The sequence below is a fragment of the Oryx dammah genome, unplaced genomic scaffold (genome assembly GCF_014754425.2).
Source record: "Oryx dammah isolate SB20612 unplaced genomic scaffold, SCBI_Odam_1.1 HiC_scaffold_18, whole genome shotgun sequence".
Classification (NCBI taxonomy): Eukaryota; Metazoa; Chordata; class Mammalia; order Artiodactyla; family Bovidae; genus Oryx; species Oryx dammah.
In genome coordinates, this window is record NW_024070202.1 from 11,872,039 (window position 1) to 11,944,127 (window position 72,089).

Genomic DNA, 72,089 nt, shown 5'->3' on the forward strand with positions numbered 1-72,089 from the left:
TTTCTCACCAACTGTTTCAACAGAACATGCCAGGGTCATTTGGTGAAATAAGTATTTCACCAATATTTCCTTACAAATATATTCTACTGGCCATGTTACTAAAAAGTTGTTGGCCCCTAGTTCATGTGTAAATGATTCTCTTGTATTTTGCCTATATTTCAAGATGCCTAAGAATACACAGAAGAACTGTACAAAAAGGATCTTCATGACCCGGATAATCACGATGGTGTGATCACTCACCAGAACCAGACATCTTGGAATGTGAAGTCAAGTGGGCCTTAGAAAGCATCACTATGAACAAAGCTAGTGGAGGTAATAGAATTCCAGTAGAGCTATTTCAAATCCTGAAAGATGATCTTGTGAAAGTGCTGCACTCAATATGCCAGCAAATTTGGAAAACTCAGCAGTGGCCACAGGACTGGAAAAGGTCCGTTTTCATTCCAATCCCAAAGAAAGGCAATGCCAAAGAATGCTCAAACTACCACACAGTTGCACTCATCTCACATGCTAGTAATGTTCAAAATTCTCCAAGCTAGGCTTCAGCAATATGTGAACCGTGAACTTCCTGATGTTCAAGCTGGTTTTAGAAAAGGCAGAGGAACCAGAGATCAAATTGCCAACATCTGCTGGATCATGGAAAAACAAGAGACTTCCAGAAAAACATCTATTTCTGCTTTATTGACTATGCCAAAGCCTTTGACGGTGTGGATCACAATAAACTGGAAAATTCTGAAAGAGATGGGAATACCAGACTACCTAACTTGCCTCTTGAGAAATCTGTATGCAGGCCAGGAAGCAACAGTTAGAACTGGACATGGAACAACAGACTGGTTCCACATAGGAAAAGGAGTATGTCAAGGCTGTATCTTGTCACCCTGCTTATTTAACTTATATGCAGAGTACATCATGAGAAACGCTGGACTGGAAGAAACACAAGCTGGAATCAAGATTGCCAGGAACCTCAGCTATGCAGATGACACCACCCTTACGGCAGAAAGTGAACAGGAACTAAAAAGCCTCTTGATAAAAGTAAAAGAGGAGAGTGAAAAAGCTGGCTTAAAGCTCAACATTCAGAAAACGAAGATCATGACATCTGGTCCCATCACTTCATGGGAAATAGATGGGGAAACAGTGGAAACAGTGTCAGACTTTATTTTGGGGGGCTCCAAAATCACTGCAGATGGTGGTTGCAGCCATGAAATTAAAAGACGCTTACTCCTTGGAAGAAAAGTTATGACCAACCTAGATAGCATATTCAAAAGCAGAGACATTACTTTGCTGACTAAGGTCCATCTAGTCAAGGCTATGGTTTTTCCAGTGGTCATGTATGGATGTGAGAATTGGACTGTGAAGAAGGTTGAGCACCGAAGAATTGATGCTTTTGAACTGTGGTGTTGGAGAAGACTCTTGAGAGTCCCTTGGACTGCAAGGAGATCCAACCAGTCCATTCTGAAGGAGATCAACCCTGGGATTTCTTTGGAAGAAATGATGCTAAAGCTGAAACTCCAGTACTTTGGCCACCTCATGAGAAGAGTTGACTCATTGGAAAAGATGCTGGGAGGGACTGGGGGAAGGAGGAGAAGGGGACGACAGAGGATGAGATGGCTGGATGGCATCACTGACTTGATGGAGGTGAGTTCAAGTGAACTCCGGGAGCTGGTGATGGACAGGGAGGCCTGGCGTGCTGCGATTCATGGGGTCGCAAAGAGTCGGACACGACTGAGCGACTGAACTGAACTGAAGATTGTTTTGGGACATAAGCAAGATATTGGGGCTTCCTTGGTGGCTCAGATGGTAAAGAATCTGCTGCAACGTGGGAGACCTGGGTTTGATCCCTGGGCTTGGAAGATCCACTGGAGAAGGCAATGGCTACCCACTCCAGTATTCTTGCCTGGAGAATTCCATGAGCAGAGAACCCTGGTGGGCTACAGTCCATGGGATTGCAAACAGTTAGACATGGCAGAGTGACTAACACATGAACGCGCGTGCGTGTGCATGCGCACGCGCACACACACACACACATACACACACATACAGGATTGATTCCTCTGTACATGGCCAAGGTGAAGGGGCTAATTCCTCTGTTTATGGGTGGAGATGAAGGCATATGAATTGGGCAGTAGACTTCTCTTCCAGAAATTTAATCTTATTGGAGGGTGCATGCTAAGTCACTTTAGTTGTGTCTGACTCTTTGCGACCCTATGGACTGTAGCCCACCAGGCTTCTCTGTCCATGGGATTCTCCAGGCAAAAATACTGGAGTGGGTTGCCATGTCCTTTTCCAGGGAAACATCCTAACCCAGGGATTGAATGGGAGTCTCTAAGTCTCCTCTCTTGACAGGTGAGTTCTTTACCACTAGAGCCACCTGAGAAGCCCTAATTGGGGTGGGGGGTAGTGATCAGAAATGTTTTATGGAACTTCTTAACTGCCAGTTGGCACATGGGACATTACTGACTCAAAGAAATTATATGTCCTAAAATTGGTCTATTAAATCTAAGTTAATTTTTGGTAAAGTAACTGCTAAGGTCAACATTTTTTATATAGGACAATGACTCTGAATTTTTAAGAACTCAATTAGATGGAAGCTTATGAGAATAATGATCACCTAGGCTTGTTTTGGTCTGTTAGTCTTTATTTTATAATTATTCACTGTGATGACTGAAGTCAGTTGACTGTTCTCAAATAAGATTTTAATTAAGTTGATAAATCCTTAGGAAAAGAAAATATCTTTGAAATGCTTATAGTTACCCCTGAGGTTTCCCTCTATCAAAAGTCTAGCAATAAATGTTTTAAAATAGCTCAGTTTTTGTGTGTGTGTTGCTCTAAGACCATCCAAGCAAATTTATGATCTCAACCATCATAAGTAATTGGTATCTGACTTTTGCTCCCATTCTATAAAACTACAAAACTTGTAGAAATTGTAAAATCACTGTTTGCAGTGATAGGAAAGAAGCCAAAGCAGAGCCCCAATCCTTGGTTCACCTCACCAGGTAAGTCCCACATACATAAAGACTCTTCCCCTAGAGACAATTTCTAGGCTGTGGTATAGGGAAATGGAGCCCAAACAGTGAGTATTAGATGAAAGGTCAAGTACATTAAAAGCATATTCTGTAAAAATACATGCCCTTCAACTCATATAATTCAATACCAAAACCCAAAACAATCTCATTAAAAGTGAGCAGAGGATTTGAATATTTTGTTTCAGAGAAGATACACATATGGCCAACAGGTACATGAAAAGGTTCTCAACTTCACTAATTTTTTCTTTTTTTTAAATTTATTTTAATTGGAGACTAATTACTTTACAATATTGTGGTGGTTTTTGCCATATATTCACATGAATCAGCCATGAGTGTACATGTGTTCCCCATCCTGAACCCCCCTCCCGCCTCCCTCCCCATCCCATCCCTCAGGGTCATCCCAGTGCACCAGCTCTGAGCACACTGTCTCATGTATCGAACCTGGACTGGTGATCTATTTCACATATGATAATATACATGTTTCAGTGCTATTCTCTCAAATCATCCCACCCTCTCCTTCTCCCACAGAGTCCAAAAATCCGTTCTTTACATCCGTGTATCTTTTGCTGTCTCGCATTTAGGGTCATTGTTACCATCTTTCTAAATTCCATTTATATGTGTTATTATACTGTATTGGTGTTTTTCTTTCTGGCTTACTCTGTGTAATAGGCTCCAGTTTCATCCACCTCATTAGAACTGATTAAAATGGATTCTTTTTAATAGCTGAGTAATATTCCATTGTGTATATGTACCACAGCTTTCTTATCCATTTGTCTGCCGATGGACATCTAGTCAACCTCACTAATTATCAGGAAAATGCAAATCAAAACTTCAGGGAGATATCTCCTCATACCTGTTAGAATGACCACCATGAAAAAACACAAGAAATAACAAGTGCTGGTAAGAATATACAGAAAAAAGAACCCTATCATACTGTTGGTAGGAATGTAAATTGATAAAGCCACTATGGAAAGCAATGTGGAATTTCCCCAGAAAACTAAAAATAGAACTAGTATATGATCCTGAAATTCCTCTTTGGGGTATTGATCCAAAGGAAATGAAAACACTGATTAAAAAAAAGTCTACATCCCTATGTTCGCTGCTGAAAAACAGTACTCTCCTATCAATCAGGTTTGGATTCAAACTCACCTCAGCTTCTCATTGATGGTGTCATTTGGGGACAGTTGTTTAAAGGCTCTGAGATGTAATTTACTCATATTTTAAGATACACTATTATTTGCCTCCAGGGTTGCCACAGATTAGAGAGGGATAGGGAAAACCATTGGCTTCCCCTATAGCTCAGTGGGGAATCCACCTGCCAATGTAGGAAATGCGAGTTCAATCCCTGGGTCAGGAAGATCCCTGGAGAAGGACTACTCACGGTATTCTTGCCTGGAGAACCCCATGGACAGAGGAGCCTGGTGGTCTACAGTCCAAGGTGTCACAAAGAGTTGGACATGCTGAGTGACTAAATAACCACAAAGGGAAAACTGTGCCTACCTAGAAGTTTTCTTTCCTCTCTCTGTTCTTACCCCTAAATTATGTGAAGTCTTTTAGGCATAAGTTGAGAGGAGGAAGAATAGGAGACCAGAGTGTTTCATCACAGACTTGGACTCAGATTTGCTTCTCAGGAGTCTGTTCCTCCACGATGCTTCTTTCCTCATGATGTCATCATGAAGGCTGGGAAGAGGCTGACCCTAAGAACAAGACATGTTGTCCTGCATATGTCTCCTGCCTAGGGAACCAGGCACGGAGAGTCTTCAAAGCCCCTGTCCTCTCAATTCACTGAAGCTAAGAGCAATGTTTGGAGAAGGCAATGGCACCCCACTCCAGTACTCTTGCCTGAAAAACCCCGTGGACGGAGGAGCCTGGGAGGCTGCAGTCCACGGGGTTGCGAAGAGTCAGACACGACTGAGCGACTTCACTTTCACTTTTCACTTTCATGCATTGGAGAAGGAAATGGCAACCCACTCCAGTGTTCTTGCCTGGAGAATCCCAGGGACAGAGTGGCCTGTTGGGCTACCATCTATGGGGCTGCACAGAGTCGGACACGACTGAAGCGACTTAGCAGCAGCAGCGGCAGCAGCAAGAGTGATGTTAAATAGGAAGGTTATCCTGAAGTGGGGTTCGCTTCACTGAACCTGAATAGTACTGACTGGGAAGCCATTTCTAAGCCGTGGAAATGGACCATCTTCCTCCCCGGTGGTTCATATGGAAATATGTCCGCAAGCTGGGAGTTTGTAGTTCGGGGGCTATTTAAGAGTAACTTATTTAATGATACCTTTGTTTTATACCATTTTTGCAAATATGGAATCTCTATTAAGGATTATTCACTGAATGCAAAGCAAAACCAAGGATACCAAAATGAGACAAAACCCTCAGATTACTGTCTATTTATTCTTCCTTCATTTAGCAATACCTAACACTCACCTCATATCAGGCACTGGGAATATCAAGTGAAAAGATCAGTGCTTGCCCCTAGGAATATACATTCTACCTAAGATTGTATATATCAAGTCATTCACTTTAAAAAGTCATGTGGAATTCATATTCTCTGTATTCTTTTTTTATTAATGAATTTACTCAGCTGGTAAAGAATCCACCTGCAATGTGAAAGACCTGGATTCAATCCCTGAGTTGGGAAGATCCTCTGGAGAAGGGAACAGCTACCCACTCCAGTATTCTGGCCTGGAGAATTCCATGGACTCTATAGTCCATGGGGTCACAAACAGCCGGACATGACTGTGCAACTTGCACTTCACTTTTATTAATGTTTTATTAAAAACACTGTCAACCTTTTTTTTTTTTTTTTCATATCCGACAGTGTCAAAAGCCCAGGGACACTTCTGGCATGGTTTTTAAAAAATAAAATGTATTTTAAATTTTTATATATACATATACATGGGGCTTCCCAGATGGCGCTAGTGGCAAAGAACCTGCCTACCAATGCAGGAGGCATAAGAGACTTGGGTATGATCCCTGGGTTGGGAAGATACCCCGGAGGAGGGCATGACAACCCACTGCCTGGAGAATCCCATGGACAGAGGAGCCCAGTGGGTTCTCTGGGTCGCAAGGTCCACAGGGTCGCAAAGAGCTGGACACGACTGAAGCGACTCAGCTCATATATAATCTTTGACTTGATTCTAAACTTACTGAATCAGAATGTCTGCTCCTACGGCCCCAGAAGCTGTTATTTAACAGATTCTCAGTGTGATCTTATGTAATTAAAAATTGAGAAGTATAGTGAACTCTCTTTCTGAACATCCTCCTTTGTCATAAGATAGATGACACTGAGGACTTTCAAAGCAAAACGCAGGAAATATCACATCTGGCAGAAAATTTCCAAACACAGTCTTTCTAAGCATGTGTTGGTGCAGAAACAGATTTGTTTTGACTGATTTTATCAATGAGGGCAATCCATGCAACAGATGTGTCAATCAAAAAGTCATCTCCTTTTGTTGTGTTTGAACATTCACCAGCCCGGGGCTTGTCACAGACAAAGGTTACCTGATTACATTACTGTCGCAGGCAGTTGGGTGGCCTCTGCGGGAGCCATAGTGGAGAGACATCCATCAAAGGGCTTTTCAGTGGTTAGGTCAGTGCTTAATGAAAGCGTCGATAGTTTTCACTGAAAGTTTATCTTGATTCCTGTTAACACTCTTGATAATAAACTTCACGTATTCTCTCTCTCTCAGTAAATGGTCTTTCTATATTTTGGAGCCTGGCAGGCTACAGTCCATGGGCTTGCAAGAGTCAGACGCGACTTAGCCACAAACCATCACCACCACCACCACCACCATATTTTGGAGTAGGCAGAAGTAATCAAGTCTAGGAGGACCAAGTGCACATTTTTAGGGGTGAGGTCGGAAGGATCTAGAAGGCTTGTTTCCTGACATTTGAAAGGTGCACAGGAAATCACAGGGACACTGGAGTCTGGGGGAATTTACAGCATGGCTCTCCAAACAGAGGGGTTCAAACCCACTCTCACACTTAACAAGGCTATTTTGGGCAACTTTGTTCAGCATGGCTAAGCCATAGTTTTCTCATATGTAAAAGGGAGAAAATAATCACTAACACTTACTGACTGTCTATTATGTACTGGGTCCATTCCTGAGCATTTGACATGTATTCATTAATTTATTCTTCACAATGATGCTGTAATGGAGATGCTCATATAATCTTATTTTACAGATGATGTATCTGGGGAACAGAAAACAACTTCATGGAGTTTTTGAGATACTATTTGGAATACTTAGCATAGAGCTTGATACTTGTAAATGCCAAGTAAAGATTATTATTAATGTGAATTTATTAGCTTAGCCTTGCTTTTCCTTTTTAAGCCCTCTCCAACAGTTATTCCAAAATTCACAGCCTCTTTGGTCTGGACCCTTGCACCAGCCAGTGAGTTAGGATGTATTGATCCAATGCAAAATACATTGAGCTTCTAGCATTTGTTCCAAGAGAGAATTCTCTTATTTCTCCATATGTGATTCTGATTCACGATACTGGGCAGGACCACCAAGGAGAGCCTTAATCCAATGTATTACTAATCAGTCATTTTGATGACTTCCAAGGGGTATCTGCTGTATCATTGAAAAAGCAAGAGAGTTCCAGAAAAACACTTTGTGCTTTACTGACTATGCCAAAGACTTTGACTGTGTGGATCACAATAAACTGTGGAAAAATCTGAAAGAGATGAGAATACAAGACCACCTGACCTGCCTCTTGAGAAACCTGTATGCAGGTCAGGAAGCAACAGTTAGAACTGGACATGGAACAGCAGACTGGTTCCAAATAGGAAAAGGAGTACGTCAAAGCTATATATTGTCACCCTGCTTATTTAACTTATATGCAGAGTATATCATGAGAAACGCTGGGCTGGAGGAAGCACAAACTGGAATCAAGATTGCCAGGAGAAATATCAATAACCTCAGATATGCAGATGACACCACCCTTATGGCAGAAAGTGAAGAGGAACTCAAAAGCCTCTTGATGAAAGTGAAAGAGGAAAGTGAAAAAGTTGGCTTAAAGCTCAACATTCAGAAAACAAAGATCATGGCATCTGGTCCCATCACTTCATGGCAAATAGATGGGGAAACAGGGGAAACAGTGGTTGACTTTATTTGGGGGGGAGGGGCTCCAAAATCACTGCAGATGGTGACTGCAGCCATAAAATTAAAAGACGCTTGCTCCTTGGAAGAAAAACTATGACCAACCTAGACAGCTTATTAAAAAGCAGAGACATTACTTTGCTGACAAAGCAAAGGTTTTTCCAGTTAAAGCTATGGTTTTTCCAGTAATTATGTATCGATGTGAGAGCTAGACTATAAGAAAGAAAGCTGAGCACCAAAGAATTGATGCCTTTGAACTGTGGTGTTGGAGAAGACTCTTGAGAGTCCCTTGGACTGCAAGGAGATTCAACCAGTCAATCGTAAAGGAGATCAATCCTGAATATTCATAGGGCTTTCCTGATCGCTCAGATGGTAAAGCATCTGCCTGCAACACAGGAGACCTGGGGAAAGGAAAAGGCAACCCATGCCTGAAAAATCCCATGGACAAAGGAGCCTGGTAGTCTACAATCCATGGGGTCACTAAGAGTTGGACATGACTGAGCGGCTTCACTTCTCACTTTCTTTCTTTCATTCATTGGAAGGACTGATGCTGAAACTGACACTCCAATACTTTGGCCACCTGATGTGAAGAACTGACTCCTTGGAAAAGACCCTGATGCTGCGGCAGATTGAAGGCAGGAGGAGAAGGGGATGACAGAGGATGAGATGGTGGGATGGCAGCACCATCTCAATGGACATGAGTTTGAGTGAGCTCCGGGAGTTGGTGATGGACTGGGAGGCCTGGCATGCTGTTGCCATTTCCTTCTCCAGGGGATCTTCCCAACCCAGGACTGAACCCAGGTCTCCCGCACTGCAGGCAGGCGCTTTACTGTCTGAGCCCCCAGGGAAGCCCTGCTGCACTCCATGGGGTCGCAAAGACTCAGACACGACTGAGTGACTGAACTGAACTGAAGGGGCACCTAGCAGGTGCTTTGGCCACATTGATGCACTTTTGGACATTTGATCCAAATGTGAGTTCCTTGTTTGGTTGTCCTCAGAAGGGCAGAGCAGGAGGCAGTGTGGTGCAGAAAAAGAGCTAAGTCTCTGTCAGGTACTGGGGAGACAACTGGATCTGAATCCTGATCCCTTTTGCTCACCCTAGAGTTCTGTGATCTGGGACAAGCTGGTTCAAGTACTTCATCCAGAAATGCCTCATAGGGCTATTTGGTGGCACTAGGTGTTCTTTGGAGGGACTGATGCTAAAGCTGAAACTCCAGTACTTTGGCCACCTCATGCAAAGAGTTGACTCATTGGAAAAGATTCTGATGCTGGGAGGGATTGGGGGCAGGAGGAGAAGGGGACGACAGAGGATGAGATGGCTGGATGGCATCACTGACTCAATGGACATGAGTCTGAGTGCAGTCCGAGAGTTGGTGATGGACAGGGAGGCCTGGCGTGCTGCGATTCATGGGGTTGCAAAGAGTCGGACACGATGAGCGACTTCACTTTCACTTTTCACTTTCATGCATTGGAGAAGGAAATGGCAACCCACTCCAGTGTTCTTGCCTGGAGAATCCCAGGGACGGGGGAGCCTGGTGGGCTGCCATCTATGGGGTCGCACAGAGTTGGACACAACTGAAGTGACGCAGCAGCAGCAGCAGCAGCAGCAGCAGCAGGGGTACTGTCAAGACCTCCAACATTGTGTCTGCGTGATATTCCTAGAGGAGCTAAACCCTTGAACAAAGGTTCCCAGTGATGGTCTGCCACAAAATAGCAGAACAGCCAGAACTAAATGGGCCTTCTGGCTTCTACAGTGGATTTCTCAGTGATAACCAGTGTGGACTGAAAACCTAAGATGCCTTCCTGATATTTCCAAGTTTTCTACAATTAACACCCATGATTCAATCAAAGATGTTCCTAAAACCATGGGGAAAGGAGGTCCTAAGATTGCCTCTGGTTGGATTCTCTGCCAACTTGGTGAGATGTGGGATGAACAGAAAATATATAAAGTTTCTTACATGCCCAATTATCGTGTAAGATTAATATTTGCTATATATGTCAGACAGACAGTTTTTGAGATCCCTTGATGACATCATGGGGAGATTAAACAAAGTAAATGCTGCACTATTTAGAGTTCCTTCTCCCTTCACAGAAAGCTCCACTGAGTCTCATCTGACAGTAAGGACCTACGCGCTTCTTCTTGAAATCCAGGATGTAGGGCAGGTTTGTATCAATACCTGGAGCTCAGTGGTTTACAAACTTGAGCACGCATCAGAATCACCTGGAGAGCTTATTATAATGAAGGTTGCTTGGCTTCTCTCCTAGAGTTTCTAATCCAGTAAAGTCTAATGCTGCCAGAGAATTTTCATTTCTAACAAGTTCCCAGGTGACACTGAGTTCACTCTGAAAATCACACCTGTAGAAGGCAACCCAACAGATGCTGGGTTTGGATTTTCTTTCAACCTAATTTTAAGAGGAAATGCCTTTCTTATGTAGCGTGAATTTATATTCTTGCTTTAGAACACTGTCCTCTATCTCCACTGTCCGTATGCTCCACCAAGTCCAATTGTACAAGTTGATTTCTGGAAATTTCTATTTTTAATGCCCATTTTTCACATCAGGGTTTGTGAGAGCACTGGATAAAATCATGGCACTATTCTCACACATTTGAATGCTTCAAGTTTTTTTTGTTTTTCCTTGTAAATTTTACTGTTAAAGGGAGTTCTGAACTTGTCTCTTTAGTAACCATAAGTATTATGCATTGAACTTATGATTTCTAGGGTTCTGATCAGGGTGAGAAAGCAGAGATTGAAATTTGTGAGACATATATATATATCTCTCCCACCATTTTCAACTACAACCTACCCAAGTCTCTTATCTGAGTTGGTTTTAAAAAGCCATTTTGTGTGACAAATTGTATCCAATTTTTTCTTGCACCCTGTAGATATTTTTTCATGGACTGATGAACAGAGTATAGAATCTGTTATAGAAATTAAATAGTGTAGTGGGTCAAAGCTTGGGCTTTGCTGACAGATATTCCTTGGTTCAGATTTCAGCTCTGTTCCCTCATAAATAAGGGGTGACCTGGGGCAAGTCAATTTTTCCTCTTTGAGCCTCAGTTTTTTCACCAGGTAACAGAGATCATGCCTGCACTTTGGGTTGCTGTGAGGGCTGATTAGATGATGTTAATAATAAGCATTCTAAATAGAATCTATGATTATTTCTTAGAGATGATCCTTTTTCCAAACCTTTTAGCCCCCTCTACAACTCAACTTTATAAGTTATAAAGACAAATTTCAGTGGAAAATTAGGGAAAAAATTTTTATTTGCCTATACTGGATATTACAAGAAGGTGCTATTAACAAGCTCATGATAAAGTAGATGTGTTTGCTTAGTGTTTACTCTTGTTTCACTGTTTACCTGAATCAATATTATCTAACAGAATTGACATGGTTCAAATAAATATCGGAGGACTCAAAAGCACTTTTCCCAACCACATAGATCATACTGGGTTAACATCAATACACTGGGTTAACATTAATACACATGAAACCATTTGGATAACATTTCTTGTTGCAAACACTATTCGTGGTACACAAGCATTTGCAGCTTAGATTAAACAAACTTGACAAATATATATAAATATATATATATCAAAATGCAGTGAAATAGTTTGTGCTGAGATTTAGCAGCTTTTATCTTCTAAATGCAGTTCATAACTTTATACTTCTCAGGCTTTAGTTCTGTGTCACATGAACCTAAGTGAAGGTATTCTGATGGGGCATAGCAAACAAAAGAAAGACCCTGGTTCACTTGAGACAAAACCAGATGTGTGTGCTGGGAGGGGCAAAAAATGAAATTGATTGGCAAGGTGTGGGATGCTGAATTAAAGTGAATGAAACAGGCGAAGAGGGAACAAGAAACAGAAGAGCTCACACATCCTGTTCAGCAGACTGACTCTCTCCTGGGTGCCAACTGCTTCTCCATCTGTGAGCCATTCTTCTCAAGAGATAAGGGTCCCTCCCCCTAGTCTGGCTCAGGTCAGGAACTTATCTGTTGTCAGGAGAGATCAGGGAACTTTGATTGACAGTTCCACCTGTGCTGCATACAATTTGTGGTGGTCGGGGACAACCTCCCTCCACCCCGACTGAAACAGCCTGCTTGGTCTTACACATGTAAGAGGAATGGATGCAAAAAAATGTAACTTACCTACTACAAAAAAAACCACATAAATATATTTGTTTACATTTGTGCATTTAACTTGAAAGAAAAAAATGCCATAGGCTTAGAATAACAGCTAAAAGCATCTTAAAAATATAGCTCTACCCCCTCTCAGCTTACCCAAATTCTTAAGTTAGCATGCTATGTTCACTGAATTATCTAAAAGTTAATATTTGATGTAAATATCCAAGACGGCAAGATAAAACTCATTAAAAGGAATAATGTTTGCTTGAAAGATTCATTTATTTGCATCCAATGCAGTGGCTATTTTGGTGTTCACTTTTAATAGCAGCAGTAATAAAAACTTTGGCAATCCTGAAAGGGATGGGAATACCAGACCACCGGACCTGCCTCTTGAGAAACCTATATGCAGGTCAGGAAGCAACAGTTAGAACTGGACATGGAACAGCAGACTGGTTCCAAATAGGAAAAGGAGTACGTCAAGGCTGTATATTGTCACCCTGATTATTTAACTTCTATGCAGAGTATATCATGAGAAACACTGGGCTGGAAGAGGCACAAGCTGGAATCAAGATTGCCAGGAGAAATATCAATAACCTCAGATATGCAGATGACACCACCCTTATGGCAGAAAGTGAAGAGGAACTAAAAAGCCTCTTGATGCAAGTGAAAGAGGAGAGTGAAAAAGTTGGCTTAAAGCTCAACATTCAGAAAACAAAGATCATGACATCTGGTCCTATCACTTCATGAGAAATAGAGGGGCAAACAGTGGAAACAGTGTCAGACTTTATTTTGGGGGGCTCCAAAATCACTGCAGATGGTGATTGCAGCCATGAAATTAAAAGACGCTTACTCCTTGGAAGAAAAGTTATGACCAACCTAGATAGCATATTCAAAACAGAGACATTACTTTGCCGACTAAGGTTCATCTAGTCAAGGCTATGGTTTTTCCAGTGGTCATGTATGGATGTGAGAGTTGGACTGTGAAGAAAGCTGAGTGCCAAAGAATTGATGCTTTTGACTGTGGTGTTGGAGAAGACTCTTGAGAGTCCCTTGGACTGCAAGGAGATCCAACCAGTCCATTCTGAAGGAGATCAGCCCTGGGATTTCTTTGGAGGGAATGATGCTGAAGCTGAAACTCCAGTACTTTGGCCACCTCATGCAAAGAGTTGACTCATTGGAAAAGACTCTGATGCTGGGAGGGATTGGGGGCAGGAGAAGAAGGGGACGACAGAGGATGAGATGGCTGGATGGCATCAGAGACTCAATCACCGTGAGTCTGAGTGAACTCTGGGTGTTGGTGATGGGCAGGGAGGCCTGGCGATTCATGGGGTCACAAAGAATTGGACACGACTGAGCGACTGAAATGAACTGAACTGATAGCTAGTAAATATTCAATACAAACTCAAACATTTTAATCCAGTTTCCATAAGTACTTTATCTAACAATTTTTCTCTCGTGTAATCAATTTAATATTTTTAATGCTTAATATTTTAATTAGTCATCAATTTGGAGAGATGGAATAGGAATTTCAGCTTAAGATACGAAATTTTATCTACAAGCTGAACAAAAACTAAAAAATCTGTAAACCCCTTAAGAAATGGAAAATTATTCTAAAATGTATGCCATACATTTTATATTAAATGAACACTGAATCATAAATGTTTCTTCTTTCAAATCTTTAATATTCAGCAACTAGTCCCTCCTTAATATCCTTTGGCATTAAATTTAATTGACCTTGGTTGTGTCAATTAGAAGCACTTGTATTATTTATGGGTTTTTTTATGAATTGCCTTTATCAGGTCTGTAGAACTTCAGGCCACTTGCTTATTCATCACCTTCTTCATCAAATCCTCACCTTAAAATATGGGGATTTTTGAAAGTTTCTAATACAATAAAACAACTACCAATCTCTGTAATTTCATGAAAGCAGCAAACATGTTCTGTAAAGAACCAGATAGTAAATACTTTAGGCTTTGTAGGCTACATGCTATCTCTGTCACCTCTTCTTTTTTAATAACCTTTTAAAATGTAAAAACTCTTCTGGGCTGAAAGGCTGTACAAAAGCGGGCTGCAGATTACATTTGGTGCATAGCCTTAGTTTTCCAACTTCTGTAACACAGCTTTTCATTTTATGAAACATTATACATACAAAAGGCTATAAGACATGTTTGTAAACTTAAATAATAATTTCATAAACTAATATTTGCACTTAATTCAAGAAGTAGAATGTCATAACCAAGGCCTCAAAAACTCCTTATTTGCCACTTGTAGAATTAATAGTATCTTTGGGACTTCATTCATTTTTTATCTTCTCAGGAAATTTTTTAGCTAAATTCCTTTTCTAATTTAGCCAGCTCGTCAAACAGTATTTATTAAGGATATTTTGTGTTCCAAGCATTCTTCTGGACTCCCAAGGAACTTATATTGTAGTGATGAAGATAAATATTGCATACATAAAGAAATAACACAAATTTAAATACTATCTGAGGGTAGAGAATGGTGGTGGCTTAAAGATGACATGATGAGTGTTAGGACATGTTTTTAAATTGGTGCCATGAGACTTACTGATGGGTTAAACATGAAATCTCTATGAGAGAGAAATCTCAAGGATGATGAAAATTTTCCTGACAAGTTGAGTAGGTAGTGATGCCATTTCATATAATGAGGAAGACTTTAAGAGGGGTAGATTTTATAGCAAGACTCAGGAGTTATATTTGGCCATGTGAAGTTTCATACTTCTTAAGATAGTCCAATGGAAATTTCAGTAGACATTTGGATATTCAAGGTTTGGAGCCACAGAGCTGGATACAGTCACCAATAGAAATAGTTGATAATAAAAGTAGGAAAGGAGAAAATGAGGATACAGGAGCAAGCACTGGAGGACTGAAACAACTAGAAGCTTGCTGGAAGAGGAGGAGCAAAAAGGAGATGGTAAGACACACCAAGGCTTGTCAGGTGAAACTCTTAAAGCATGTGAGGGGATCCTGGAAACTTAGAGAAGAAAGGAAAGGGTGGTCAACCAAGATTAAAAAAACACAAACAAGAACAGAAACAAAACCTCTTGAGAGGCTGAGAAAACTGAACGCCTTGATTTTGGTAAGATGTTTTTTATGATCTTGATAATAGCACTCTGGAAGAGTGATAAGGGTAAAAGCCAACGACCTGGTTGGAATGAACTGAGCAGAAAGGCAGATGCACCCTTCAGAGGAGTTTGCAGGAAAGGGAGCCAAGAAATTAGCTACTAGCTGAAGGGAACTTTTTTTTTTTCCAAAATCAGTGATATGAAATGAGTTTATACACAATTTAAAACCAAAATAGTCCAAGAAATGTCTTAGTGATATCACCCTAACTCTGTGCCAGTTATCTGAAACTGCATGATAAAGTATTCCAAATCTTACTGGTATACAACAAGCATTTATTATGCTCATAGATGTTGTGGGTTGGAAGTTTGGATACACCACAGTCAGGTAAGTTTGTCTATACTCCACAACAGGGATTGGCAAGTGTTTTCTGTAAAAGGCCAAATATTAACAGTAAATATTCTGGACTTTGCAAATCCAATAGTCACTGTCACAACTCACCTCAGCCATTAGAGCACTGAAACAGCCACAGATAATACATAAAAGAAAGAGGATGGCTGCATTCCTATAAAACTTTACTTAAAAAAAATTAGGTGTGGGCTGGACTTAGCCTGCGGCCCTAGGTTGCAGACAGCTGGCCTGGTATATGTGAGGCCTCCTCTGGAAGAAAGGACTTGGGGCTGGAGGTGGAGACTTGCCAGCTGGGACAGGAACACTGCAGCTCCTCCAGAATTTCTTTCCATTTCAGGAGTCTTTCCACAGAATCTCTGAAAAAATGGCACCTTCAGGTTAGTGACACTCTTAAAATGGCAGCTCAGGGCTTGAAAGTGAGCATCCCAGGGGAAAAAACTGGAGTATTTGACAAAACATGGTCCACTGGAGAAAGGAACTGCAAACCACTTCAGTATTCTTGCCTTGAGAATGCCATGAACAACATGAAAAGGCAAAAGGATATGACACTGAAAGACGCCCAGGTCGGTAGGTGCCCAATATGCTACTGGAGATCAGTGGAGAAGTAACTCCAGAAAGAGTGAAGAGACGGGGCCAAAACAAAACACCACCCAGTTGTGGATGCGACTGGTGATGGAAGCAAGGTCCGATGCTGTAAAGAGCAATATTGCATAGGAACCTGGAATCTTAGGTCCATGAATCAAGGCAAATTGGAAGTGGTCAAACAGGAGATGGCGAGAGTGAACGTCGATATTCTAGGAATCAGCGAACTAAAATGGAATGGGTGAATTTAACTCAGATGACCATTATTATCTACTGTGGGCAAGAATCCCTTAGAAGAAATGGAATAGCCATCACAGTCAACAAGAGTCCAAAATGCAGTACTTGGATGCAGTTTCAAAAATGACAGAATGATCTCTGTTCATTTCCAATGCAAACCATTCAATATCATGATAATCCAAGTCTATGTTGAACAGTTCTATGAAGACCTACAAGACCTTCTAGATCTAGCATCCATAAAAGATGTCCTTTTCATTATAGGGGACTGGAATGCAAAAGCAGGAAGTCAGGAAACACCTGGAGTAACAGGCAAATTTGGCCTTGGAATACGGAATGAAGCAGGGCAAAGGCTAACAGAGTTTTGCCAAGAGAATGCACTGGTCATAGTAAGCACCCTCTCCCAACAACACAAGAGAAGACTCTACACATGAACATTACAGATGGTCAATACTGAAATCAGATTGATTATATTCTTTGCAGCCAAAGATGGAGAAACTCTATACAGTCAGCAAAAACAAGAACGGGAGCTGACTGTGGTTCAGATAATGAACTCTTTACTGCCAAATTCAAATGTAAATTGAAGAAAATAGGGAAACCCATTAAGCCATATAGATATGATCTAAATCAAATCCCTTATGATTTTACAGTGGAAGTGACAAATAGATTCAAGGGATTAGATCTGATAGAGTGCCTGAAGAAATATGGATGGAGGTTTGTGACATTATACAAGAGGCAGTGATCAAGACCATCCCCCAACAAAAGAAATGCAAAAAGGCAAAATGGTTGTCTGAGGAGGCCTTACAAATAGCTGAGAAAAGGAAAGATATATCCATTTGAATGCAGAGTTCCAAAGAATAGCATTTGACCTCTGCATTTGAATGCAGAGTTCCTAAGGGAGAGAGAAGAAAGCATTCTTCAGTGATCAATGCGAAGAAATAGAGGAAAATATTAGACTGGGAAAGACAAGAGATTTTTTCAAGAAAAGTAGAGATAACCAAGGGAATATTTTATGCAAAGATGGGCACTATAAAGGACAGAAATGGTATGGACCTAACAGAAGCAGAAGATATTAAGAAGAGGTGGTAAGAATGCACAGAAGAACTATACAAAAAAGACCTTCCTGACCCAGATAACTACGATGGTGTGATCACTCACCTAGAGCCAGACATCCTGGAAGGTGAAGTCAAGTGGGCCTTAGGAAGCATCACTATGAACAAAACTAATAGAGGTGATGGCATTCCAGTTGAGCTATTTCAAATCCTGAAAGATGATGCTGTGAAAGTGCTGCACTCAATATGCCAGCAAATCTGGAAAACTCAGCAGTGGCCACAGGACTGGAAAAGGTCGGTTTTCATTCCAATCCCAAAGAAAGACAATGCCAAAAAATGTTCAAACTACCACACAATTGCACCCATCTCACACACTAGCAAATTAATGCTCAAAATTCTCCAAGCTAGGCTTCAACAGTACATGAACCATGAATTTCCAGATATTCAAGCTGCTTTTAGAAAAGGCAGAAAACCAGAGATCAAATTGCCAAAATCTGCTGGATCATCGAAAAAGCAAGAGAGTTATAGAAAAACATCTATTTCTGTTTTATTGACTATGCCAAAGCCTTTAACTGTGAATCACAACAAAGTGTACAAAATTCTGAAAGAGATGGGAATACCAGACCACCTGACCTGCCTCCGGTGAAATCTGTATCCAGATCAAGAAGCAACAGTTAAATTGGACATGGAATAACAAACTGGTTCCAAATTGGGAAAGGAGTATGTCAAGGCTGTATATTGTCACCCTGCTTATTTAACTTATATGCGGAGTACATCACAAGAAATGCTGGACTGGATAAAACACAGGCTGGAATCAAGACTGCTTGGAGAAATATCAATAACCTCAGATATGCAGAGGATACCACTCTTATGGCAGAAAGCAAAGAACTAAAGAGCCTCTTGATGAAAGTGAAAGAGGAGAGTGAAAAAGTTGGCTTAAAACTCAACATTCAGAAAACTAAGATCATGGCATTGGGTCCCATCACTGCAGGGCAAATAGAGGGGGAAACAATGGAAACAGTGAGAGACTTTATTTGGGGGGGGGGGGCTCCAAACTCACTGCAGATGGTGACTGCTGCCATGAAATTAAAAGACGCTTGCTCCTTGGAAGAAAAGCTTGACCAACCTAGACAGCATATTAAAACATAGAGACACTACTTTGCCAACAAAGGTCTGTCTAGTCAAGGCTATGGTTTTTCCACTGGTCATGTATGGATGTGAGAGTTGGACTGTGAAGAAGGCTGAGCACCGAAGAATTGATGCTTTTGAACTGTGGTGTTGGAGAAGACTCTTGAGAGTCCCTTGGACTGCAAGGAGATCCAACCAGTCCATCCTAAAGGAGATCAGTCCCGGGTATTCACTGGAAGGACTGATGCTGAAGCTCAAACTCCAATACTTTGGCCACCTGATGCGAAGAACTCACTCATTTGAAAAGATCCTAATGCTGGGAAAGATTGAAGGTGGGAGGAGAAGGGGATGACAGAGGATAAGATGGTTGGATGGCATCAATCACTCAATGGACATGAGTTTGAGGAAGCTCTGGGAGTTAGTAATGGACAGGAAAGCCCGGTGTGCTTTGGTCCATGGGGTTGCAAAGAGTCAGACACGACTGAGTGACTGAACTGAACACAGATTTTTCCTACCTAATCTTGGAAGTCATGGAAAGTCACTTCTGCTGTATTTCATTTGTTTTGATGTAGTCACAAAGCTCCCCCAAAGTTCAAGGAGAGAGAAAAGAAGGAACGTTTGAAGGGAGGAACTTTGAAATTTATGGACATGTTTAAAACCACCGTACTTTCTAAGAAATAACCTAAAGGTCAAGAGACTTTTTTTTTTTCCAGAAGGAAATTTTGAAATTTCATAATGACTTGGATATCTCCAAAATTTTTGTTTAAAATAGAGAATTGCAGTCATACTGTCATTTTGTAATTTTCTTTAGAATTGTACTGAAAATAAAAAGGCTCCTTCAACTATGACGTGTTTAACTACATTCAGACTATTTGTTTTACTGAAAAGAAGAAACACATTATTGACCTCTTTATCATTTGACTGTGTAGATTTAACATCTGTTGATATTTTGTGTTTTTGGTTTGTCCACTGAGCATAAAAATGGGTATCTGACTCTTAGAAATGTAGACAGTATGGTATTGGCACAAAGACAGACATATAGATCAATGGAACAAAATAGAAAGCCCAGAGATAAATCCACATACATATGGACACCTTATCTTTGACAAAGGAGGCAAGAATATACAATGAAGTAAAGACAATCTCTTTAACAAGTGGTGCTGGGAAAACTGGTCAACCACTTGTAAAAGAATGAAACTAGATCACTTTCTAACACCGCACACAAAGATAAACTCAAAATGGATTAAAGATCTAAATGTAAGACCAGAAACTATAAAACTCTTAGAGGAGAACATAGGCAAAACACTCTCCAACATAAACCACAGCAGGATCCTCTATGATCCACCTCCCAGAATTCTGGAAATAAAAGCAAAAATAAACAAATGGGATCTAATTAAAATTAAAAGCTTCTGCACAACAAAGGAAAACATAAGCAAAGTGAAAAGACAGCCTTCCGAATGGGAGAAAATAATAGCAAATGAAGCAACTGACAAACAACTAATCTCAAAAATATACAAGCAACTCCTGCAGCTCAATTCCAGAAAAATAAACGACCCAATCAAAAAATGGGCCAAAGAACTAAATAGACATTTCTCCAAAGAAGACATACGGATGGCCAACAAACACATGAAAAGATGCTCAACATCACTCATTATTAGAGAAATGCAAATCAAAACCACAATGAGGTACCACTTCACACCAGTCAGAATGTCTGCGATCCAAAAATCTGCAAGCAATAAATGCTGGAGAGGATGTGGAGAGAAGGGAACCCTCCTACACTGTTGGTGGGAATGCAAACTAGTACAGCCACTATGGAGAACAGTGTGGAGATTCCTTAAAAAATTGCAAATAGAAATGCCTTATGACCCAGCAATCCCACTGTTGGGCATACACACAGAGGAAACCAGAATTGAAAGAGACACATGTACCCCAATGTTCATTGCAGCACTGTTTATAATAGCCAGGACATGGAAACAACCTAGATGTCCATCAGTAGATGAATGGATAAGAAAGCTGTGGTACATATACACAATGGAGTATTACTCAGCCATTAAAGGGAATACATTTGGGTCAGTTCTGATGAGATGGATGGGGCTGGAGCCGGTTATGCAGAGTGAAGTGAGCCAGGGAGAGAGACACCAATGCAGTATACTAACACATATATATGGAATTTGGGAAGATGGCGATGATGACCCTGTATGCGGGACAGCAGAAAAGACACAGATGTGTATAGCGGACTTTTGGATTCAGAGGGAGAGGGAGAGGATGTGATGATTTGGGAGAATGGCATTGAAACATGTATAATATCATGTAAGGGTCGAAGTGCCAGTCTATGTCTGATGCAGGATATGACACGCTTGGGGCTGACGCGCGGGGATGACCCAGAGAGATGTTGTGGGGAGGGGGGTGCGAGGGGGGCTCATGTTTGGGAACGCATGTACACCTGTGGTGGATTCATGTCAATCTATGCCAAAACCAATACAGAATTGTAAAGTAAAAATTAAAAATAAATAAATAAATTAAAAAAAAAGAAATGTAATAAAGTTTATTTGGACATCTATAGTAGGATAAGGAAATGGCAACCCACTCCAGTGTTCTTGCCTGGAGAATCTCAGGGATGGGGGAGCCTGGTGGGCTGCCGTCTATGGGGTCTCACAGAGTTGGACACGACTGAAGCAACTTAGCAGCAGCAGCAGCATAGCAGGCTGAATAATGGCCCCAAAGATATCTGGAACCTGGGAGTGATAACTTCATACACCAGAGGAACTTTGCAAATTGATTAAGGATCTTGAGATGGAGAAGTTATCCTGAATTATCCAGAGGGGCCTTAAGCATAATATAAGTGTCCTTAAATAAGGGAGGCAGAGGGAGATTTGACCAGAAGAGAAAGTGAGAAGATGTGATGAGAGGTTGTTTTAAGTCACCAATAGGAAACGAATGAATCCTCTTATATAGTTCTTGGGACATTTGATTGGCACAGTTGTTTGTGCATGACATAAATTGAGATGACTTGGTTTTCTGTAGTTCTGTGAGGGTTAACATGAAACTGTAGCTGGAGTGTTCACGGTGGTTGCTAAAGAGATGTAAGTTAAATAAGATACATGTTAATTAAACGATTAGAAAGTAGAGGACCACAAATATGGGGTGAAACCACAAGGTGGAACTGATAAAAAACCTCATGAAGGAAAGATCACAATGAAGCAGGGCTGAAGTTGAAAAGTTCCAAGGAAGACTGAAGGTGGTATCTCAGTATCTAGTGCTGGCAGGACAAAGCCTTCCCCCAAGACTTGAGTCAAGCCCCCATTGTGGAGTGAAAGGATAAGGAGTGGCATTTATTCATTCAGCCCTGAGACCCACCATGTCTCAAGCATGTGCTGTTCCTACAGACACATAGGGATTAGTAAACTGTCTCCAGGCCCTAGTGCTCAGACTGAGGCAGGGTTGGTCCCAACAAGAATGCACAGAGGCCTTCCTCCTCCTGCATCAGTTCAGTTTAGTTCAATCGCTCAGTCGTATCCCACTCTTTGCGACCACATGAATCACAGCACGCCAGGCCTCTCTGTCCATCACCAACTCCCAGAGTTCACTCAGACTCATGTCCATCGAGTCAGTGATGCCATCCAGCCATCTCATCCTCTGTCGTCCCCTTCTCCTCCTGCCCCCAATCCCTCCCAGCATCAGAGTCTTTTCCAATGAGTCAACTCTTCGCATGAGGTGGCCAAAGTACTGGAGCTTCAGCTTTAGCATCATTCCTTCCAAAGAAATCCCAGGGCTGATCTCCTTCAGAATGGACTGGTTGGATCTCCTTGCAGTCCAAGGGACTCTCAAGAGTCTTCTCCAACACTACAGTTCAAAAGCGTCAATTCTTCGGTGCTCAGCCTTCTTCACAGTCCAACTCTCACATTCATACATGACCACTGGAAAAACCATAGCCTTGATTAGACGGACCTTTGTTGGCAAAATACTGTCTCTGCATAGCCTCACTAATTAAAAATATTTTCAGTTCCTTTTAAAATAGGAATCTGTTAAATGCCAGACTTCTAAGTTTAATGCTTTGAAAATATTTTTACATGTGGCTAATAAAAAGCTGATGATCCAAGGGGAAAGCATTCAGGTTCATAATGTTTAGGCGCCTTACTGCCTGTTTACATCATGTCTGTTCCAGCCATTCCCTTTAGAAGCTTTCCAGAGCTGAAGGCTCATGGATTCTGGTGCAGGAACCTGGGTTTAAATCCTAGTTTTTCCACTAATTAGATTTGTGACTTTGGACGGAAGTCATATACCCTCTGTGTGGCTCCACTCCCTCATTTGCAAAATATTAATAGAAAAAATAATTGTATCTATCTCACAAGTTCTCATAAGAACTGAAAGGTTGATCATTGTAAAGCGCTCACAGTATCAGCACACACTAAGCGCTATATGTTTGTTGAGTTAAAAGTATTAAAAACTTTAAGACCCCAGAGTTTCTAAGAAAGCACATTCATACTCTGTAAATTGCTTAAATTTTCAGAGGATGTTTTCCTTCTTGTTATTTTCCATGCTCACTTTCCAAAAGTCCTCATGACAAATTTCCACTTACCATTTAACAAATGCAAATAGAGCTCCGTCTGTGACAGCCAAGTGAACCCATATGTTTCATGAGTGTCAGTAATGGGGACAGTAAAGGTTTCACAGCCTATAAGGGAGAAGAAACCTCATGAATGAAATCGGAAATGAGGTATTCCTTCTCTCACTTCTCAGTCATTTCAAACTCTTTCAGGCTCAAATAAGTGCTGGCGGATGTGAATCACTGCACTGCCTCAGGGTGGAGAGGTGACATACTTAACTGGCTCTGCCAGTTGGACCAAACTGCATTCAAATCCTGACCCTATCCTTACCCAACAAGCAAGTTCAGTCAATTTTCTTAATTTAAAATGAAAAATGTGGCCACTTTGGCTGAATCAAAACAGACATCTCTATGTGCCCCAGTCATTTAGCAAATCATACCAGTCCTTGGCTAGACAAATCCTACTTGTCCATAGTAAGACTGTTTGCAGGGTGGTGTTCAGAAGTTGGAACACCTAGGGATCCAGTAGGCATATTTGCATTTGTCAGTGAGGAAAGGAAAACAATGCTACCTCCAGCCTATCTTTCTGCCTTTACTTTTGTTTAGCCTTTTAGAAATTGAAAGCATCCAGGCATTTCCTCTGGCAAATCTGGCAAATACTAAGAGAAAGGGGGGGCTTCCCAGATGATTGAAGTGGTAAAGAATATGCCTGCCAGTGGGGGAGACCTGCATCCCTAGGTCTGGAAGATCCCCCAGAAGAGGAAATGGCAACCCCCTCCAGTATTCTTGCCTGGAGAATCCTATGGGCAGAGGAGCCTGGCAGGCTACAGTCCATGGAGTCAGATACAACTGAGTGACTCAACAACAACAAAGAAAAAGGACATAAATAGTTTTCTTTTGAAAGAGAAATTCTTTTTCATTATTGGAATATAGTTGATATACAATATTGTGTTAGTTTCGGGTATACTCTCATAATTTGATGTCTGCATATATTATGGTGTGACTACCACAGTGAGTCTCATAAACATCTGTCCCAGTCATCATCAACATATCTACAAACAGTAAATGCTGGAGAGGGTATGGAGAAGAGGAAACCCTCTTACAGTGTTGGTGGGTATGTAAATTGATAAGCCACTATGGAGAACAGTGTGGAGATTCCTTAAAAAAAAAAACTAAAAACTACTATATGACCCAGCAATCCCCTTCCTGGGCATATATCTGGAGAAAACCATAATTTCAAAAGATACATGCACCCTAATGTTCATTGCAGCACTCTTTACAATAGCCAGAACATGGAAGCAACCTAAATGTCCATCATTTAGGATAAAGAAGATGTGGTGCCTATATACATTGGAATATTACTGAGCCAACAAAAGGAACACAACTGTGCCATTTGCAGAGATGTGGACAGATCCAGAGACTGTCATAAGAGTGATGTAAATCAGAAAAAGAGAATATCATATAATAACATAAATACTTTTTAATCCCTCCAGTGAAAGTGGCTGTGTAACACACAAAAGAATGGTGGCTAGTCAGACAGCACTTTCCAGGTTCAAGGTCCAAGGCACCCATCTCAGATTTAATTCCCTGCAGCTCCCACAATTGACCCCAACGGAGGAGCTGACTGCAAACAACTAAAACCATAGCCTTCCTCTTCATTTCCTGTGTGACCTCCCCACTCCTTCCAAAAATAATCCCACAGCCACATCAGCTAGTCTCAGGGTCCTGGCTTTATTTCACCTCCAAGGAAAGTTATGCCTGAAGAACTTTTAATTTGTTTTTTAATTTTGCTTTCTTCTTAAATGAGACAGCCTTCTAGAAAGATTTTCAGGTATCAGGTCAGCTATCTAAACACTCTGCGACTTTACCCTAGATATAAAGGAACAGGGAAGAGGACTGAATTAGGATGATTTTGCTGTGGTACATCTCATTTTTAAAAAAATTTTGTCAATATGATTAGTGTTATGAGCTGTATGTCCTACACAAATCAGTGTAGGACATGCATTATTATCCATGTTTTACAGATGAGAAAACAGAGGAAAGACACAGAGAGGTGAAATGATTTGCCTGTGGTCACAAAGCTTGTGTAGCCAACCCAGAAGAACCTAGGACTGTGACTGCACGCCCCAAGCTGGCTTTCTTTGCCAAACACCCTTGTTGGTAATCAAAGTAATCAAAATCTATTTGGAGGCAAGTGGTTACAACAAAATAAATTCTTGTTCCTTTGAGTGACTTTTTTTAAAAAATAAATTTATTTATTTTAATTGGAGGTTAATTACTTTACAATATTGTATTGGTTTTGCCATACATCAACATGTATCCGCCACAGGTATACACGTGTTCCCCATCCTGAATCCCTCTCCCTTCTCCCTCCCCATACCATCCCTCTGGGTCATCCCAGTGCACCAGCCCCAAGCATCCAGTATCATGCATTGAACCTGGGCTGGCGACTCGTTTTATATATGATATTATACATGTTTCAATGCCATTCTCCCAAATCATCCCACCCTCTCCTTCTCCCACAGAGTCCAAAAGTCTGTTCTACACATCTGTGTCTCTTTTGCTGTCTCGCATACAGGGTTATCATTACCATCTTTCTAAATTCCATATATATGCATTAGTATACCGTATTGGTGTTTTTCTTTCTGGCTTGCTTCACTCTATATAATTGGCTCCAGTTTCATCCACCTCATTAGAACTGATTCAAATGTATTCTTTTTAATGGCTGAGTAATACTCCATTGTGTATATGTACCACTGCTTTCTTATCCATTCATCTGCTGAGTGACTTTTTAAAAAAGATAATTGTATTTCACTCATTTATTTTCGGCTGTGCTGGGTCTTCACTGCCGCATGGGCTTCTCTCTAGCTGTGGCCAACGGGCTCTGCTCTCTGGTGTGCTGTTTGGGCTTCTCATCGTGGTGCCTTCTCTTGTTGCAGAGCACAGGCTGCGGTAGTTTCAGCCTGCAGGCTCAGTAGTTGCTGTTCCAGGGACTCTAGAGCAGAGGCTCAGTGGTTGTGGCCCATGGCCTTACTTGCTCCTCAGCATGTGGGATCCTTCCGGACCAGGGATCTGACAGGTGGATTCACGGAGCCACCAGGGAAGCCGTGTTGTGTGACTTTGATTTGACCTAGATATTGCATTTTCTTTATAAAGTCTCTCACTGTATTATTTAGTTATGTCTATCCTGATTTATTCTGAAAATGCTTATGGCTTTTAGTCTGTCGATTTGCATTAAGGGAGATAACTTTGGTAGCAATCAAAGAGGAAGTCACCCAGGTGAATCTAGGAATTCAGAAGCAAGATCAGATAAGCACTTTAAGTATGCAGAGAATGAAGGGAGCTGAAGGGAGACCAAGTGATTTATTTACTCTTGGTTTTCCCTAGAGGAAGAGCAATCTGTTCCATTTAAGACCCAAGATGGATCTTAGCCATCAAGATCCGAGGTCCATCTACCTGCTTCTTTCCAAGAGCATCCTGTCTCCACCATAATTTACTTTCTTCTTTATTCCACTTTGTCTTGTTCTATTGAATAAGTGGCATTTCCTCTGTTTTTTTTTTTGGTTTTTTTTTTTTTTTTTTAATATGCCAGGACCAACTCACAGTGATATAAACTGGTGAGTGACCCTGGGCCCAGAGGTCTGGTGGCTCATGCCCTGTAACTTAAATCAGGGGATAACATCAATGTGGCCATTAATCTCCTCTACTCTTCAAGAAGCTAATCCCCAGGGTAGTAGGTAGGTAGGAAAGCAAATGAAAAATCTTGGAAGATTCTGACTTCCCAAAGCCACACCACTCTGTTCTTCCCTTACTTGCTTCCTTGGGTCTGCCCCAAGAGAAGTGTGCCCTTGGTAGCATTACAACACTTTCCATTGCATGAAAGTAAGACTTGGGAAACAGAACGTGGCTATACCATTTGGGGAAATTTTGGCTAGTAGTTGGTTGGCTTTTGTTTTGAAGTCTGGAGTGGCTGATGAGGGGGTGAATGAATAAATGTTAACATCATAAATTATCCTGCAATTTTTAACTAATTATGATAAGTTTCTCATGGGGTCTGAATTCCCCAGGAAACTCTGGCTGGGATTTCTCAACTCTTTTGAGACACCATCCAAAATAGTGCCCTGGGTAAGAGAAGTCAAGAGCTACATGCAATTCTGCATGTTCTTCTACATGCAGCTTTATTCATATTCTGCTAAAGCTGGTGAATATTTTAAAAATCCCAGCCCCATGATAAGAGTTTTGGAATTTTTTTTCACTATTCCTCTCTCATGATATGGTATAGAAATTGGGGAATAATCATTTAATAATAAGCTGTGAGCTAACAGAAATATACTCTATAGCCTAGTTAGCGGAACCAGAGAAAGATGGCATTTAGAACAAACAGACATTAAGAGATCTTTAAAAAGCAATTGCAGAGTGAAGAGCAGAGAAGTGATGAAGATGGTTTAGCAAGAGGGGTGTTGCGACCAGAGCACAGAGAAAGCAGTCTAATAACAACAAAAAAGAGGGTCCGGTGCTGAGAAGGAATAGTTTAGAATTGATTTGTTTGCACCCACAGACCAGTTAGTAAGGACACAACTTCCTTACTAAGTACGTAAGTAACTGTTACTTACTTATTTACAGGGACCAAATTTAACAGAACTATAAAAACTGATTTGGAAGGAAAGAAATCTGACACATTAGTTAAAGTATATCTAGCTAAGTGAAATCAGTCCTGAATATTCATTGGAAGGACTTATGCTGAACCTGAAGCTCCAATACTTTGGCCACCTCATGAAAAGAACTGACTCACTGGAAAAGATCCTGATGGGAAAGATTGAAGGCAGGAGGAGAAGGGGCCGACAGAGGATGAGATGGGTGGATGGCATCTCTGACTCGACGGGCATGAGTTTGAGCAAGCTCTGGGAGTTGATGATGGACAGGGAAGCCTGGCGTGCTGCAGACTATGGGGTCACAAAGAATTGGACACAACTGAGCGACTGAACTGAACTATAACTCATTTGGGTATATGGTTTATAGATGATGTGTCAAGAGTGTAATGAAAAAGATCCTATACTGCAAACTATAGTTGTCCTTTGAATGACTTGCCTGAGGATGTGGAAAGGATGCCATGACCCCAGCAGCACCCAGGTCAGCCTCAAAAGAAATAAAACATCTGACATCTTGGTTCACAGTGGCAGAGGAAGTTCAGAGTAAATACAAGGTCTCCTGTCTGAGTGGAGTGCTGCAGTCCGTGGGGTCGCAAAGAATCGGACACAATTGAGTGAACAGCAAAAAAATCTGAGTGGAATATTGTTAATTTATTGTTAGTTTGGTATCAGTGCTTTCTCCTAAAGATGCTATAAATTAAGGACCTTCTACTGGATTGTTTTTTTAAACCAGGAATGTTAAAGAGTATCCTTGTACAAATCAAACTTAATCCAGGGCTTGAGAGCATTGTGTCTGCAGGCTAATTTTCTCCGGTAGAGTGGAGTTTATATAACGCAGCACATTTTCTTCCTCACAAGTTGGATTAATTCTTTTAAAAAAAATAGCGAGAAAAATCATGAAATGAATGTAACCCAACCAAATACTCATTTTTTTTTTTTTATTTTTATCACTCAGTTTGATTCTTTGTGACCCCATGGACAGTCAAATACTCATTTCTTTACCTACTGTCACCTTGCTTGGCAATTTTCTTCGCTGCCATTTTTCAGTGGAAAAATACCTGAAGTTCATCTGCCAAACAGTGTAATTTAAAAAGAATCGATAGGCAAGCTAATAATAAGGAAAAGCATTCCATCGCAATAGAGCACTTGTTTCTAATTACCACTTCTTCAAGTCCCCGTTACAAATTGTCTCTTTTATTTCAATTAACAATTTAATGGTGCCTTAGAGAGATAAATAATGTTCTAAAAAGGCAAACCTCTGATAAAGCACATAAAGTTTTCTCCCCAAAGAAAATATGATAAAGTCTTCAAGGTATGAAAAAGAGCCTGGGTAAGATGCTTTATGGTGGGGAAGGAAATGGCTACCCACTCCAGTATTCTTACCTGGAGAGTCTTATGGACAGAGGAGCCTGGCGGGCTACAGTCCATGGAGTCGCAAAGAGTTGGACACGACTGAACAGACCTAGCAGCAGCAGATGCTTTATGGATGGTACTGTCCACTATGGATAGGAGATGCAAGTTATGTTTTTTGTTTGTTTGTTTTAATGCTACAACCTTATTGGGACCTTCCATCTGACTGCATATGAGCATTTTGATATCCTGTCATGGAGGCAAGACCAGCTAGTCAGTCATGTCTAGCCAACAAATATTTATTGACATTTAAATGCTGGATCCTGGGGATTCGGTAATGAATAAGATTCAGTTCCTTCTCTCAGGAAGATTAGTGTTTAGAGCTAGAGACAGACGTATGTTTTCAAATTGTGGTGCTGGAGAAGACTCTTGAGGGTCCTTTGGACTGCAAGGAGATCCAACCAGTCAATCCTAAAGGAAATTAACCATGAATATTCATTGGAAGGACTGATGCTGAAGCTCCAATACTTGAGCCACCTGATGGAAAGAGTCACTCATTGGAAAAGACTGTGATGCTGAGAAAGACTGAAGGCAAAAAGAGAAGGGAGCGACAGAGGATGAGATGGTTAGACAGCATCACTGACTCAATGGACATGAATTTGAGCAAACTCTGGGAGATGGTGAAGGATAGGGGAGCCTGGCATGCTGCAATCCATGGGGTCATAAAGAGTCGGACACTACTTAGAGCCTGAACAAGAGATGGATGTGTAAACTAACAGTTATAGTGTAATATGTCTCAAATAATGACCAAATGAGAAGAGTTACAAAGAAGATTGATAAATGTATTGACTCTGTGTTATATCATTTCATCCAGAAGTTTTTAAATGGATAGAGGAATTTTACACACACACACACGCACACACACACAGACACCACACTCCTATGCCTGATGTGTGATGTATATGGGATGGGGATAATGAGATGTCTGATACACATACAAGTGACCACAAGTTCTTTAATTATACATAATGCTGAGCTTGTTACTTTTTTTTTTTTTCAATTCCAACTCTATTAGGCTGGATAAAGCTGTAGCATGTTAGGGCTTCAAGGAATTACTGAGTGTGTCTAATTGACTCTCTCATTTCATAGATGGGGAGACTGAGACCTAGAGAAACAGAGTCATTTTCCCAGGAAGACACAAGTAATCACTGGAAATCAGTATTAGATTTCAACCCTCCTAATCCTTGGTACAACATGTAGAAGATACTTTATCTTCACTCATCATGCCTGACCTCATCTGACTTGACTTCCTTGCAGTCTCAGGATCAATAACTCTTGTTCTCCCTCTTCCCCACATCAGCAGCCACGTCTGCTTAGACAAATTAATACTCTCCATTTTTTTTCAATAAGAGAAGTAAAAGGAATGGAGACACCCAAGATAGAAAGCCATTCTGAAAATTCTACTCAAGAATTGCATTTTTTATTTTTATTTTTTGAAGAGTGCCACCAACCTGTGATAAATGCCTACTGGGCATGTTTCAGTAAAACATCTTTTGTCTGATTCATGGATAGAATATTAGTTTCCTATTGTTACTATCAGAGAAGGCAATGGCACCCCACTCCAGTACTCTTGCCTGGAAAATCCCATGGGCGGAAGAGCCTGGTGGGCTTCAGTCCCTGGGGTCGCTAAGAGTCGGACACGACTGAGTAACTTCACTTTCACTTTTCACTTTCATGCATTGGAGAAGGAAATGGCAACCCACTCCAGTGTTCTTGCTTGGAGAATCCCAGGGACGGGGGAGCCTGGTGGGCTGCCGTCTATGGGGTCGCACAGAGTCGGACACGACTGATGTGACTTAGCAGCAGATTGTTACTATAGCAAATGATTGCAAACATTTAAGTTGATGGTTTATAATAACAGAAATGTATTCTATCACAGTTCCAGAGAACAGAAATTTGAGACCAGTATTGCGGTGCTGAAATCAAGACATTGGGAGCCTCCCACAGAGGTTCTAGGGGAGAATCTGGTCCTTGTCTCTTCCAGCTTTTGGCAACCACTGGTATTCCTTGACTTGTGACCATGTCACTCTAACCTCTTCCTCGGTGGAGGTGTCTTCGTATCACCTTCCATACCTGCCGACCTCTCATAAGAGTACATGTGATTGCCTTTAGGGCTCCTCTGGCTAATGCAGGACAACTCCTGATTTCAGAATTCTTAGCCACATCTTTAAGATCTTTTTTTTTTCCCCAAAAAAGCTAAGCTTCAGATTCCAGGTTTTAGGAAGCAGATATCTTTGGGAGAGTGGTGCATTACTTAAGTGCATAGTGAAGTGAAATGGGTGCTTAGGTGGTGCTAGTGGTAAAGAACCCGCCTGCCAATGCAGGAGACACAAAAGACGCGAGTTCAGTTCCTGGTTCAGGAAGATCCCCGGAGGCGGGCATGGCAACCCACTCCAGTATTCTTGCCTGGAGAATCCCATGAATAAGGAGCCTGGTGGGCTACAGTCAAAGGGGTCGCAAAGAGTCAGACATAACTGAGCAATTAAGCTCAGAGCACACACAGGCATCACTCAACTCACCACAAGTAGATAAATGGTCATTTATTCTTCAGTCAGAGAACATGGCATGGAGTTTCTTGCTTTTATGGCATGGAGTTTCTTGCTTTTGCCCCATTTACTTGCCACATAATTACCGTACTTAGGTATTTCAGGACATTTTACTAGAATTTTTTTTTTTGCTACATCTCTCAAAAATGTCTTATGATTTTTTTTTTCATAATCTGTCATTTGTTATTTTTTCCTTAGTGTCTAGCTATCTATCTTGGTCCATGCTCTGAAGTAATCAAAATCACATTGGAACTGAGTGAGAAATTGGAAGGAAGAATCAAGAGAACAGTGTTTTACAGTTTAGGAAAACTTTGTTTCTCTTTGTGTCTGTGTGTTAGAGTTGGAGGTAATCTGCCAACGATGACTGCTGTGTACAAGGCATCAAGTGTTCTTATTTGCAACGACATAGCCGATAAGATAGCTGGGTGCTCTAATAATCACTATTGATTCACTGTCAGATGGATCTGTGCTCTGCGACAACTTTTCAATATTACAGACTTTACCAAGTAAAAAGTCATCGCCTTATCCTGTGTACAGAAAAAAAAAGTGTATGGAGGTGATGACCAGAAATCCTGGGGTAGGAAGATAAACATGAAAGTGCCCTTCTATGTCTGAGAATTCCTGTGCTAGAGCTGGACTCTTTAGTGTGTCTTGACTGCTTTTCCAATTCTAGTTGGTATCCAGGCACACAGACAACTTAGTAGGAGGGCCCAAGGGCAGCACAAATTTTTACCTATGAAGCATGGTGGTGGTGGTTTAGTTGCTCAGTCAAGTCTGACTCTTTGTGACCCCATGGACTGTAGAGCATCACGTTCCTCGGTCCATGGGATTCTTCAGGTAAGAGTACTGGAGTTGGTTGCCATTTCCTTCTCCTGGGAATCTTCCCAGGCTCCTCTGTCCATGGAATTTCCCAGTAGTATGAAGCACAGAGTCCAGCAACTACGCCATGCACGGATAAGACTTAGTATTGGTCAAGGACGTTAGACTGAGAACCACCATGAGACAAGAGATGCAACCACTTTAAAATATGTATTTATTTATTTATTTGGCTGTGCCGGGTCTTAGTTGCAGCCCTCAAAATTTTCCATCTTCCTTGTGCATGAGAGATCTTTAGTTGCAAAATGTGAACTCTTAATTGCAGCATGTGGGATCGAACCTAGGGCCCCTGCATTGGGGGTGCAGAGTCCTAGCCGCTGGACCACCAGGGAAGTCCAGAGATTCAACTTCTGAAACTAGTTTCCAAAACAGGGTGACTTGGTTCCATCCACACAAAGGACTTCAGGGCCAGTCAAGGACAGAGCTAGTTGCAAGTAGCAACTGCAGAGAGGAAGTCAGTCGGAAGGACAGAGACCCAACCCATTACTGACAACATTAATCCCTGTGTCTGTGTTCCCAGTTTTCCTACTGACCTTTTCTGTGCAACAAACAAATTTCACTCCCCTTAAAGAAAGAATAGTGAGTTTGTCTTTATTCATGGTAAATCAATCCATGCTGTCAAAACTTAAATAGTGCTGTTTGAATTTCTTATTTCCTTATCAAATGTATCTACAAATTCATTGACAGTAGGAAAAGAATTGCCCTGCACTTTAATTAACATTTCTTCAGACAATGGAGAATAAACAAATAAACTGTTTTTTACATATCTACCCCTGCCCTGTGATTGTGGATATCATTCCTAAAAAATTCATTCCTAAAGAGAATATGATTATACCTTCCCCTTTCAAGAAACGGTTAAGTACAAATTCTCTTTTCTCTAGCTCAAAGATAACCATATTTCCCTCAGATTATAAGTAGTTTATATCTAATATTATTTCAAGAGATCTTCAAGAATTACAAATAGTAAGATACTGCTACTATTTTATTTTGGAAAATGACAAGTCATCAAGCCAAGGGACAAGGAAGAGTGAAGATGATCTCTGAAAAGAGATCTTTAGTATAGAGCAAGTAAGCATGTTTCAATGACTAGAAGACTTGAGTAACTGTGGGACCACAAGGCTTAGCTGAGTATCCATGTCCCAATAAGTTAAACGTAAAACAATATCGAACATGCTGTTGTAAGGTTAATTTCCGTTTGTAAACTCTAAGTCCATATTAGATGTTGTTATCCACATGGCTTAGTCACAACAGAGGAATGTTTTTTAGCTGTGTCATGATCCTAGTACAAATGAGTAAACTAGATCAGCATTTACATTCAGATGCTAACTGGCTGATAATTTTCTTGGCTCTTTTTCCAAATCAAATATGGTAGCTGTTGTGACTGAATTAGTCTAACCGATCAGACACCACTTCTGTTTGGTCACCCTGGTATCCTTTCAAAGGCCAAGAGCTGTGATCATTTATTCTCATCAGCATTGGCTGCTATTACAGAGGGTTTGCAGGCAGAGCATCAGCGCGTCCCTCAGAGAGCAGCTCCAAGGTTGGCCCTTCTCCTAACCCGACCTGGCCAGGAACCCCTTCCAGGGCCTCTTCTCTCAGAGGTGGGAGAAACAAAACAAGATGCTGAAGACCGGGAATGAGGGGCTTCAGCCCTGCACACGTTCTACCCTTTGTTTTATCCCCTAAGACGGGGATCCCCAACTTCCAGGATTAAATGCCTGACGATATGAGGTGGAACTGAAGTAATAGTAATAGAACTAAAGTGCACAGTAAATGTAGTGCGCTTGAATCATCCCCAAACCACCCCTCCCCAGATCCATGGAAAAATTATCTTCCATGAAACCAGTCCCTGGGGCCAGAAAGGTTGGAGACCACTGCCCTAAGGGGATGAGGGATGTTGTCACTGCTTCTGTGACCAGTCCTTTCTTATACTGGACTAAGAAAACCCCATGGACGGAGGAGCCTGGTAGGCTACAGTCCATGGGGCCACAAAGAGTCGGACACGACCGAGCAACTTCACTTTCACTTTCGAGGACTGATTGGACGATGCATGGTCTTACTGGTTGAAACACTGATGTTCTCCTGTAAGGGCTGAGAAGGAAGTGCTGACCATGCGGGCGTCAACCCCAGACCTCCCCAAACTCCTCTCATTTCTGGCCAGGAAAAGGTCAGCCTGGCACAGCAGGAGATCCCCAGACCTTTCTGGTGCCCTTGATGTTTGGGAATAGCAATTTGAACGCCCTTCCTAGCTGTGTTTTCTATGGTTTTTAGGATAATGTAGAGGATATACTGCTTTCCATCTGAAAATGTTTAATTTTCGTGAAAGAATAAACATTGATCCAGAGCTTACCATGTCCTAGGCATTATTCCAGGTCCTAGTGATTTTTCAGATGCGTCTTTTACGAATTTCACAGGAGACTGTGGCTCCGTCTACCTTGAACTGAGGAAGAAAACTTTCAGAGGTATTTACAGATTTGATATTTTATGCTGATTACGACAACCTCCCTTTACCACGACGGACCACGTTCATGAACAAGCGAGGCCAGGGGGCAACTTCTCTTGGACACTTAACTCCTTCATCCATGAAATCATACTTTATGTGAATTCATTTTTTTGAAAGGGGCTTCCCTGGTGTCTCTGGTGATGGTAAAGAATCTGCCTGCAATGCAGGAGACCCAGGTTCGATCCCTGGATCAGGAAGACCCCCCTGGAAGAGGAAATGGCAACCCACTCCAGTATTCTTGCCTAGAGAATTCCATGGACAGAGGAGCCTAGTAGGCTACAGTTCATGGGGTCACAAAGAGTCAGAGACGACTGAGCAACTAACACACACATACACATTTTTTTTTGAGAAGTCCAGGTTGTTTAAAATTTACACAGCATACAGAGAAACTTAAAAACCTATTTTCCTCCAAAAAAGTAAAATATAGCAGATGTAGTTCAAAACAACTTGGGGAAACAAAGAGATCGCCATTATGCATCCGCTTGTCAACACAGCATTAGTTGCTTCTTTCAACTTGGGTCCTTTGTTCAAACTGAGAGAGCTAGAGGTATGGTGATAAACAAACTTAATAAGTTTCCTGCCTGTCCTCATATTTCTCTGTAACTTCTCATAAAAGTGTTAGAATTCTGTGAGATGAATCTTCCTTAACCCTGTCACACATGGGAGGACAATTTGTGGATTCTCAGATGCTACACAGATTTCAGGCACCTTTTGAGGTCTCCAAAGTTACTTGATAAGATTTGTATACAGTTCACTCCTAGTTGATATATGATTAGATGAATATCCAGTGAAACACAAATTAAATTGGCTTTCTACCCGCAAACAACAAGGATGTAAGTATGACTTAGTAAAACCTGCACGTAGGAAAAAACATCATTGTCGCAATGAGTGTGTTTGTCAACTTCACAGTGACTCACTGATTTCGTTCTGAGATTGTAAACATCCCTGTAAAAGAAACAATTTGGGAAGCTATAGAAAATAACTGGACCTCTGTCTAAAGTCCTCAGAGATAACCCAGTGATCAAAATCGTTAGGCTGTTATAAAGGAGTGTGTGTGTGTGCTTCTGTATTTGTGTGTGTGTGTCAGAGAGAGACATGGATGGAGACAGAGAGAGACACGGAGACAAAGAGAAATACCAATAGGAAGAGGGCACGCACACTGATGAGTCTTCTTCAGATGAGCTCTAGACGCACAGGTCGCGGATGACAAACACCCTGTGATTGCCACTGCGCTTTAGTCAAGAAGTTACAAAACAACTCTAAATATTATCATTTCTTGCTATATGACCACTCAGGATGTGCCTTCATGATATAAACAAATTTTCAGCCATGTTTATGTGTTGTTTCTCTTTTTTCTCACAGAGAATTCCATGCTTTTGCTTTGCACCTACATGTTACTCTCACATCCCCTTCTTCATACCATCCTCACCTCATATTAATAGCTCCCGGTATGTCTGTTTGAGCTGGTGATCAAGCCACCAATAGGCACAGGTGGCTTTGGGGCTTCAGGCATGAGGTAACAATTGTGGTCCTCCTGGAGCTCAAGGCTAGAACAGAACAGAGCAGGGAAGCTCACTTTCTGGAGTTTTGTAAATTGCAGCATCCTCGGCTGATCGGATGGTTAATCAGGAACTTTCTGATTCAGACATATGACAACATCATTGTCCAAAGCCTCTCAGAATGAACTGTAGTATAAAATTTTTACCTTAGGGTCTGAGCATGGCTGTTGTAGAAGCGTTAAGGAATATGTACATTCATTGTCTCAATGTGCCTTCTGGAGATGGGACCCAGAGAATGGTTGCGGAAAAATTGAGTTATGCCACAGACCCTTCCAAATACTTCGTGCAGCCAAGACTTGGTTACCTCAGTTACAACCAGTGTGGCTGCTCGCCTCACACAGAAACTATACAAATTAAAGAATCATCAAGAATTTGCAAACATAAGCTTGTGGAAATGTTTCGCACCTATGTCAAGCCTGAGTGTGCTTTTGCTGGTAGAAGAATAAGAAAAAAGCATATTTCACTGGATTTTTTTTTTAACTTGATTTTTACAACTGCTGAGAGCCCGACAAAATTGTGATTTGCCTAGCTTCCATCCACTGCATCACAAACCTCCACAACTGGCAGTGGGTACCTTGAGAATATCTGGTTCAAATCACTTAAACTGCGGCTGAGAAAACGAATGTTCAGATGCATTTAGTCACTTGCCTAGGGTCATACAACTTGCTGATGGCAGTGTTGGCCTTGAAGCTTGAGTTTTATGATGTCCTAACTAGTTTCTTTCCCGGAAATCTAAATGGACTTATAACTTGGAGTTAGTATCTAGAAGAAGGCTGGTAAAGATTTCACCCTGAGTCTTGATTGAGCAGGAACCTTCATTGACTGGCAGAGAATCCTGGATTCAGTATTTAGGATTTTGGAGTCACAGTCAGGCTTCTCAGGAAAGAGATCCCAAAGTCAAAGGCAATTTTTGTCATGGAGAAAATAAAATGGAAGAAAGGCCAGGGGTTACATGTTTGTAATGCAGGAGCACCCAACTTTCCTATAGTCATTATCCAATGTGTTTAAAATATAGGTGATGGTTTGATGGTTTTAGGAATCAATTTTTATCAGATTTTAATGAGAGGGACTACAGCGAATAAGGGGCTTCCCAGAGAGCACTAGTGGTAAAGAATCTACCTGCCAATGCAGGAGACCTAAGAGATGTGGCTTCAATCCCTGGGTCTGGAAGATCCTCTGGAGTAGGAAGTAGCAACCCACAGCAGTATTATTGCCTGGGAGACCCATGGACAGAGGAGCTCGGCGGGTTACAGTCCGTGGGGTCACAAAGATTTGGACACCGCTGAGCACACACATGGTGAGTAAATGTGATTTTAGAAATGGTGATAAAATATTGTCAAGTCAACAAGTGTCTGTTATTTGCCTCAGTCCATGCCAAGACTCATGAGGGCTACAAAAAGCAGAAGACAAATCCTTATTTTCCAGTAGCCTGTACTACAGTAGAAGAACTCATCCAGCCCTCCTAATGTTGTCATGGTAATTTTATAGGAACATAGTACTTTTACATTTTCAAAGTGCTTTCAGTGCATTTTCTTATTTTATATATGCAGGGTAAAGAAATACATGATCAAGTGCTATATTTTGTGACATTTGTTTGTAGATGTAGGAAAACTACCCTTTGAAGGGAAGAGGCAGAAGGAAGGAAGTTTGTTTAGTTTTATTAAAAAAAAAAAAATCCCTCTAAAAATAAAAGCAGTATACAGTACCTTAAGCAATCTACTAATGAATATTTCATTCAGATATTCAAACAGGAAGTTTCTGCCAATAAAAAAATGACTAAATAGAATTGGTGAGATTATTGTTCACATTTCACTTCTTAAGAAATTGTTTTGAAATTCTTTTCCTATTTCATGGTTAGTTGCTTGGCTCTCCAAGGTATGGAGCAGCACCCTGTCTTCAGAGTTGTCAGCATGTCTAAATGAGAAGCCAGAGTTCAAATCAAGCCATCCAAGCGTTATTTTGATCATTGCAAATCTCCTATACCAATTCTCTGCACTGCTGATGTCTGTCTTTCACTCAGTGAGCAGAGAAAAAGAAAACTCAATCGAATCTACATTTTCTTTATTTTCAGCTGGATGGAAAAACTCCCTGCTGCCTAAAAAGCATGTGAATACTAAAATTCGCTGCAGAATGCACTTCACCAAGAGTTAGTGTGATTGTCCCAGTGGCCAGAATGTCACAAGGAATGGCTTTGTCATTGGTCAGTACCTCCTAAAGTGGGTCTAGTAGATTTGTGTTTCTTAAAATGTTGTTGTCCCCAGGTATCTCCAGAAGAATTATGTGGAGTAATTTTCCTGCTGAAAATGCCATATAAAGAGAGAGAGAGAGAGATTTATAATAAGAAATTGGCTCACACAGTTTTGAAAATAGAGGCTGGCAAGTCCAAAATCTTCAGAGCCAATGTCACAAGCTGCTGTAGAATCAGGAAGTGCTTGCTACCCCAGTTTGAACAACTTCAAGCACGAAGAATCAATATTTCAGTTTGAAAATGACCAGGCAGGAGGAGGGTCATTCCTTTGTTCTGCTAAGCCTTCAGCTGGTTGGATGAGGCCCACCCACATTAGGGAGAACAATTGGCTTTACTCAGTCTCCCAATTCAAATGTTAATATCATCCAGAAGCACCCTCCCTATGGAATATAGAAGAACCTGGAACAGTGTTTGACCAACTGTCCGGGCATGATTTGGCCCAGCAAAATTGATGCATAAAACTAACCGTCTCACAGAGTTCAGTAGTGATCATGTGGCCATAGCAGCCATATACCTCCGGGTCAGTTTCTTCCTCTACTTAAGCTTACTTCCTTTACCCAGCAAAGACAACAGTCCTGACAGTACCCACCCCCTCCAGTAAACAGCCTGCTCACAAACATCTGTCCCAGAACCAGTTTCTCAGGAACTTGATTGACCTAAGGCAATAGGACATAATTTACTTTCACATAAAGTAATTTAAAAACAAAAAAATAAAGAAGACTGAGTGCCGAAGAACTGGTGCTTTCTAATTGTGGTGCTTGACAAGACTGGAGAGTTCCTTGCACAGCAAGGAGATTGAACCAGTCAATCCTAAAGGAAATCAAACCTGAATATTCATTGGAAGGACTGATGCTAAAGCTGAAACTCCAGACACTTTGGCCAAATACTTTGGCCACCTGAGGTGGAGAGCTGACTCACTGGAAAAGACTCTGATGCTGGGAAAGCTGGAAGGCATGAGGAGAAGGGGACAACAGAGGATGAGATGGTTGGATGGCATCACTGACTCAATGAACATGACTTTGACCAAATTCCAGGAGATGATGAAGAATAGGAAGCCTGGTGGGCTGCAGTCCATGGAGTCACAAAGAGTCAGACAGGACGGAGGGACTGAACAACATCAACAATGAAAAGAAATAGATCTTCTTCCAATAAATCTATCTCAGTTACCTGTGGGGCACCACAGGGAGCATAAGCTGATGTAATAAATAAAACAACTCTCTCCATGTCTGTAATCCACAGAATTCTTGATACAAATGCCACATATTAAACAAAATATGGAAATAACCATTTTCAAAAGATCCCACATAATTCATATAGTACTCAGGGGTTTCCTCTAGGCCATTATGAACTAAGAATTCTGTTAGGTTCATCCAAAAGACAGATTTTGAACCTGTTGCTGGGTTCAATTTATGTCCCCCAAAAAGCAAGTTCTCTTGCCAGAAGCATTTAGAGATATGGATATGATTTACCTCTTTCCTAGGGGTCAGTTTATTGGCTCTTTATCAAAATATACAGGATCATCATGTAGTCTAAGAAAGGGAGATGGGTAAGTCTCACTGTGTTCAAAGTTGAACAGATTTCTCCAACTATTTTTCAAATTGACTGCAAATGTAAAGTCACAAAGCCTTAAGGCAAAAGTAAGCTGAATCTTGCTGACTCTTTTTACAATACATCCAAATACTGCTATTTTTTAAAATGTCTAGGACAGCTGGTGATATTTCAAGAGGAAAATTGGAAAGATATTTTTTATACCTTTAGGCAAGAGTGAATTATTTCAAACAGCAAGTGGTTCAAAATCCCATTGAGCTCAAGAGGCTGTGTTTCCTAGGATTTCTGGTGGGCACTGTGTTTGGCATAATAAACTTCGTCTCCTGCTTCATTTCCTCCACCTCAAATAGCCACACACCCTCCAACCAGCCCTCGAGACAGACCCCAATGTTGAATGATGGATAATCATCATTTTCACCAATTCCCTCTAAGAACTATGTTTAGTTTTCAAATACAAAAGCGACGTGAACCGCTCCCTTAGGAACACAGTAAAAATACAATCAAAACAGTTTAAATTTCAAAGGTCAAGTTCATAATTCCACACTCAGTCTAGTTTTCTCCCCAAAGGCAACGTGGTATTACATTGTGAAGCACTGCGTTCACACGCAAGGATTAGTCATAGGCTGTCAGAGCTGGCGAGGACCTGGGAGGTTATCCATTTCTGTGCCTTTCTTTTACAGACGAGACAAAAGGCTCCAGGGAAGTGGTAGCAGAATGGAGAGAAAAAGGGACACAAAGTTAGATAACAAAGTTTCTTGAGTTTGTTCGTGGGCAAGTTGTGACCAGCCTACTTCTGGAGAGCGTTCCCATACGCAGCACTTTCCTACCATTCCCCCAGTCCCTTCACCTAGGCTCCACCTCTCACCCCTCATTTCCCACCCCACCCTGCCTACCCTCACTTTTGTCACTTTCTATGGAGAAGGCAATGGCCCCCCACTCCAGTACTCCTGCCTGGAAAATCTCATGGACGGAGGAGCCTGGTAGGCTGCAGTCCACAGGGTTGCTGAGGGTCAGACACGACTTAGCGACTTCACTTTCACTTTCCACTTTCATGCATTAGAGAAGGAAATGGCAACCCACTCCAGTGTTCTTGCCTGGAGAATCCCAGGGACGGGGGAGCCTGGTGGGCTGCCGTCTATGGGGTCGCACAGAGTCGGACACGACTGAAGCGACTTAGCAGCAGGCAAGCTTGGGCTTCCCGGATAGCTCAGTTGGTAAAGAAGCCTCCTGTCATGCAGGAGACCCCAGATAGATTCCTGCGTGGGGAAGATCTGCTGGAGAAGGGATAGGCTGCCCACTCCAGTATTCTTGGGCTTCCCTTGTGGCTCATCTGGTAAAGAGTCCACCTGCAATGCGGGAGACCTGGGTTCGATCCCTGGGTTGGGAAGATCCCCTGGAGAAGGGAAAGACTACCCACTCCTGTATACCCACTCCAGAACTATACAGTCCATGGGATCACAAAGAATCGGACACAACGGAACGATTTCACTTTCACTGTAGACAAGTTTTCATCTCTGTGAAGGCTTAAGATTGAAGCACTACTCAGGGCAGCTACCGTGCTGGTTATGGTCTTCTGCATCAACTTCTTTTACATCAAGGGCTTTCCTGGTAGCTCAGCTAGTAAGGAATCCACCTGCCATGCAGGAGACCCCGGGTTGATTTCTGGGTCAAGAAGATCCCTTGGAGAAGGATAGGATACCCACTCCAGTATTCTTGGGTTTCCCTGGTGGTTTAGATAGCAAAGAATTTGCTTGTAATGCAGAAGACCTGGGTTCAATCCCTGGGTTGAGAAGTTCCCCTGGAGGAGAACATGGCAACCCACTTTAGTGTTCTTGCCTGGAGAATCCCCATGGACAGAGGATCCTGGCCAGCTACAGTCCATGGGTGGGGTCACAAAGAGCTGGATACGACTGACCAACTAAGCACACACTTACATCAAATGGATGAGTGCAAGGCCCTGGCTGGGCCAGAAGACAGAAGCAGGAAGCAGACTGTGTCTCTGTCAATCACCTTGTATGCAGATCCTAGAAAACCGGGCTCTTCTCTTATGTAGGACTGCAAAGGTCTCTCCTTTCTTATCTAAATCCAAGCACTCTAATGTGCAGAAAGTGAAGAGGAACTAAAAAGCCTCTTGATGAAAGTGAAAGTGGAGAGAGAAAAAGTTGGCTTAAAGCTCAACATTCAGAAAACCAAGATCATGGCACCTGGTCCCATCATTTCGTGGGAAATAGATGGGGAAAGAGTGTCAGACTTTATTTTGGGGGCTCCAAAGTCACTGCAGATGGTGACTGCAGCCATGAAATTAAAAGACGCTTACTCCTTGGAAGGAAAGTTATGACCAACCTAGACAGCATATTCAAAAGCAGAGACATTACTTTGCCAGCAAAGGTCCGTCTAGTCAAGGCTATGGTTTTTCCAGTGGTCATGTATGGACATGAGACTTGGACTGTGAAGAAGGCTGAGCGCCGAAGAATTGATGCTTTTGAACTGTGGTGTTGGAGAAGACTCTTGAGAGTCCCTTGGACTGCAAGGAGATCCAACCAGTCCATTCTGAAGGAGATCAACCCTGGGTGTTCATTGGAAGGCCTGATGCTAAAGCTGAAACTCCAATACTTTGGCCACCTCATGTGAAGAGTTGACTCATTGGAAAAGACTCTGATGCTGGGAGGGATTGGGGGCAGGAGGATGACAGAGGATAAGATGGCTGGATGGCATCGCCGACTCGATGGACATGAGTTTGAGTGAACTCCGAGAGTTGGTGATGGACAGGGAAGCCTGGCGTGCTGCGATTCATGGGGTCACCAAGAGTTGGATACAACTGAACGACTGAAATGAACTGAGCTGAACTGAACTGAACCTTCTGTAACCTGTCCTGTAACACCTATTGTCCTTTCTACGGCTTCCTAAAATGTCAGTTTCTACCTCAGCCCCCCATCGCCTCTGTTCCTCTACCTTTTCAACTAAACTTGCAATCCAGGCACATTTTAGACAAAAGTCTCTTACAATGCTGGATGAAGATCAGGGACCTGGAGGTGGGAGACTGGGATCTCTTCTTAAATGAAGAGTTGAGGGGTTTCTAGAAGACATGCCTGCTGCTGTGTGCTAAGTCACTTTGGTCATGTCCGATTCTTTGTGACCCCATGGGCTGTAAGTTTTTCCAAACTGAACACATCCATATATTCACTACCCAGATCAAGAAACAGAATATTAGTGGCATCCAGTGCTACTTGTGCACTCCTAGTCACTATACTTCAAGGTAACCAGTATCTTCACTTCTTGTCACCACTGATTTGTTTCATAGTTTTGAAATTTGATAGAAACCAGTATAAATGACCTCTCTTATGTCTGGTTTCTTTTGATCATCATTGTGTTTTTTGAGATTCATCCATCCTGCTACGTGCACCAATAGTGTCTTCAGAGACACTGCTGTATAATATTCTATTATATAAATACATTGTAATTTGTTTATCCATACTTCTTAGAAAACATTTGTGTCATTTATGGTCTTTGTCTGTTATGAATTTCACTGGACATCTACTTTGGTGTATGCATGGGTGCCGATTCTGTTGAGTATATATCTAAGGGTGCAATTGCTGGCCAATAGTGTATTTATAAAAGAAGCCAGATCTTTTGACTCTGAGGTCAGTCTCAGGCTATATAAATATTCTAAGCATGACCAGACTTCCTTCTGATAAACACATGATACAATGGCAAGATCGGGGAGTGAAGAGGTTAAGATGGACCAAAGGCACCTTTTGGATGCTATTGGTGTTGAGCAGTATTGCCCCAGGGGTGCCATAGAAGGAACATTTAACAGAGAGCCTGGAAACCAGTTTCAAATACTGATTCGTTGCTTAGGAGGTGCACCATCCTCTGTAATCATTGTTCCCTTTGTCCAATTGTCCATACCCTTCTCTTCATCTTGATCAACTCCTGTCCATCCTTCAGCTTAATCCTCATTTCCCCAGCACAGAATTTTCTGATATTTCCTCTCCAGATTCCATTTGCTATTACTTGTCTCACAGAGCTTGCACTTCTCCTTTTTCTAAAAACTATTTATCTTCTTCTCTAGAATGTATTTATTTTTGGCTGTGCTGGGTCTTCGTTGCTGTGAAGGCTTTTCTCTAGCCATGGCGAGTAGGGGCTGCACTCTAGTTGCTGCATGGGCTTCCCATTGCAGTGGCTTCTCTTGTTGCAGACAACAAGGGCTCTAGGGTGCGTGGGATTCGGTAGTTATGGCACATGGGCTCAACAGTTGCAGCTCCCCAGCTCTAGAGCACAGCTTTAATGGTTACAGCACGCAGGCTTAGTTGCTCCACAATATGTGGGATCTTCCAGAGCAGGGACAAAGCCCATGTCTCCTGGCAGATTCTTTACCACTGAATCACCAGGGAAACCCCTAAAAACTATTTATCTTAATATAGGCTTATAAAAGATAATTTTTATAAGTATTGGTTTATCACCAATATCATTAGATGGTGAGTTCTGTGCAGGCAAGAGACATGTCTTTCTTGCTCACCACCTGTGTTTGGAGGTGCCCAAGATCACCCTCAAGGTCAGTGATTTGCTCCAAGGACTCATAGGACTCAGCAGTATTAGTGTGAAATGATACCAGGAACACTCAGCAAAGGGAAAACTGGGCACACGGCTCCTTGCTCAGTGAATCTCACAGATGCACCAAATCTCTCCCAGCAGTGCATTGACACAATATGTGTGAAATGTTCCAACCAGAGAGATTCTTTAGATACCCCGTGTCCAAGGTCTTCCTGGGAGCTGGTAACATAGGCAGCCAGTTGAGCACATCTCTCAACCCCAGACTCCTTCTGGAAAGCCAAGTTTTCCTCATAAACCACATGGTTTGTATAAGTAGTTTAGGCACAGTGAACTAGTCTTTCTTAGCAGTTCTGGAAGTCCCAGGAATCCTCCCCAGACTCACATTCCCAGATACCAGGACATCATTTTCACAGATTGGTCTCAGAGTAAGTGTTGAGTTCAGGAAAATATCAGAAGGTATTGGTTAACAGTGGAGGAGGGCATGGCAACCTACTCCAGTATTCCTGCCTAGAGGATCCCAAGGACAGAGTAGCCTGATGGTCTATAGTCCATAGCGTCGCAAAGAGTCCAACATAACTGAAGCAACTTAGCACAAATGCACGATTAGTTAACAAATTTAATTATTATTTTTCTTTCTTTAATTATGGGAATTTCAGAATCTCCAGTTGTATGAATCCCCAAGGCAGCGTGCGAAGGTACAGTATATGATGTTTCCCAAATTCTTTGGCCATGGAAAAAAAATTTTTTTTCTCTCTTGTTTTTTAACGGATTAGTGTTCCGTGAAGAACACACTGATAAATGTTCTAATTCCCACCTCTTCTTTCAGGCTAGGCACCTTCCCACATCAGCACATTCTGCTGATAAGGCTTAGGGTGTAGCAGTCCACAAAGCTCCTTTCAGGTTTCATAGAACATATTAGATCTACAGTTGTTTCGCCTGTTAATTTCTTTTACTTCCTTCTCAGCCACTTGTAATTACAACCTTAACCCCATAACACACATCAGTGATTCTGAATCACAGATAATGGAAAAGTAAAGGGGTCAAGCGTATATGTTCACTGTTAATAAGATGGTATTCATCCAACATCCTACCTCATGTGACACAATGTCTGTTTCTTGGCAGAATTTCCCAAAGCTAACTTAGTTTTGTAGAGGTGACTTAACTGAAACTCATTAGCATGTTCCTGACCGTCCAGGACAAATAGTGTAGAACAGAAGTAATTAACCATCACTTGCGACTTCACCTTCACTTTCCTGCATTGAAGAAGGAAATGACAACCCACTCCAGTGTTCTTGCCTGGAGAATCCCAGTGACGGAGGAGCCTGGTGAGCTGCCGTCTATGGGGTCGCACAGAGTTGGACACGGCTGAAGCGACTTAGCAGCAGCAGCAGCAGCAGCCAGTTGAAAACCTACATTCAGTTCCTTTTTTTTTTTTTTCTTCACACCTTCTGGGGTTGAGACTACTGAGGTAAAGTCTGTGTCAAAGAGGTCATAAATAAAGGCACTGCTTTGGATAATTAATATATAGTGCTATGGCTTTTTTTCAGGCCAAGACTATTAATTTTTGATAAAATTCTATATCTATTCATGCAGGAACTCATTTAGAAAAATGGCTTTCATATAAACATTAGAAGAACACCTTATTTTTCTTCCCAGGTCTAACTGAACAATTTTAATACAAAGCAAATAAGTAAAATAGGGTCAAAGCTTTTCTACAAAAAAAAATAGTTCAGTAAGTTTAGCTAGCTGCTAAGTCACTTCAGTCGTATCCGACTCTGTGTGACCCCATAGATGGCAGCCCACCAGGCTTCCCCGTCCCTGGGATTCCCCAGGCAAGAACACTGGAGTGGGTTACCATTTCCTTCTCCAATACATGAAAGTGAAAGGTGAAAGTGAAGTCACTCAGTCGTGTCTGACTCTTTGTGACCCCATAGACTGCAGCCCACCAGGCTCCTCCATCCATGGATTTTCCAGGCAAGAGTACTGGAGTAGGGTGGTGTATGCTTAATGAAGGGTATCCCAGGGAGCTCAGTGGGTAAAGAAGCCACCTGCAATGCAGGAGATGCAGGCAAACGTGGGTTTGATCCCCAGGTCGGGAAGATCCCCTGGAAGAGGGCATGGCAACCCATTCCAGTATTCTTACCTGGAGAATCCCATGGACAGAGGAGCCTGGTGGACTATAGCTCATAGGCTTCCAAAGAGTTGGACATGACTGAAACCACTGAGCAAATGACAAACCATAGTTTTTTTCCATCGGTGGAGGAGCTGAGACAATGGCTGTTTGTCAAACTCAGACTGGACATAGAGACTCCTTGGCCACTTCTGAACGTGTTGATGAATTAGCTGGCATCAAGTCACAACCATGAGCACTGAATATAAACAGTGCCCTCAAAGCTGACAAATTTTCCTGCTGCCCTAAAGAGAGGGACCAAGATTGTATATTTTTATAATGAGAATACATGAGAACTGCCTTAAAAATGACATTTGGCTGGATCCTCCTTTATGAGGTCTGTAACCCCATTCATGAGGACTCGACTCTCAGAACCTCATCCCAAAGCTTCCTGAGACCATCACAATGGAGACTAGGCTTCAGTCTATGAACTGGAGGTGGGAACATAAACATTCAATCTATAGCAAGAATGGTCTGCAAACTTAGTGCATCAGATTGAACTCGTGGTACATATATAATTTTAATGAAGAAGATGGAGCCCCATCCCAGATCTGTTTAATCAGAATCAGTGGGAGTAAAGCCTAGACATCTACATTTTAAATATGCTCCACATATGATTCTTATACACACAAAAACTTAAAAATAATATTTTCAGATGACCGCAGATGGATAGGATTGTATCCTGTTCTCAGGGCCAGCTTAGGTGATTTCTAGCTGAGTTTTGAAGGGTGAGTAGTACTTGAGAGCTAAAACTGAAAGGAAGGGCCCTCCAGCTGGAAACAATGGCACTGGTAGACACACAGGGACAGAAAAATAAATTACATTCACTGAATGGTAGGAAGATATGATCTGTTGGAGACAAGGTATAAGGTAGGAGTTGTTTTTTAAGTCGCTCAGTCATGTCTGACTCTTTGTGACCCCATGGACAGTAGCCTGCCAGGCTCCTCTGTCCATGGGATTCTCTAGGCAAGAATACTGGAGTAGGTTGCATTTCCTACTCCAGGCGATCTTCCCTATCCATGATGGAACCCATGGCTCTTGCATCGCAGGCAGATTCTCTAACACTGAGCCACTAGGGAAGCCTCTATAATGGAAGAGAGTAGAGAAATAGGAAAAAGACAGGGGTTGAACACAGGCTGTCTCACTGGAAAGAACCCCCGTCCCATAACATGCAGAAGGTCACCAAGGTACAGGTGACCTAGGCAAATAGAGCCAACTTAATAAGTTCAAAGTGGAGAAAATCCCAATGGGGAGGGTGACTGGGAGACGAGAGCTTTCTGTAGCCTATGCATTCTTTTGTTTTGAACTATTTACTTATTAATATTCAGCTTTGATCCAGAAATTTAGGAATAAGCTCTGACGATCTAATTTTGTTCACGGCATTAATAAATGAGCTTTGTTGATGTGTCTGCATTCTAACGTCCTCTGATAAAGCAGTGCTAATGGGCTGCTGTGGTGGAGGGAGATAAGCACACAACTGTGATGTAGTTGTCCTCCCACTTTATAATTAACTTTGCAATCTGTTGTGTCTTATAAAATGGTAGGCAGTGAAAGTTTCATCATCAATTCCATTTCATAGCACCGAGGGATGGTAGTGCTTGCTATTTTATTGACTATTCTATTATTTTTTTTTAGACTTCTGATTCTATCAGACTCTAAATTTTCATGCTTTGTCACTCTTAAACTGCTTTAGCTCCTGATCCAGGGGTATGTACAGATGACGCTTGCTAAGTGCATGGGCTGAACTTTTCATCGACTCTCCTTGGTGGGAAGCCTGTACACTGGGGGGACAATCGAGTGCTAGGCCACAAGCCCTCTATGCATGTCATGCCAGAAGGAATATAGAACTACGGTCTGATGGTTTTTCCTGCTCAGCCAGTCCTGCCATTGGGCTGTGTCCTACAGCTGCAGTGGAAGAATAATCCAGAACCATACAATGCAAAGAGTTGGACACGACTGAGCGACTGAACTGAACTGAACTGATACAATGCAGAGCATGGTGGTAGGGGTGGGGGTGGGGGTGGTGTTAGTCACTCAGTCGTATCTGACTCTTTGTGACCCCAAGGACTGGTAGCCGGCCAGGCTCCTCTGTCCATGGGATTCTCCAGGCAAGAATTCTGGGGTGAGTTGCCATTCCCTTCTCCACAGGATCTTCCCAACCCTGGGATGCAACCCAAGTCTCCTGCATTGCAGGCAGGTTCCTTATTGTCTGAGCTACAGGGAATTTCCTGGTTACCTATATAAGCAAACACATCAAAGCTGCTCTGGGACTCCCTTGGAAGGGAGTTGTGGTCATGATAGATTTAACTTCCAGCTTTTCCACTTCAGAGTATAAGATGCTCAGCCCAGGACTTTTCATTATATATATATATTGTTGTTTTTTAGTTGCTAAGTTGTGTTCAACTCTTTTGGGACCCCATAGACTGGAAGCCTGCCATGCTAACCTGTCCATGGGATTTCCCAGATAAGAATACTGGAGTGGGTTGCATTTCCTTCTCCAGGGTATCTTCCTGACCCAGGAATTGAACCTGCATCTCTATGTCTCTTGCGTTGGCAGACAGATTTTTTTTTTACCACTAAGCTACTAGTGAAGCCCTTAAAGAGCGTACTCTGTGCTTAAAAAGAGAGACAATTCAGCCTTCCTCAAATAATGAGGGCTTGATTTGGAATGCTTGACTGTGACTGACAGATTTCTAATCCATCATTGAGAAGTGGCGTTTATCTGATTTGAACTGTAAATAATGGTATAGGAAGTAATTTCTGGTTTGAATCTGGTGGTGTCAAATTCAGGTTTATCAACAATATAGATAAGATCTATCTGATAGATAGATCTATGTGAAGCTCAACCAGTAGACCAGAGAGAGCACAAATTGAATATCTGAGCCTGAATACAAAGGTGGCTTCAGGGCTCCAGTGCGTCTTCTCCAAACAGAAAAGCAGGATTAAGCACATCCCTGGGAAGCTGGAGAGACCATGTCCTCTTCTGTACTTCCAGGGCTTCTTAGCCTCTTTATTGCAAGGCTGGGCTCTTGGCACCCACTGTTGCTAGGACTGGAGCTGAGGAACATGCAGAGGACAGAGCAGTGGTCCCAACTCTCTCACGCTTGGGCACTGGGCTTCCATAGCATCAACTTGCAGCTGGGGGAACCCCACAGCCCAGGGCCCCCGGCCAGTGGCTCTGGGCTTCTCCTGCTTTCAGCTGCCATCTCACTTGAAACTTCAGGGTCTCTGCTGATGCTAATGTTGTTGCAACTGAAACGATCGATGAATGATGTGAAACCATTTCCCCAAAGCATGAAGCAGCCTGTCATTCTGGTTTAACACCCAAGCTGTTATTTGTAAAAGCTACTTTAACTTCCATTTCTCTCTGTTCAGAAGCCAGCGATCTGTCTCCCAGCGTATTTACATAATATCCCACCCACTGGGCAGGGAGCACTTTCATTTCTACCGTCCTGTCTAAGGCAAGAGTGGGTTTTACACAGAGCAGGCAGATGGCTCCCCCCATAAAAGTGGTTTCTTCCTTGGTTCTGGGGTATTTTCTTGTCCACAAAATGTCCCTGCCAGGCACCTCCTTTCTGCTTCTCCTCAGGATGCCTGAAGTGGCTTGAGGGTAAACCATGCCATTTAAAGTCTGGCAGATGGGTGTTAGTTGTGTGACTATGGACGCATTGCTAAACTTGGTTGTCTCCTCTGTAAGACTAGGACTGAGTGTGAGAAGTTTTGAATGCAGTGTGTGGCATGGAAAAAAGGACTCCGGTGATGGCTGTCAACCTCCCCAGTACCATTAACATTTATATGTTGGTAAGAGAGACTTTCATGAATCTATGAATTATGATAGATCATAACACTGCATGAATCGACAAAATAAGCCATTGTGAGCCAGCAGTGGGATGGATGGAGTCACTGAATTTGTTCTGGTCCCTGAAACTACTCCAAGAGTCAAAGTTGGGCTGGAAGAGATACTGGCCAGTTAGCAAATAATCTTCCTCTATCTTGAAATTTGACTGCCTGTGTCCTGCCAGACTAGATCCCAGATGGAAACTGAAATACCTCCCAGCATAGGAGGGCTATATTCTGCTTCTCTCTCCAACATCAATACATGCACGCGCATTCAGTGGTGCTGGGCTTTCGTGGTGGCTCAGACAGTAAAGAACCTGCCTGCAATGCAGAAGACGTAAGAATGATGCGGGGTCGATCCCTGGGTCAGAAAGAGTTCCTGGAGGAGGAAATGGCAACCCACTCCAGTATTCTTGTCTGGGAAATCCCATGGACCGAAGAGTCTGGCAGGCTACAGTTCATGGGTCGTAAAGAGTAGGACATGACTAAGTGACTTCCACTTCATTTTCAGTGGTACTAAGATTCTGAACTTTACTTATTCCTCTACCAAAATACCTGCTTTGAAGTACCTTAGAAGCTAAAATCCTCATTGAAATGTGGGGTTGGGTTCTAACATGCTGGTATGCTGGTAAATCTTTGCTCTGAAGAAAACAAATAGTAATTTTTGGTGCTTGACACTTTCTGCGGGGTAGCTATTCCTACCAAGGCTGATTTCAGCCTTGAAACTCTGCCCCATAGAGTTATCAGGAGCTGATATCTCAAAGAAATTTTTGAATTTGTCTTACAGAGTAACAGATAAGAGAACCTCTTTGCTTGTAAACTGCCTTCTTTAATTAAGTTTATTTTAGTTTGTTTGTCCCCCTCCCCCCTTTCTTTTTACCTCTGTTTAATTTCGTACCTTCCTACCTTCACATGACCCAGTTGTTTGGTAGGAACTTGGAGTCAGCTCCTCCCAGCGCAGGCTGCCCGAGGATTGGCTGGGACCCTAAGGCTGGGCCTGTGCAGCTGTCCAGATGAATGGCCTTTAAGTGTCAAAGGGCTGGAAACCCCACCTTCAGCTCATGCTAAGTGCCTCCATGTTGAATAGCAAAAGCATGTGACCCAAATGCGCCTGCGCAGAACATAGATTTCCTCCTCTTCCTTGCCTCCAGTGGCCTTCTGCCAGCCTAAGACTGCCTGCTTATCTCATAGATACTCCAACAGCTGGCCTTCTGGGAGGCAGCTCTAAGACTTGTTCTCCCATCTCCTTGCCTGGCTGCCTTGTGAATAAACTCTTTCTCAGCTGTGCAGCTCCTCATCTCAGCCTTTGACTTGCTGCACATCAGGCAAACAAACCTGGTTTCACTCAACATAGGCCTGGAAGAGAGGAGCAACTTTCCTGTGAGCTGATACAAACCAACTCCAACACAGCAGTGGTTCCAGACCAGCTCTGCCACTTCCAAGACATGTGTTTTTTTAAAAATCATTTTAACAAGAGAAAAAGAAACAAATTTTAATTGTGCTCATGGGGGTCTCTTAGAAATAAGAGCTAAGAAGTGGCCAAAGCAGGCAGCTTTTATACTTTTCAGATAAAGAAACAAATACATTTGTGAGGAATTGACAGGACAAACAAACTTTAGGCTTTGGGTTCTCAATTAGTTAAGAATCTAAACCAGTTTTGGGTATCAGTTAGTAAAATTAAAGAAGTAACAAGGTTTTTTATATCAGCTTCTCTGTGGGCTTCCTGGCCTGAACACCCCATCTCTAGAGATAAGAGAGTCCTTCTATCTGAAGATGCTGGGACTTTTCACACGAGAGATTTATTTCCTGCTTTCAGGGAGACAGAGAAGAGGGTCAAAGTGTCCCTCTTGCATTGCCTATGTTGTCAGTAAATTTAATTCAAAATAATCAACATGCAGTTAAGGCATATATGGGGCTGGGCTACCCTGGGCTCCAACAATATTCCGTTCACATAATTCCTGAATATTCAACAATCAGGACATGTGTTTTATGAACCAAACCTTACTCTCCGGGTTTCTGTTTTCTCATCTATACAACAAAGAAGTAAAACCAGGCTAAATAGTGGGAAGCTGTTATATAGCACAGGAAACCCCGCTCAGGGCTCTGTGATGACCTAGAAGGTGGGATAGAGGTTGGGATGGGAGGAAGTCCCAAGAGGGAGAGGATATATGTATTCCATCAGTAAGTCGTGTCTGACTCTTTTCGACCCCATAGACTGTAGCCCACCAGGCTCCTCTGTCCATGGATTTTCCAGGCGAGAATACTGGAGTTGGTTGCCATTTCTTTATGAATGATTCATGCTGTTGAAACTAATAGAGAAACTAATACAACTTTGTAAAGAAACTATGACAGAAACTAATACAACTTTGTAAAGCAATTATCCTCAATTTAAAAAAAAAAAAAACTGAACAGACTAAAGTTGCCCAATCTGGGTGATAACAAACAAAAAATTATATTTCCTGGCTCAAAGAAACTTGGGTAACTTTGGAGTCCATCAGACAGGTTGATTAAACAGGTTTCTTTACAGCAGGACTCCTTTGACACTGTAATATGACTTTACTATTTTGACTCTGTCAGAGGAAGCTGTAGTGTTTAGCTTTTCCCAAATAATTGTAATAGCACAGCTATTAACAATGGCCAGAACTCTGTAATATACTATGACATTTTTGCAAACTCTAAGATCAAAAGGAAGGAAGGAGGGAAGGAAGGCAGACAGGCAGGCTCAAAAATTCACCAGCTTCTCACTCATTCCTGTCTCCCAATACAGTCCTCCCTTTCTGAGTTAGGGGAGCTAAGCGCTGTTGAGAGCTTTTCCTGTGCTGCCTGTGAAACTCAGCTACACCAAGGTTTTCTAATTTAAAGCTGACAGCGATCCTGAAAAACAGGAATTGTTTTCTTCTATCCAATTTCCAGATGAGAAATCCAAGATCACAGTGTGTTTGAAATGAAGGAGGTAACTAATCCTGGCAATCCGAAAGTGCCTCTCCCAAAGACCCTGCTTAAAAACAAAATGAAAGCTGAGTTATACAAGCATAATCACGCAGGAATCTGTAGGCGGAGAGCTATTTTAGCAATAGTGACACCTTGTGGCTACGTCTGCTTCAGCTTAGTAGCCAGAGAGGCTGAAAGTGACCCTCTCTGGGGCAAGTCACCCCTGAGAGCTGAGGCACAGAAGTGATAAGAAGAGAGCTCTGAGAACTGTGAAAGAGGATCCCTTTGTCATGTCAGAAATAACCTGAGATGAGGAGAGTCAGAGCTGTCTTTTCTTTTCTTCCCTTTTCTCTTTTCCCTCTTCTTTGATTCCCATGATAAACTGAGAAGCAAATATGTTGGCTTTTACATCCTACCCTACCCATATCCAAAACAAAATAGTACATTTTTTAAAATTTCATGGGTAACTCTTTGATGTCATAAAAAACACTAATGGGCTTTAATTTCAATGGGCTGCTCAGATTCTAGGATGCCCTTTGTATATCCCTTTCATGTGTTTTCAGAGAGATTACAGATACTTAATAAGATGGAAAGACAGACACATTTTTTTTTTCTCTAAAGTAGCCAAAGTGATGTTACTGTCTCAGAAGATAGCAGGGCTGTTGTCATTTGAAGAAATATTAGTAAGGAAATTTTACTAACATGCAAGGAAAGATAGGAAAGCCAAAACTGAAAAATCCAGTGAAGATGGAAGTAAAAAAAAAAAGACATTTTACCAGCCTTTTATTATAAAACCAAGGCCATGAACTGGATCTTCAGATCTCATGGGGATCCCAAACATTGTGAAAAGTTCCACTGGGGGCAGTTGAAGGGTAGAGGGTTAAAGATGCATGTGAACTTGATGCAGATTTTTAGGTGGTGAGGCAGTGGGGAGAGGCGAGGTTTTTATTAAATACTGCAGAGGCAAAATACAAAAGTGGAAAATGAATGTTTTTATGTCATGCTGCAGCCACATCAACCCTCAGAACTGTTCTGCCAGGCACAGAAAAGAATACTCGAGGCAGTTAGGAGAGCCGAGCCATGCAAAAGACCAACTCCAAAGCATTTATCTGTGCGGGAATGCTCTGATGAGCTCCGGGTACTGATGCCCTCTTTCATCTGCAGGGATGAGCAAGGCTTGCAAAACTTAGGGAAAAGAAAAAGGGAAACAGGATATAAAGGATCAGTGGAAAGGGGGGGAATGAAAGATTGGGAGGAAGAGAAGGCAAGCCAATGAGGGTTCCTAAGTAATGGCAAAGTTAGGAGACCAACTAAGCTATTTTTACCAAGGAAGTCTTATGTTCAAATACCTGCATGGAAATTCCTCAAAATTCCTGGTTGAAGTGAGAGCCAGTGAGCCCAGGAAGTTGGGCAGGGATTATCTGTCTCTGGACAGTTGTACACGTATTATTTTTTGACCAGAATGTTCTTCCAACCCTCATCCCTGAGCCTCCAGCATCACTTCTCATGACTAGTAAGCCCTTTCCGATTCACACTTGTGCAGACTCTGCTCCAAAATAATGGCTTACAAACACTGTGCGCCAGAGTCACATGAGACAGTCATGGGGTGCGGAGGGCACGATGTCCTAACACCTTAGAGTGTTAGGAGTTTGCTTCATGTGATGGGAGGGAGAGCAGTAGAGAAAATTATCTGAATATCCCCCTTTCATAACAGGGCTGCATCTGTCTTGCTGAGCTTACTATTGTTCTTGAAAACAATTGCTTTATCCCCAAAGCAGGTTCCAAACTACCCAAGGACAGAAACATTTTAATCTTTGCATCCCTGGGCCGTTGAAGACAGTAGATGCCTATTCCCCAGAGAAGGAAATGGCAGCCCACTCCAGTATTCTTGCCTGGAGAATCCCATGGACAGAGGAGCCTGGCAGGCTTAAGTCCACGGGGTCACAAAAGAGTCAGACACAACAACTAAACTACAACAACAAAAATGGTCATTTGTTTGCACTGAATACCCAACTCACTCAGTGTAGGACCCATAACTGTTGCTTTCATTCCTAGAGTACCAAACTCCAGCCAATTTGAGACAGAGGTAGTATTTTCCTGGCTGACTTTTAGCTGAGAAAGGCCAGTGTTCAGCCAGCAAAGAGAGAGATTTAGTAGGAAGGCAGCTGGGAGAGTGACCTGGGGAAGCAAAGATCAGTGGGTAGATAACAAGTCTGATGAGGAGGCAAAACAGAAAGGGAAATGGACCCACCCAAGGGCCACCACAGGCATCCTGCTTGCCTTTGAGCCTGGTCTGCTCATTTTCTTTACCCTGCCAACTACAAATTGGCACTTACCAAGAGCGCCAAAGAATTGATGCTTTTGAACTGTGGTGCTGGAGAAGACTCTTGAGAGTCCCCTGGACTGCAAGAATATCAAACCAGTCAATCCTAAAGGAAATCAGTCCTGAATATTCACTGGAAGGACTGATGCTGAAGCTCCAATATTTTGTCAGCGAAGAGCCAACTCATTTGAAAAGACCCTGATGCTGGGGAAGATTGAAGGCAGGAGGAGAAGGGTGTGACAGAGAATGAGATGGTTGGATGGCATCACTGAGTCAGTGGACAGGAGTTTGAACAAACTCTGGGAGATGGTGAGGGACGGGGAGGCCTGGGGTGCTGCAGTCCGTGGGATTGCGAAGAGTCAGACACCACTGAGTGCCTGAACAACAACAAGAGCATTGCCAGCGATTGAACAACAAAGGCATTTGCCATCTGCCTCTGAGGAGACGCAACGCTGCCGCTACAGCTGTTGACCTTCAACACCTCCTGAAGGAGTTCAGGGTAGAGTGAGGCACGCTGTGCTCCAGGGAATCTGCTGGGACAGGTCTTTAGATAGTTATGTATTTTCAGGAGCTGATTTCATGATCCCAATCCTTGCATCCCTTCAAATGGAAAAGCACTAAATCCCTTCAGGATGACATCAGCTTCTTGTGACTAGCAGAAAACCTTTTGTAAAATGAGTGCTTAATTGCACTGAACTCCCCCTTCACCAAAATCTGATGTATTGACCTGCCCCTCTGCCTCTTTGGAGCAGTCTCTCCAGAACTGAGGTGCTGTCTCCCAGGCTGCAGGCCTCATTTTACCCCAAATATAACTTTACTCACAACTCTCCAGTTGTGCAGATTTTTAGTTGACAACTCTTTCTTTCACCAAGCCCACCTCTCAAGCCAGACCCTTCTGGACTGCTCTCTTGGTTTGAATTACTTCAACTGCTATTCTAAATAGGAGAAGCTGTCTCGTAGGAAGTAATTTGCCTGTATCAAACGTGCAGGGCTAGCAATGCATGATAACTTAATTAACACATTTTCAGATAAGATAGCCCTAAGACAACAAAAGAGATGGTAAAAAAGTCCTCATAATTCATCCTTGGAAACTGAAACTTCTTATAACAAAATCACCAAACCATCTGTCAGAAGCTGCCATTGCACTGCTCCCCAGTGAGCAAGACGAGCTTGCAGAGAGTAATGTTTACCCAGCGATGCTTGTCTGACCTGGGTTCTGAATCCCTAAACCAGCCTCTAAGACCCTCTTTTCTCTAATTGGGAAAAATACAAACTGGTAAAGATATTTCTTTTTTTTTTTTTCATTATTATTTTTAAAAAGAAATTTCTGGGCTTGGGAGAAGAAAGATGGTAACAGCAGAATCCTCAGCTTCCCTCCACACCTCCTTTTGTGCCTGGCAGAGGACTTTCCTGGTAGCTCAGACGGTAAAGTCTGCCTGCAGTTCAGCAGACCTGGGTTTGATCCCTGGGTCAGAAAGATTCCCTGGAGAAGGAAGTAGCTACCCACTCCAGTATTATTGCCTGGAAAATTCCATGGACAGAGGAGCCTGGTGGGCTCTATGGAGTCCCAAAGAGTCAGATACGACTGAGCCTAACACCCTTACACAGAGCTGCAAGGCCACCCTCATTTAATTCCTTCAGGAATGTCATTCATTATCCTGACAAAGAGGATCCTAGATTAAAGAGGTTCACAGTTGTGTGTTCAGTTACCTTGCTCTTTGAAGAACTCAGCCGGACAAACTGCCAACTTGTCCAGCAGTTTCCTCTGTGATGGCCCAAGTACCCACCCAGTTTTCCCCTTCTCCCTTCCAAGACTTCCAGAAGCATTGCCTATCATGGACAAAATGCTCTGTGCCATTTTAATTGGTCTTTGACTGAATTTAATGATATGGTTCTCCAATTTTTTCGCTTCTTTTCAGATGTCCACTGAGGCTATGTCCATGCCTCTTGTTCATTATTTTGCTTATAAATTGTATTATAAATTATAAATGTGCACTCTGGAAAATCATGAGTCTTAAAGATTAATAATAAATAGTGGAAAAATAAAACTGGCCCCAAATCTTCCCACCTTGAATGGACAGTTGAAGCTATTAATATTTCTATAATTGTAAAGAATGTGTCAGAACGAACATACTCACCCAGTCTCCTACAAGGATTTCCTAAAATGTACCTTATCAAGATAAAGGGAGGCAATGCTGGGCACCAGGAAAGTCTTAGGGCCTCTTTACTCCCCAGGTCTCCACTCTGAAGTGGGTTCATAAGAAGCCGCTCCTCGATATAAGTATCATTTAGGAATTTCTCACCCAATTTAGCTCAGCTTCTCACTGGCCTCTTGATACCACTGAACAAGTTGTCAAGAAACAAAACTACTTTGACTGAATGAAGTGACAGGTGCATAAAACACCAGACTATCTCGAGGTTCATCAGAAATGCTGCCTTGCATATGGAAAATGCAACCCATTTTTCCTGCCCAAAGAAGAGGTGGTGAAAGGACTTCCTTCTCAAATATTCATTTTAAGATTTGGGATAGGGAGAAAGAGATCTATAAGCATTTGATTTTGGATGGTTTCTTTGAAGGTTACTTTAAAGTGATGACAGCCCTTTATCAGAACACAAGGAATGTAAATGACAAGCAGTCATTTACAGAGAATAATGCACAGTCAGTCATCAGAAAAGGAATAAATGTGCAGGGATACCCTGGGAGAGCGGACTGGGTGCCGCTGCTTCTCTTCCGGTTATCTCTGAGCGGGCGAGGTGCACTTGGTAACTGAATTTGTTCAACCTTTTTATCAGAGTTTTTTTTTCCTTATTGTTAAGAAAGAAAAATAATAGAGTAAGTCCTCTGCTGACAGCATTCCTCTCGTTTGCTTTATTAGCGGGTACGTTTTTACTGTATGTTTTTACTAATAGCTGCATAGAATGATGATTCTAGGACTGGGATATAGGGATTAAGTTATGGAAAAGGTTTTTATGATGGCAGCCTAAGGTTGAATTTGAGTTCCCCATATTCTTGTTGAGTGACCTTACCAAGTTGACTAATCTGATCTCATCTGTATAAGGGAGAGAAAACTAGTGCTTACATGCTTAGTTTATAGGATTACTATGAAGATAAAAGGAGATGATGAAATAATGTAAGGACTGAATGAGTTGCTAAGAAAGTCTTGTAACTTTCATTACATTTACTAGGAGAGAACATGTTGAGGAGTGTTACTGGTTTGTTTTTGTGTTTTTTTGACATAGGGCAATAATTCTTAATTTTGGTTGCATGTTAGAATAACCTCCATAATTTTCTGAAAGTAGCAGTGCCCAGATCTCACCCTCAAAATTCTTACATAACTTATCAGAGGTAGACATTTGTGGTTTTTTTAAAAACTTCCCTGATACTCTGGTTTCTCTTCAGATCATATAAATCTTTCGCCTTTTTTAAAAAAAGCTTCCCAGTTGATCTGAACATACAGACAAGGTTGAGATCTGATCTAGGGATGAAAAAGTGAAAGTAGAATCTGTGAGTTCCATCTCCCTACCAATTATTTGGCAGGCAGGTGGCTTAGACGGTGAAGAATCCGCTTGCCTTGCAGGCAAACTTGAGCTGGATCCATGGGTTGGGAACATCCCCTGGAGGAGGGAATGGCTTACCCACTCCAGTATTCTTGCCTGGAGAATTCCATGGACAGAGGAGCCTGGTGGGCTACAGTCCAAGGGGTCGCAAAGAGATGACTATTTAGATTTTTTTTTAAATAAATGTTTCTCATTTTCCTATCTCCTCAGTTTCCTAATTTATTTATCATTCTTTTATATTGTGTGTATTTTTGTGAGCCAACTGAAAGTCTTTTGGGAACAGACAGAGTTTAAATAATCAACACAGAAGCTGAAGGATGAACCAAACCAGGTTTCCCAAGTTATTAAGATGTTTCTCTGAAATCTTAAGGAAATATCATAAAAGTCTTGAAATAAAACTTCTTTTGCTATAAAACTTATTTATAAGGAATATTCATTTGCCAATACTTTGAATGCTTCTTTTAGCAGAAGGAAACACCAAAAGAAATAAAGAAATAATAGGTATATAGCAAAACTTCCGAAAAAAGTTTGGATATCTTTAAAACACTCAGCTGTCTGAACTCTTTATTAGTGTAAAATTCTGGGTACGGAGCTTATTAATGTGTTGACTGAGCTTTGTGTGAAGAGGGGGAAACTTACCTATATCAGGACTGGATTATTGAAATAGCGTAGCCACTATGGTTGTAGGATCGGAAATTGTGAGACTGAACTGAATGAAACTGAATCACAGGGTTCAACTTATGTATTTGGTTAGAACTCCCTATAAAGAAGCCAAGTCTCTTGTTCATAATTAAATATTATGATAATCTACTATAATTTTATCTTAATGAAATCCAAGGAGTCATATTAAGCAATTAGGGCACTATTAAATCTTTCTAATATAAGCATAAAAACTACATAAAATTGTCCATAATTGATCAGATTTAATTCCATAGCACCAAAACTTGCTGCTTCAGTTAAAATAGGACATAAATGGGTAAGTTCCTTTTAAGCACTTCAAAATAATAATGGATATAGAAGGTCACAGTCTTGACAGAGCAGAAGGAAACATTGCTATAACTGAAACCTTGAACTGTGAAAATACTCCATGTATTCCATTTTATATATTTAAATTCAATCCCTTCCCTATTTACATTGCACAGAACTTCTAATATACAAGTTCTAATACAGAACTTCTAATGTTTTGATATCCTTCCTGTCTGTGCTTAAGCATTATCATAAATTAAAAAAAAAAACTACTAGAAAATCAATCTTTTGAAAACTTAATAAAGTACATTTTTCAGAACAAGACAAAATCAAGAGAAAAATTAGGTCCATTTTCCCGCCAGACAGCTCATAGGGAAGTAAGAGCTCTGACTTGATCATATTTCAGGCATGCTGGCAAACGATGAGTTTGCTGGAGATGTCACAATGTCTTTGTGTGATGGTCTCTCTGTAAAATAGAACCAAGTGCATCTTCTACTTCCCTCCAGCTGGTACAGAAGTTATGTGATACTGACCTCTGTTCTTTCTGGCAAGGAAAGGAGAGAAGAAAGAGTTCTCTGTTGTCATTAATCTATGCCGTAGGAGCTTTGCAAATATGTGAATTATAGACATAAGGAATTAATGTGCTTAGTCACTCATTCGTGCCTGACTCTTTGCGACCTCATGGACTACAGCCCACCAGGCTCCTCTGTCCATGGAATTCTCTAGGGCAAGAATACTGGAGCGGGTTGCCATTCCCTCCTCCAAGGGATGTTCCCAATCCAGGGATCAAACCCAGGTCTCCTGCATTGCAGGCAGATTCTTTATCATCCGAGCCACCAGGGAAGCCCAAGAAAACTGGAGTGGGTGGCCTATCCCTTAACTCCAGGGGGTCTTCTCAACCCAGGAATCAAACCAGGGTCTTACAATGTTTTAAAGCTCATTAAAACTTTCTGCAATATGTGCTGATTTATATATATACATATATATATGTGTGTGTGTGGAGTAGGAAATGGCAGCACACTCCAGTATTCTTGCCTAGAAAATCCCATGGACAGAGGAACCAGTCCATGGGACCACAAAAAGCCCACACACTGAGCGCGCACACACACACAAGTATAGATAACATTACTTTTAAATTACAGTAGCAAATTCAGAGATGAATTCATTTTCCCTCATGTACTCCATCTCATAACCTCTGGGATACAACACATTTCTATTTCCCTGAATCACCTCCCTGCCCCCTCACCTTAATTGGCCTCTCTTGATAATTCCACAGGATAAAGAGGGAAATAGTCTCTGGGATTAAGTAACGCTGAACAGGTGCAAAATGTACCATTGAAAAGCTAGGGAGACCTCAAAGGTGGAAGCTCCAACTATAAATTAAACGAGAGACACATAGCCTCATCAGTGCCCATCTGTTGGTCAACTGGGGATGCTCTTATCAGAAGAATCTGCAAATGTAACAAGCCTGTTTCAGTGCTACCCGCAGCATGAAACTGATTTCTATTCTGCATGGTAATAGATTATACAGCTTCAATTTTCAAAGGACATGCCCTAACATGTTGGGTCTCTCAGGAGGCATAGCAGCGGCATTGACAAGGAGGGGCAGAGGGATAAGCAGAATCATGCCATATTTAAAATGTTCTGTTCATGATAACTAGCAAACTAAGATTACCAAATAGTATGATTCACCACTTTCAGCTGTCAAAAATAATAGCATCTCCTATTAGACCCCCGTTACACAATGACCACCTAAATGTCCAGTTTCTGAAGCATATGTGTGTTCACATATTGGTTATAAGATGAAATGTCTAACTTGTAATATATGGAAAAGAATTATTGCCATATAGCTTTGCTTTTGTGGTGAGAAATAGAGTAAGGAAGAATATTTCTGGCAGCAAACAACAAACTCAGCACCAGACCGTAAGAAATAGTGGTAATACTTGCCGATGTTAGGCGGCCTATGCTAGAATGGTCCCTTAGCAGTCACTTAACTAAGCCGGAAACTCATTTGCCCAAGACTGAGTGGTTTCCTGGGACCCAGGACTTTGAGTGGCAACATCAAGAACATCCCAGACAAACAGGACTAAGTTGATCACCTGCTGGAAACTTTTCACTTATCATCAGTATCCACTTTGATCTGAAAAATAGTGTAAAACCATATATCAGCTACCAACAGATTCACTCTCAGCCGGGTCACTCTGGTGGTGGAATTTAAAGGAAGACAAAGTGACAATAGGGCTTGCCAGGTGGCTCAGTGGGTAAAGAATCTGCCTGCACTGCAGGAGATGAGGGTTCGATCCTTGGGTTGGGAAGATTCCCTGGAGAAGGGCATGGTGACCCACTCCAATATTTTTTGCCAGGAAAATCCCATGGACAGAGGAGCCTGGCAGCCTACAGTCCATAGGGTCGCAAAGAGTTAGACACAACTGAAGCGACTTAGCATGCAAAGTCATAACAGATTTTTCAAGATTACCTAACTATTAGATTTTGGCAAAATAGCTAAAGAATTTCTTCATTTTTTTTCTAATTTGTACTGATGGTTTGGGCACAGTGATCTAGGAGATGACTAAGAAGACTTGGCAATATGATCTATATATATCAGAGTTAAGTGAAAGTCGCTCAGTCGTGTCTGACTCTTTGCAACCCCATGGATTATATACAATCCATGGAATTCTCCAGGCCAGAATACTGGAGTGGGCAGTCATTCCCTTCTCCAGGGGATCTTCGCAACCCAGGGATCGAACCCAGGTCTCCCACATTGCAGGCAGATTCTTTACCAGCTGAGCTACCACAGAGGTCTATACATATCAGACAGAAGTAAAACTGAAAGGGTATTAGGTTGGATTTGGCTGATTTCAACCTAGATTAAATTGTTAATGTTACAAGTTTAGAGTAATTTAAGACCAGATATCATGACCTGAATACTGTAATGCATACGACTAGAATATTTCAACAAGATTTTTCTTCTGGAGGCCACCAGGCAAGGTGACCAGTTATGAAGAGTGAGTACCCTGAAGGAAGTGAAAATTTCCACTGTCAACCACCCTGGAAACTGGCAGCTCCAAGACAGAGAATGCAACTGGAGAGGGGAATGTAAAATGTAAATCACAGACACATCCAGAACTCTCCTGGAGAGAAGCTGGTAATACTGATGAGAAAAACAAATCGATCAGGAACCCAAGCAGAGAGGTGCACTGTGAGGTCCTAAGAGAGGATGTGTCCTGAATAGGACTCCATTTAGCACTTTTCCAGGATGTTCATCTGATGTCACTCCCCAGTTCTTTAGTTAAGTAAATCTTGTAAACACCTGCAGGTTGGTCTCAGCTGGGCTATGAAAAGTTAAGATTTTTTTTTTTTTGAGCATTTTCCCCCCTAATTGCTTCCCTCCTCATGAAATTTTCATGCTGCAGATAGAATATATCTGTTTATGTACTATATGCATTTCTGTGCTTTATATATTAAAAGAGGAAGAGGAGTAAGATGTTCTCAGCCCTCAAGAACCAATTCTCACCCTTGTGGATGCAATATCACCCCCATTGAGGATACATGGAGAAGGGATAATAATTTGAGAGACCCTGCATTCTCAGCCCTGCAGGAGGTGACCTGCAGTGGGGCAAGTGGCAACTCAAGGGGCAGAGGAGAGATCAGAGGAGGCTGAGACCCCAGAAAACAGCCTGGATTTGCAGAGTATGTACACCTCCCCAGAAGAGACACTGGAATCCCTGCAGTTGAACAGAATGCTTGTTCTAAGTCATCAGAATATGGTTTTTAACAGAAATGTAATTTTATTTTGTAGGTATAAGCTAGTAAGTCCAGGGAACATTTGGCTTACATATGTAAGTCAAACATATTTTGATAAAAATTGATGAAGAAGGTGAAGGTTAAAGCTCTCAGTGATGATGGAACGTCATGTATAGTCCCAGTGAAGAGGTATATGTGATGAAATAATCAGAACACAATAATCGAGATGATTAATGTCTCTGAAAACAAAGGTCAAAGTGGAAATTATTAACCAATAGCTATGTTATAGAGTGTGTCTCAACAGCTAAGGCTGGACTGGATAACCAGAGACAATAATTTAGACTTGAAATGCATAGCGAAGCTTCCTATGTTATAAACTCTATCCATCTTCAGTCTTTGGCACTTTGGACAATATTGCCTGCTCTGCAGAAAGCAGCATGTTGCAGGGTGGGAGGATTTTGGTTAGGAGTTCTGAGCTCTGTTTCCAGCTGTGATATCCACACTTCTTTTTCTTCACTTGCTGCCCATCAATCCTATAATCTGTAAAATGCAGAAGGTAAAGTAGGTATCGCCCCACCTATAACATGGTTTAAAGATATAGAATTATATGCTTTGCTTTCCCATGCCCCAAAGCATCTAATATTTGATGAGCAATCCAACAGTCAGCCATTATATATTTACTAAGTAGGTCCTTCTTTTCACATTGACCGAACATTGAGACAGGGCTGGATTAACACATCTCATTCAACTGGAGCTCCTTTTCCTACTCACAAATATCTAAAATGTATTGTATACATAAGTAAAGATAAGACTTTAGAAGCAAGTCACACAGGGAGAGGTAATGCAATGACAAATTTATAGCAGGATATAAATATGGGATCCCTTACTGAGAGTAGAGTTTGATAAAGAGAAAGGAAAGACCAGGAGATGCAGAACACCTTGACTAGAGAAAGGACATGTGAGTAAAGGAACAACAACTACTCAGGAAGCTAAGGCTGTTTTGCTGTTGATACCCTTGACTTAATGCCCTTGGGTATATCCTGAGAAACCCAATAGTCTAGTGTGACAATGCTTTTGGCTTGAGTTGTATATTGAATATACTTATCTAAAGAGAGGTTCTATTCTATTCTATTCTAATAGCCACCATTCTATTATGGAGGGAAAAATGACAGGAGTTGACTTCAGTTGATTGAAACAGAGCATCAAGTATATGGATGACATGACCTCTAATAAAATGGGATATACCCAGATTAATGAAGTTAATGATACACCTGTTTTATCACTTTAAACTTTTTTTATTCTTTAAAACATAAGTGAAAGTTATGTAGTTAGACTAGGAGAGAGAAGTTAACATTTGAAACCCAAAGTAGCAAATAGAGAAATTATCTTTGACTTGGAGTATTTATTTTTTTATTGGTTGGTCTTCCCTAGTGGCTCAGTGGTAAACAACCACCTGCAAATGCAGGAGAGGCGGGTTTGATCCCTGAGTCAAGAAGATTCCCTGGAGAAGGAAATGACAACCCACTCTAGCATTCCTGCCTGAAAAATCCCATGAACAGAGGAGCCTGGCAGGCTACAGTCCATGGAGTTGTGAAAGAGTCAGACATGACTCAACAACTCAACAGCAATGACAACAATTTTTATTGATAAAACACCACTGGCCAGATGAGTTAAAAAAAAAATTTGATGTATTTTGTTATATTAAGTGAAGTCACTCAGCCGTGTCCACCTCTTTGCAACCCCACAGACTGTAGCCTACCAAGCTTCTCCATCCATGGGGTTTTCCAGGCAAGAATACTGGAGTGGGTTTCCATTTCCTTCTCTAGGGGAACTTCCCCACCCAGGGATCGAACTCAGGTCTCCGGCATTGCAGGCAGATGCTTTACCCTCTGAGCCGCCAGAGAAACTCCTTTGTTATATTAAAAAAGCAGTAAAAAGTGTATTAATCCAGCTGTGTATAACTCCATAATGCAGTTGTGAGGAAAATACTTTTTCTTCCTTTTTTCCTACGAACTGTTCATCACCATTGCAGCCCAGCTTCTGTAACTTCCTCCTGCTGTGCACCGTGACCTCCAGCCACACTCCAGAACTGCTTACTGGCCCTCCAGTCCATGCCTGTGTCCACACAGCTTCTGTGTCTTATCACCTCTACTACTATTAGTAACCATCTAGTTCCTCCATGGACTACGAGCTCCCCAAGGACAGCGACCATGGTTATTCATCTTAGTCTTCCCCGACACCTGGCGCAATATCTGCATAATATATATGCTCAATTAGTGTTAATTGAATGAAAGTAAACTACTTTCATTTTTGGTGGCCTTCTAATTATGTAAAGCAATGTAACTATAATGAGTACCAGAATCCTAAAAGTAACACAACAATGTTTCCCTGTTAAAAATTAAAATCTTTTAGAAATGAAAAAGAAAATGAATGTTTAGTCAGATATACATTTTCTGATTTATATAAGCACAAGCTATCCTTAAATTACTGTTTCTCATGCCTTCTTTTATATGAAAATGTAGAGAAATGAAGCCTCTTGTTACTTTTTATTTGTCCTGTTTGGTTTTAATTAGCATCATGAACATTGAACAAAACATGTAAACTTAGGAAACAACTAAACAATGATATTTTTCATTTTTTAATCCCCATATTTGAAGACCTGTAGATATAGCCACTTGGTGTCTAAATATTTATCTACAAAATGTCAACAGATAGGAAAAAGTGTAAATAGAAGTGCTAGTGATTTTAATGAGAACTAGCTCTGAAATCTAAGATTAGCTGGGTCTCAAGTATTACAAATAAATACTTACTCTTCTGGACCAGTACTTATCTGGATCCAACATCAAACACAGCTATGACAAACTTTCTATGACATTTTCCTGAACAATGGGTGAAAAGACAAATATGGCAACAAATATTAACTCTATGGTTCCGTCCCCCCTTCCTGTGCCCAGGTCTGTGTAATTTATCAGCTGTAGTGTCCATGGATAGATTTCATGTGCTATCATGCACTAAAGAACCAGGATATATTTTTGAAGAATTGTTGATAATGCTAGCTAAATTGTTAGATAGGAAAACAAGCCTGGGACGGTAGGTCATTTCACAGATCTCCAAAAGGTCATATTGAAGTGAAGAATATGTTAAATTATTTTAGAATCTGGTGCTAATTTATAAAAGACTCAATCAGTTACTGAATATTGATCTATGAATGGATTTTTAATAAAGTTATAATACTCTTTGTTTTAAATGGGTTTATATTTTACAACTCCCATAATTACTTAAGCGGCTTCTCAGGTGGCACTAGTGGTTAATGAACCTGCCTGCCAATGTAAGACTCAGGTTCGATCCCTGGGTCAGGAAGATCCCCTGGAGAAGGAAATGGCAACCCACTCCAGTATTCTTACCTGTAGAATCCCATGGACGGAGGAGCCTGGTGGGCTACAGTCCATACGGTCACAAAGTCAGACACAACCGAAGCTACTTAGCACGCATGCTCTTTGCAATGGGATTTTGTGGATTGGTTAGTAAAGTCCCTGGGATGAAGTAGGCACTTAGTAAACAACTGTCAGCTTTAGAGCAAAATAGGTATCTAAGCATATAAAGATATAGCTAATATATCCGAATGCACGTCTGCATATTAGATATATGTGCTGGTGAAGTGTTGATCATGATTATAAAGTAAACATTAAATTATGTATGTTTAACAGTTAGGAATAACTACTAGAAGAATAGTAATATTCTAAGATGTGCTATGTTCTCAGTCACGAAGTTGCATCTGACTCTTTGTGATCCCATGGACACAGGAGGCAGGCTACAGTCCATTGGATTTTCAAGACAATAATACTGGATCAGGTTGCCAATACCTACTCCAGGAGATTGTCCCGACCCAGAGATAGAACCTGAGTCTCTTGAATATCCTGCATTGGCAGGCAGATTCTTTACCACTGAGCCAACCTGAGAAGCCCTTAATACTCTAAGATATAACTGTGTGAAAGAAGAGATTTGAAAGATAAGGGTCCTATGTGCAGTATTATACCAATAAAGATAAAATAAATTGCTCAATCTACTGGTAAAGTTTAAATTATAAAAACTGGCACAGATAAGCAGAATACCTAATTAAACCATTATCCATTGACTATAATGCAATCAGAATAGAACTATGCCCAACCTTCAAAAGGTACTAATTCCTAATTCCTTTACAGGTGATGTCTACTAAATCTTCAAGGAACATGGAATTCCCAGCTGATACAAACTGTTTAAGAGCATAAGAAAATATGGAAAGCCACTACATTTATTTTATGACTCACACAGAACCCTGGAACCAAATATGATACTATGAATAGTGGTAGCAAATTACAGCAAGCTATAGGACACTCATTATGTACAAAACTTGATAGTTTGTTAGAGACTTACATAACCCATTGTAAAGTATACAAAAAGATGTCATTTTTCACAGGCACAAAAACAACAAAATAACTAATAATATAACCAATTTTTAAATCCATGGAAAAATATAGAATGCGACTGAAGGATGTAACAACAATGATTTCATATGCAGAAAGGTATATTTATGGGTCCATAAACCTGTATGCAGGTCAGGAAGCAACAGTTAGAACTGGACATAGTACAACAGACTGGTTCCAAACAGGAAAAGGAGTCTGTCAGGGCTGTATATTGTCACCCTGTTATTTAACTTCTATGCAGAGTATATCATGAGAAATGCTGGGCTGGAAAAAGCACAAGCTGAAATCAAGATTGCTGGGAGAAATATCAATAACCTCAGCTATGCAGATGACACCACCCTTATGGCAGAAAGTGAAGAGGAACTAAAAAGCCTCTTGATGAAAGTGAAAGAGGAGAGTGAAAAAGTTGGCTTAAAGCTCAGAATTCAGAAAACGAAGATCATGGCATCTGGTCCCGTCACTTCACGGGAAATAGATGGGGAAACAGTGGAAACAGTGTCAGACTTTGTTTTGGGGGGCCTCCAAAATCACTGCAGATGGTGATTGCATTCATGAAATTAAAAGATGCTTACTCCTTGGAAGGAAAATTATGACCAACCTCAACAGCATATTGAAAAGCAGAGATATTACTTTGCCAACAAAGGTCTGTCTAGCCAAGGCTATGGTTTTCCCATTGGTCATGTATGGATGTGAGAGTTGGACTGTGAAGAAAGCTGAGCACCGAAGAATTGATGCTTTTGAACTGTGGTGTTGGAGAAGACTCTTGAGAGTCCCTTGGACTGCAAGGAGATCCAACCAGTCCATCCTAAAGGAGATCAGTCCTGGGTGTTCATTGGAAGGACTGATGCTGAAGCTGAAACTCCAATACTTTGGCCACCTCATGTGAAGAGTTGACTCATTCGAAAAAACTCTGATGCTGGGAGGGATTGGGGGCAGAGGAGAAGGGGACGACAGAGGATGAGATGGCTGGATGGCATCACTGACTCAATGAAAGTGAATCTGAGTGAACTCTGGGAGTTGGTGATGGACAGGGAGGCCTGGAGTGCTGCGATTCATGGGGTCGAAAAGAGTCGGACACAACTGAGCGACTGAACTGGACTGAACGGAACTGAAACTCAGTATTATGACTATCAGCTGTAACCATATCAATTTACTTAATTTCAAATCAAATCCCAATAAAATTTTTCACAGCAGTTGAAAATTTAAAAGTCATGTGTAAGAGTAAATGCAAAATGGTAGCCAAGACAATATTTAAAAAATAAAAAAAAAGATGGATTTTCCCTGTGTGACATTAAAACATATTATAGAGTACACCTCCCTGGTGGCTCAGACAGTAAAGCGTCTGGCTGCAATCCAGGAGACCCGAGTTCGATCCCTGGGTCGGGAAGATCCCCTGGAGAAGGAAATGGCAACCCACTCCAGTACTCTTGCCTGGAAAATTCCATGGGCAGAGGAGCCTGGTAGGCTATAGTCCATGGGGTCGTAAAGAATCTGACACAACTGAGCAACTTCACTTCACTTCACTCACATAGAGTACACTGATTAAAAACGTGTGGAATTAGCTAAGGAACAAATACATCAGTGAAATTAAATAGATAATACAGGCCCAAGTATAGTTGGGAAATTAGGCATTATAGATGTAGCATTTTATACCGGTGGAGAAAAGACAGATTATTCAATACATGCTTCCCAAGAATTGTCTAATCATTTTGAAAAATAATTGTATTCTTCCTTATGGCAATTATAGTATTAAATTCTGGATGGATGAAATATCTAAATGTAAAAGACAGCACAATAAACAAAATAGAAGAAAGTAAAAATGATGAAGTTTTTGTGCTTGAAATGGGCAAGACCTTGTGACTAGACACCAAAAATTGATGTTTGACTGTATCAAATGTTAGAACTTCTCATTGATAAAATGCATCATTAATAGAAAAAACAATTAAGATATTCAGAGAGAAAATACTTGCAATAATGATAAAGGGTTTTCATCAAGGATATACACAGAATTTCTACAAATCAATAAGAAAAAATGTGCAGTATAATAAGAAATCAGGAAAAGAAACAGTTTACTGGAGTGGGGAGCGTTTCCCTTCTCCAGGGGACCTTGCCAACCCAGGGATCTAACCCAGGTCCCCCACACTGCAGATGGATTCTTTACCAGCTGAACCACAAGGGAAGCCCAAGAATACTGGTGTGTGTAGCCTCTCTCTTCTCCAGCAGATCTTCCAGACAGGAATCGAACTGGGGTCTCCTGCATTGCACGCAGATTCTTTGCCAAATGAGCTATCAGGGAAGCCCTAATTCAAAGAACAGAAACCCAAAAAAGTCAATACAAATATAAAGATTTATTCAACCTCACTAATATTCAGGAAAATAAAAATTCAAACAACATATTCGTCTATCAGATTGTCAAATACTTAAAAGTTTAATGATATCAAATATTTATGAAGGTGAAAAGAATGCAATACTCTCGTAGAGTTTAAAATTTCAAGCACTTTTAGCACATTTCCCAGGAACAACTGGACATCTACCCTGAAAAGATACTATGCTTGGGAATAAGGTGGCATGAGTTAAATGTTTGCTACAAAAAGGTAGAATTATCCTATGTACCTCTCAAAATTATCAATACAGATCTGGACCTGTACAGCACTGACACCATGAACACTAAAAGCGTACTAGAATACAGTTCCAAATAAAGTTTGGAATTGCTACCCAAAGAGAGAGAAGATGCCAGAGAAGCAAATGACAAGGATGTCCACTGCAAATGTGTACCTTTGTGTAATTAAACATTCATATTTAAAAAAGAAAGAAAAATCATGTGTTTGGATTCAGATCGTATAAGTTACTAGTGATGTTTTCTTGGATAAATGCTTGTATTTTTTCCTCTTTAGTAAGTTGTACACCATAGAGTC